Source organism: Dipodomys merriami, unplaced genomic scaffold (assembly GCF_024711535.1).
Source record: "Dipodomys merriami isolate MVZ:Mamm:240054 unplaced genomic scaffold, mDipMer1.0.p SCAF_1, whole genome shotgun sequence".
NCBI lineage: Eukaryota > Metazoa > Chordata > Mammalia > Rodentia > Heteromyidae > Dipodomys > Dipodomys merriami.
Genome location: NW_027202270.1, coordinates 18,771,713 through 18,841,842, shown reverse-complemented (window position 1 = coordinate 18,841,842; position 70,130 = coordinate 18,771,713). Strand labels below are relative to the sequence as shown.

Genomic DNA, 70,130 nt, shown 5'->3' with positions numbered 1-70,130 from the left:
GAGGCTGCGGCCTTGGTAACATAATGGGATATCGGCTCAAAAACAACCCAAGATAACAAAAGCAACACCAAGAACACATCAAAAACAGAGCTGTTGGAAAGTTCTCTCCTGAAGGCCAACAGCATTTCATTTAGTGTTTGTTCTTAGAGTGCTCCTGATCTGGGGTACATTACCTTAACTTTATCAGAGTTTCACCTTCTTCATATCAACAGAGGAGATAACAGGAGCTGCTTTGAGGGCTGGGGTTTTTTTTCTTTTCTTTCTTCCTTTCTTTTTCTTTTCTTTTTTGAGAATTCAGTGAAATTAAAACTGGAAGTAGAGTTGTGATTCCAGGTGGTAGAGTGCTAGCCTTGAGCAAAAGAGACAGTGACAGTTCTCAGGGACAGTGCCCAGGTGCTGAGTTCAAGCCCCACAATGGACAAAAAGAAGAAAAAAAAAGTCACATTGCTAAGAGATCAGTGCATAGTGGATCACCTAGGTGTGCCTCTTTGTTTCTATCCCCTTTCATGTTCCTGTGTCCCCTTGTTTCTTCTTGTTATTTGTCAGCCAGTTTCCTTGCACTTCTCTGAGTTAATCCGTTCCTGCTATGGCTTGGAATTGAATGTCCCATAGATTAAAAGCTTAGTTCCAAGGACTGCATGTCTGGGAGGTGATGGCAACCCAAAGAGCTAGTTCCTAGGGAGTCACTAGCCTAGTGCTTCCCCAGCATACACAAAGCCTTAGGTTCAATCCCCAGCACGAGGAAGGGGGAAAATGGGAGGTCTTTAGGTTATTGGAGGTGTTGCCTTAAAGGGAATTGAAAGACCTCATCCTCTTCTTCTTTTTGCTTTTGTTTTGTCATGTGCTTCTTCCATATTGTGCTGCTGCCTTACCACAGACCCAAAAGCAACAGAGGCAACCTATCACAGACTAAAACTCTAAAACTGTGAGCCAAAATAATGCTTTTCTCTTTATAAATTAATTATTTCAGGTAGTGGATATAGTGCCCCCCAAACAAACATAATTCCCATGTATATAGAGAGCTGTCTGCTTCAGCTACAATGCGGCATGTCCTCAGAGCCAGAGGGTTCTGGGTTCAAGGCTCCTATTGGAAACTGTGCTCATTTCCATCCTCCTTGGCTCAGCATGCACAATGTGCCTCTCTGAAGCAGGTGTCACTTGGGCCTTTCTTTGATCCCACTAGTGAGTAGCTGATGGGGAGAATGCTGTCTGTTCAACCCCTCCCCTGCAGGCCACTTCAAAGGAAATTTCACATCCTCCTCATAGCTTATATTTTAACCAGATCATTTGATATCAGCCCTCTGGACTGGGCAGAAACATTTTTATGTAACATGGAAACAGGAAGTTGTATTTTTCCAGAAAGACTTCTCTGGGATGATACTAATAAAGAAGAATTAGGCAAGCTTGGGATTTGGGATATTGAAGAGGCCTGGGAATGGGATGAGGACAGGGGTCCTGGCTGCAGCTTCCTGTCTGGTGTGGAGGTTAGAAACTGTGAGCACAGCTTGGGAGACAGGAGCTAAGTGACTCCAGGGGGTCCACCACTGCCTTCCAAGATGGTTGGGTGGTTATCAAAACTGGAAATGCACCCACTCACCTCCACCTGTGGCTCAGCAGAGCCCAGAAGCCAAGGGGATGGGAGGCAGAGTCATAAACAATCCCCAATGTGTGGCTACATCATACGGCTCTTATCTCTGCAAATATTGACTCCAGAAGATCAAACAAGTGACAAGAAAAACAATAATATTTTCCCCAGAGAGAAGGTCCTGTTCCCAGCAGCCAGGACTAAGTGGAGTGAGCAGGCAGTGACAGACGGCACACCTGGCTGATGACACGCTCGCAAGGTGAAGGACTGCACACAAGGGCCTGCTGTGGCTCTGGGAGACCCCTGGCATTGTTTATAAGAAGAGCCATCAGTGGTCCCAGATAATACCTGACACTTCACGGGCTGGGTCGCAGTTTTTAAAAGTCAGAAGATTGCCCTGAGAGGCTAGTGACCCCCAGAAAGATGCAGGGTCAGGTATGGCACACATCATGGTGGCCTTGTTTGGGGTCAGATTCCTTCATGAGCGATTTCCATTTGGTCCTGACAAAAGTCCTGAAAGGAAGATACTCTTACAAAGAGGCTCCTTGTAAATGAGGAAACAGACTCCAAGCAGTTTGGTGAGTTGCAAAAATTAAACATTCAAAAAAGAAAATTACCTGTGGGTTTCCCGATGGGGCCAGGGTTGGAACCTAGAATAAGTGCCTCTGAAATGGGCTGTGCTCCTGCTGCTGTTTTAAACTCTTAGTTCTTTTGTGTCACAACTCCAATGCCCCTTCATACATGGAAAGTCCACAGAGCAAGAGGCTGGACAAAGAGCAGGGACTGAGGTCATTGACTTGGCTGAGCCTTTGGCTTGTTTATTATTATTTTGTAAAGATGTAGATGGAAATAATGATTGATTCTCCAGTCTGGCTCTTGGACAAGAGGCACAATTTGGAAGGTATTGGCAAGATGCTCATTGCTATACCAAGGTGTGGTGTGGTGTGGGGTGTGGGGTGTGAGGTGTGTGTGTGTTGGGGGGTGTGTGTGACTATTGACTTGCGGTAGTGATTCATTGTGACTCTGCTAACTCCCCCTTCTGCCCAAGACAAAAATCTTTTAGTCTTTCAACCACTGTTGACTATTAAAGAGAGTCAAGGCTCTTTTCTGGGAAAGCAAGGAACAGGGTTACAGAAAGAAGCCTTCATCCAGGGGTGAGGAGAAAGGCATGGGAGGCTGGGAAGATGGAAATTATCAGTCTTAATAAAGATAACAATGATGGAAGCAAAGAGAATGGAGAGAGATGAAGCAAAAAAGCACCAAGATAAGCTATGACAAAGTAAGAGAAATAGTTGCTCAGTGACTGGTGTAGAGAGGAAAGAGAATACTACAGAGCCTCGAAGAGGAATTTCCCTAGTGGCAATGTCAGAAGGCACACACTCTAAGGCTGTGGATGAGCAGGGCTGTGGAAAGGACTCAGAAGGCGAGGGCAGTGGGTGACACCCCAGAGACACAGCTCAACAGTCTCCCATGATCCCCACACCCTCCCAGCTACCAGCAGCCTCCAGAAAGGCAGTTTCTAATAGCACCTGTTGTCCATGGCTGAGACCCAAGTTAAATGTGGAGCTGAGATGTGGGAGATATAAAAAGAAGATTCCAGAAATGCCCTCACAAGTGAGGAGATAGCTGATTTTGCTTTATGAGCCAAGGCCTTATTATATAGCCCAGGGTGGCACCAAGTTCACCATGTGGTTCACACTGCCCTCCAATTAGCAATCCCCTTGCCTCTACTGCCTGAGTGCTGGGATTACAGAAGTGCACCACTATGTCCTTGCTGAGACAGCTGATTTCTAACACCTCCTCTAAAAGGCGCTCCTAGCCCTTTACTTAGGTTGAAAAATTCTCCACAATTCTTCAAGCGGTGCATGGTCCCTTCTCTGGATTCACAGCCCCAATGGAATTAGAAACGGGGATACAATTCTCTATAGGCTCTTATTTGTGTTTTGCATGTGGGCGTGTATTGTTTCTTTTAATAGTCTGTACATCTTTCTATTTCTGTTGTATCTTTGCAGGATCTAGTGCACAGTTCCTGTTCTCTTGAGAAGTACAGTATTTTAGCAATGGATGGGCTTTCAAACTTCCAAGGCTTATTATAATTTATGCTTTTCTCCGAAACATGTCTCCCCCTCCCCCACCCCACCTAAGAAGGTGCTTGGTATTAAATCCCATATGAAAACAAGGCAAGTGCTAGGCAAGCACTTTACCAATAAACTTCATCTCCCAATGGCTTCGGCCTTAGCCACGGCTCCTACTCCAAATTCTTTTCCTACTTGAGCTCTTCTTACTGCCCATGGCCCCTGCTAGAGTACTTCTTAGGTCTTGAAGGTAGAGCAGGCATTTTCCAGAGAAGAGCCTCAGAAACACGACAAAAGATTAGAATACTTTCTCCATCATATATTAACATACAGTGCATAAGCTGATTTTTAAATGATATTCCAACACACATCTTTTCTTTAAGGTGCTGGGAATTAAACCCAGCGCGTCTACCACTGAGGTATTCCCTAGCTCTCAAGACACACCTTTCATTATCTATCTATTTATTTATTTATTTTTGTGCTGGTCCTGGGCTTGAACTCAAGGGCACTGTCCTTGGGCTTTTTTTTTTTAATTAAATAAGTTTTTTATTGTGGAAATACTGTCCTTATGCTTCTTTTGTTCAAGGCTAGTACTCTGCCACTTAAGCCACAGCACCACTTCCAGCCTTTTATTTTTTATTTTTTGGTAGTTTATTGGAGATAAGAGTTTCACAGACTTTCTTGCTCAGGCTGGCTTTGAATGTCAATCCTCAGATCTTAGCCTCCTGAGTAGGTAGGATTACAGGCGTGAGCCACTAGAGCCCAGTTTAAAGACAGCTTTTCTTTGACAAGTTACGCATTTTGTTTCTGTGTGTAAATAGAAGAGTAGTACATTAAACCCTTCCTTTCAGGGACATTATTGCTTGCAATGTTTTATTTAACTACTCCTGTAGTTTAAATACGAAATATAATCAAGATGGTTCAAAGATATGACAAGAATTAGAAGCCCAGGCCTGTAATCCTAGCCTCTGAGGAGGTTAAAATCTGAGAATCTGGCAGTTCAAGGCCAACCCAAGCAGAGGTTACTGATTGTTTGCCACACCCTGCTCCTATGGCCCAGCTTTCAAACTGTACTATTTAATCATTTCTTCCCACCATTCAAATCTCCTTCCTTTCTTCCTCAATCCTGTGACAGTCTCACCAACTGGCTTCCGATTGTAGAGCAACTAAGAAGCAAGGCCTCTCTGTGTACCCTCTCTCTGCAAACAGGTATGCAGCCTGTATATCTTTCTTTCAGGCAGGGGGATGGATAGATGTAATTTAAACTAATTTTTCACTGCCACCTAGCAGCATTTTTTTTTTTTTTTTTTGCAGTACTGGTGCTTGAACTCAGGGTCTTGGTGCTATCCCAAAGCTTTTTCACTCCAGGTTGATACTTTACCACTTGAACCACAGTGCCACTTCTAGCTCTTTGATGATTAATTGGAAATAAGAGTCTCAGGGACTTTCCTGCTTAGGGTGGCTTCAAACTGTGATCTTCAGATCTCAGTCTCCTGGAGTAGCTAGGATTACAGGTGTGAGCCACTGGTGTCTGCTTCCCTAGTAACAGTTTCTTTAGCAATCAAATGTATGTCCAGCAACTTTTCATGGCTCTCTATTGAGGTGAGAGATTTCCTGGAAAGGAGAGGTAAAGCAAGGAGTATCTACTATTCTTTGAGAAAAAGCTGGAGATAGAGGAACGGGAGAACACAGATCCTGGAGTCTGCTTTGCAGCAAGTCTCTGTAGTGGCTTAGGGTTTGGCTACAGGAGGAACTCAGAAGTGAATAAGTGTAGTGTATGGGGGGTATGCATGCACCAATGGGGGAGATCAATGCCTATGGGGTGTACAAGACAAGCTGAGTGGTAAGTTGGTGATTTTTCTTTGCCGGGGCCTTGGAAACACCACGGCTGGGACATTTCCTTTCTTTTGTGTGTTTAGCTTTGCTTGCTTCTCAGTGGCCTCCTGAGAAGGAAAGTGGGGGTAGCAAGGAGGTGAGGTAACTGTGGGGGCCTGACCACGTTAACTCCTACAGAGAGAAAGTGGGGAGGGGTGGGATAGCAAGCACAAAGCGTGAAGGCTCCAATGGAGGATCTGCTGGCCTGCAGGGGGCTGAAGGTGGTAGGTGTGAACTCCTGGGTGAGGTCTGGGGAGAGGGGTACAGCGGACAGATTTAGAATGAAGAAGTTTGCACTGTTATAGGCGCTCCCCCAGAGGAATAAGATGGACTGTTGTTTGCAGGGTCTGAAAGTGCCAGATAGATTAGTCCCAAGCAGATGGAAAGGCCTGCTGATTGGGAGGAAGGACCAGGCCCTGCTAATGGAGGCAGCCGCCCAGCTTAAGTTCTTCATAGATGGTATGCCCTGTCCAAGGAGGCCCGTTCCGTCCTGCTCAGCACCCTCACATCCAACTCATCTGCTTTGCCCCTTTCTGCTGTCTATCTCATCTTCCTTCTTCCAGAAGTCTCAGGGAGCGCCCTTCCTTGTACCCAATCCTGTCTAAGATAAACAGGGTCTGTCCAAACCTAGCCAGTTGCCCAGTGGGGTTAAGCTTGTCCTCTTAGGATGCTGGGGACTCAGAACACCTCACAGAGGGACACTGGAAGAGAGTAGGGACCCAGAGAGTGGGGAATCCTTGTGAAGTTCTTGATTTTGATGGAGTTGGCTCTCCCCATAGCCATCCTCCTGCTTCCTTGGGTTACACACAGGAATGCTCGAGTGGGAGGGCTGGATGCAGGTTGCGAGGTGATACTTCTGGATCTCTAATGTCTTCTGGCCATGGGAGGTGTTGAGAACCTGCCCTGGAGGAGGCTCCAGGGCAAAGTGTGGCACAATATAGTCTGTAGGACAATTCTGGCCTCATCTGTTCTAAATAAAATGGTATTGGAACACAGCCATGCTCATTTGTCTGAATATTGTCCTTGGCTGCTTTTGTGCAATAATGGTGAAGTTGAGTAGTTGTGATAGAGGCTGCCATATGAAAGCTGCAGAACTTCAGATACTTATCAAAAGGCTCTTCACAGAAAACTCCTACACATTTCTGCCTCAATACCCCTATCCTCTCACGCAGTGGGGCCTCATGGTCCTAAACTTATTGAAGACTTTGACAACTCCTTGATCTTAACCTTTCCTAAGCTCAACAGATAGCCCCATACTCAGGGTTTGGAGCTCCGCAGTACTCTTTATGGCCAGATAGAATGATGCTTCATGGTTCACTTGGGCTGCCTCTACGAATGCTTGTCCCTTGCATGGCCAACAGTTTGAGAAGCAGAAGGCACATGGAGTGACAGCTTGACTCCTCCAGAGACCTGGCTTGCATACAGATGTTCTCGGTAGTGAGGAATGTGTAGAGGTAGTCATCTTTGTGCTTTCCAGAGATAGCCTCAACCATAGCTTCTATCTCACCTGCGATTTCTTCACCCTCTCCAACACGGGCTGCCCTTAGGGAGGGTTGAGCAGTAGATCATGGATGCTGGGATGCTGGGTAATGTCTGATTCCAAAACTCCTTGCAACTTCTATCTGGTGTCTGGAGACACTTTCTCCTGAAACCCAATCACCATGCTCTGAAAAGTCTAAGATAAGTGGTTGTTTGAAGACAAACTTTTGAGATATGTGACCAAAACAATGGTCACGTGATTGAGAAGGTGCCTCTGGAATCTGACCATTTGGTGAGTTTCGGGTGGGTTCTATTGATTTGATCAGGAATGGAAACAAGAGTTTTTTTTCATAGTTGTCTTTTCTTTTTGTCTTGTTTGTTTGCTTATCTGTCTTTGGGAGGATGTAAGGGGAGGCACAGAAATGGAGGGACAAAGGGTGAACAAATGCAGCCATGGTACTCATTGGACGCTGTATTGAAAATGAACTATATAGGTTGTAAGTGGGGATGGGAAGGAAGATCTGGGAGAGAGCAAGGGAAGAGTGTCCAAAAAGAAGTGGACTCATTATCTGACTTATGTACCTCTGTTCACCACCTTTATAATAGCAATTAAAATGTATTTTTTAAAAAAGAAAGCTATCTCTACTAGACTTGAGCCCATATAGTGTGGCTTCAGAATATATATGATTCACTCCATTACGATTGCTTCTGTAGGTCATCTTTTCCTTCATCCAGCCCCTGAGGACATCTGGTCAACTTAAATGAGAATTTGAGTTAGTGTCACAGTGTTCTGAAGGCACCTGCCTTGAAATTAAGGGCTCCTCTGGGGAAGGAGAAATGTAAGGTTTCACCATACAAGTTGGCTGACCCCAGACGGGTCACCTATCATTCCTGAGCCTGCTTTGACACTTATGAGAATAAAAAGGAGTAACACCTGTGGAAGTGTCTGCACAGCCTTATTGCTGTTGGCTTTGGTCCTTTCTTCCTCTTGCACTTCATTACCTGTCACTAAAGCCTCTGACTTACAGAAGGGAAAAGGTTCTAGAAGGCTAGTTTCCTCCAGACCTCTGAGCATCGCTGTGCTGGAAGTTCACACATTTGCTTGGAAGTTCTGTGCATCCAGTTGCCCCTGGTCAGCCTCACCGCACACTAGAAGACAATTCCCACTCTTCCTTCCAAGCTGTGACCTGAATCTTCCCTCCATTATGATATCTTCCCATCTCTGTTAGAGGGAGGGGCTTAGTGTTTTCCTGACCTTGCCGTGAGGAACTGTCAACTCTGTGCTTTACTCTTGAAAGGTGTGAAGGACTTGGCCTCTTTCTCATGTGACTTAGGTAATAACCATTGAAGAATTATCTTTGTTTGAAAGTTGAATGCCAAGCAAGACTTCACCTTGATTATTTTATTCATTCTTTGCAGTAACTTTCTAAAACAGGTACTAGTATATCACTCCTAAACTGAGGCTCAAAGTTGCATGTGAATCAAGGTACCTTGGCTCCAACTCCCCTTTTCCTAACCTGTCACTTCCAAGACTTGTGTTCTGATTCTTTCTCTCTTGTATCTCTATCATCTGGTCCTTTTATAGTCATCCTACCTGGTTTAGCAGAGCTATACAGAGGTCTATTCTAGAGTCTAGGAAGAAGCCCTGGCCATGATTTCCTGAAGACAAGGATGAAGATAAGCATCAGACCGAGTGGCTGCAACTCAAAGCTGGTTCAGAAAATTGCCAAGGTAAAAGAAAGATGGTGGGTGAATAATTTTGAAAGTACATTGTAATTAGGTATGTAAGTGATGTAAGGAATCACAATAAAAGCTGTTGATGGCTAGGGGATGGAGCATGGGGGAAGAAAAATCAATAGAGAGGGCTATTCTGAGCAAACTACAATATATATATGTGTGTGTAAATGGATATATATACATCTACATACATCTCTATATACATATGCATATATATAACTTACACCATGGTGAAATCTCTTAGTGCAATTATACACACTACAGAAAAAAAAAAAAAAAAGAATGACAGGAAGGTAAACCAGGCTTCAATGGGATAGTAAGTATCAGTGGATATCAATGGGGTAGTGGGGAGGGCTAGGAAGACGGTGAATGAGTATGAGTATAGTTGAAGTTATGTATTTGCATATATGCAAATAGAACAATGAAATCTGATGTGGTTTTAAGACAGGAGAGGAGGATGGTAGAGGGGGTGAGACTGATGGGGATACTTTGTATACATGTGTGGAAAATGTCATAATAAAACCACCCTTTTATAACTAATATATGATAATAAAATTGATAAAGAATGAGACAAAAAAGGAAAGAAAATCACCATCAAATCATGAAGTCTTGATCTTAGCACATTTTCTTTCTCCATCATTTCCATGGTGATGCTCCTCTGTCTTCCAATATGGAGTTTCTAACCAAGTGCCTGATTTATTGAAGCCAGGGTTCCTCACCCCTGTTCATTCTGTTTCAGACCTAACCGAGGAGGAGGTAGTGCTGATCTGCCTCCAGTTTCTCAGGAATATAGAGACTAGAGGACACTCTTTCTGCTCTTTTCATTTGTGCCTCTTTCCTTAAACCATACCAGCTGAAAGCCAAACAAAACTCATCAAAATAAAATCAAAGTCTGCAACTTGTGCACTTGAGATATTTTTCTTGTGTTATCTAAGAGATTCAAGGTAAGATAGACAGGCAGGACATTAGCATTGCGTAACATTGTGTGATGTGATTCCCTTAAAAATGCTTTTTATTCTAATCCTATCATATAATAAGATGTCAAACTTCATTAATTTTCAGAATGGAACCAAAGGAACTAGAAGTACATATCTTCTATATCAGAGAAGTTGAAGGCGGGTACTAGTGGCTCCTACCTATAATCCTAGCTACTCTAGAGGCTGAGATCTGAGGATCATGGTTCAAAGCTAGCCCAGGCAGAAAAGTCTGTGAAACTCTTTACTCCAATTAGCCACCAGAAAACCAGAAGTGGAGCTGTGGCTCAAAGTGGTAGAGCGCTAGCTAGCCTCGAGCACAAGAAGCTCAGGGACTGTGCTCAGGCCCTGAGTTCAAGCTCCACAACTGACAAAACAAACCAGAGGAGAAAGGATTGAAAATATCTACTGGTAGCAAGGATAGGGAACAAGTTGAGACCTGATATACTGCCTATAGTTGTATTAATTTGTCCATTCACTTGGCAAAATTGCTTGGCTATGTCTCCTGTAAGCAAATATATACATGCTCTATGACCCAGAAATTCCACTTCTAGGTGTAGAATCAACTAAAACAGGTGTGTATGCCTAGTGACCTGGGAATTTCATACAGCGGTGCTGACAATTATGAACAACTGGAAAATCTCTACATGAGCATCAGTGATTTGGAAATAGTCAGTAATAGTACCAGTAATGAGGAGAAATGACCCCCCCCAACAACATTCAAGAATATAAGCAAACCCCACATTTGTGATGGGTGCTGACAAAAGAACAAGTAAATTAGAGAGACTCAGAGTCTGCCAAAATAGGCAACATTCATCCAAGTTAGTAGACGTAGTATTTACCCTTGTGGCAGTTGGAGGTAATGACACACAGAGCTTCTGCAAGCTATTCCTGCTTTTCTTTCATAGTCTACATGCTTGTTAAATGGTCTGGCTAATCAGTTTGTGAATATTTATCAAGTTTATGATATGTGTACTTTTTCATGCACATTATAATCCAATAAAATGTTTTAAAAATATTCCTATCTTTCAGATGACATACTGGGACAACTATCTCAGCGTGGGTCTGGCTGTCCTTTAGCATTTCTCTCACACTGGCTCATCTTCAATTAGCCAGCGGAGCTTGGAGGCTTTAGCAAGCAAGTGTAATCCAGCGTGAATTGAATAACAGTGTTTTGTTTTTATTGTGTTTATTTTTATGGTTACCAGCTGTATATGGCCATCCTTACTGGGTTCCCATTTATGGTAATGATATAGAGTTCCCTTTGGAAATGGCCTCAAGTTAAAAAAAAATGAAGAAGAGTGAATTGACTTAACTTAAAAGGTCATGTGAATAACAGTACAGGTAGTGTGTAGTTATGGTAAACTGTGCAAGGGTGGAGTTTGAGCGATATTGTTCAAATGGGGGAGAAAAAGCAGGGATTAGAAAGAAGCAAGAAAACCAGTCTCATCTTGTCCCAGAAAACTAGTCCCTACTGCCAGGCACAGACAGGCTCTCAACCCTATGAATGTATCCTTTACAAAGGGCTCCTGGGAAATTCAAAATACGGAATGTTTTAGGAACGTCAAGCAAACAAGAGACTAGAAACAGAGATCTTGAGTTCACTCAGCAGATACGATTATTGATGATGAGCCAGGCACCATTAAGAGTTCTGGGCCTGCAGAAGTGCCAGCACCATTAAGAGTTCTGGGCCTGCAGAAGTGCCAGAGTGCTCATGTGCCAGGCTAGCCCCTAACAAGGACTGGAACCATGGCGAAGTTCTTCCAGGTCTCTAGGTCTCAGTTGATTAAATGTGGCTCTTCAAATGCAGAAAACAAGGGTTGAGGGCACAGAACAGGCCTTTGTTCAAACCCCAGTGCTGCCAAAGGCAGAAACGGTAAAGGTAAAAAAGAGAATTTTATTGGAGGCCTTAGGTATGGCCATTCTGGAGGCACAGGTTCAGAGAACTCTGAATGAGTCAGTATTCAGAGGAGGGTAGGAAAAGGGAGTGTGTATATGGATTATGGCTGAACAGAAGGATCAGGGACTGTGTGACTTGTGACCATGACGGTGACTACAGAGGATAAAGACTGTATAGATGCCAGGCGCTGGTGCCTGTAATGCTAGCAACTCAGGAGGCTGATATCTGAGAATCATGGTGTGAAGCTAGCCCAGGCAGGAAAGTCCATGAGACTTTTAGTATCTCCAATTAATAAAAGCTAGAAGTGGAGCCATAGCTTAAGTGGTAGAGTGCTAGTCTTGAGCATAAAAGCTCAGGGCCAGCCACCTAGGTCCTGAGTTTAAGCCCCAGACCTGTCACATACACAGAAAAAAGGTTGTATATATTGAGTGAAAGTATATACATATTTATGTATATCCATAGCACATGAATTCTTTTGAAATGCATCCTGAATGTCTGTACACAATACATTTTTCCCTCAATGTACTTTATTGTTGTTTTAAAGGTGACATACAGCGGGGCTAACTTTACATACATCTGGGAATAAGTACATTTCCTTTCGCATAGAGTCATCTGTTCCCTCATCTCCCATTTCCTCTCTCCCATTTCCACCCATGAGCTGCATAGTTCACTTTCATCAATGCTTGGTGCAGCCAGTGCTCCACTGCTGTGCATAATGCAATTTTTTTAATCCTTCTAGTTGACTGCAGTCAAAGGGTAGAGGTAACCCGAAGTTATTGCTCCCAGACAACTTGAGTTGTGAAGTTTTACATAGGTATGTATGCAGGTGTGTGTGTGTGTGTGTGTGTGTGTGTGTGTGTGTGTGTGTGTGTGTGTGTGTGTGTGTGTGTGTGTGTGTGTGTGTGTGTGTGTGTGTGTGTGTGTGTAGGCATTTAGACAGGGGCTTGCTATGTAGCCTAGGATGGCTTCAAACTCACTATATAGCCTGGGCTGGCCTCAGACTCATGATCCTCCTATCCTAGCCTCAGGAGTACAATAATTGAAGACACGTGTCACTTTGTCCTACTTCCTTAATGACCATTGACTCCATTTACAAAAGCTCTTTTAATGTTGCTTCCCTCATGGTTTTCCTTTTATTTCACATAAAAAATAAGATAAAAAAAAACCAAGCCTCAGTGCCAGCAGGCTTTTCTGGAGTGGGATTAGAAAAGAATTTACAGAGATGAGGCTGTGTTGAGGTGTGCGTGTGTGTCTTTGGGGGCAGCAGAAGATAAAAATTGGTTATTAACTTGAGAAATGGGAGAAAAGAGTTAAGATACGGTCTCAGAGTCATCAGAAAGAGAAATCTCAGCCTAGCATGGTGGCACACATCTGTGATCCCAGTCCTCTGGGGAATGAAGTAACCAGGACTACATAGGGAGACCCTGTCTTTAAAAAACAAAAATAGAAACAAAAACAAAAAGAAATCCCATTGAGTACATTTGTTAAGTCAGCATTCTTTTGCTGCTCGTCTCCCCAGTTCTTGGCTAAAAGATCAAGAACTTTAAAAGGAGATGGAAGGAAAATGAATTTCAAAAGAAAAATGAGCAGCTGCAGAAATGAACAAATCAGTGCATCTCTTAGTCTCCCAATCGATGTGTCCCTACTTTTAATGCTTTTAATGTTAACTGCTGGCCTTTATGGTGGAGATAAGACAAGGAAAGACCCTGCTAGGAGTAATTTAGACAGTACTTAAACTCGTTCAACAGATACCAGGCACTCCAGTTTTAGGTCTGTTGCCTGCCTAGTTTGGTAACCCTAGTCACCTTTGGTAACTGAGCATTTAATTTTTGTATGGTTCAAACAGAAATGTGCTATACACGTAAGATGCACATCAGGGTTTGAAGATTCAGTGTAAAGAGAAAGAATTTTCAATCTCTCATGAATAATTGTAAATATTGATTACTCATTAAAATGGTAATGTATGGGCTACAATGAGTTCAAGTAGAGTATTAAAATGAATGTCACCTATTTCTTTTACTGTATTTTAATGTGACTCCTAGAAAGTTTAAGTAGTAATGTAGTTTATATTAGATTTCCAAAGGGCAGTGTGGTGCCAGACACTGTCTCTACACTGAAGGAGTACATCCAAGGTGGAGGTGACTGGAAGCAGGTCTGCAACACCAGGACATACCAAGGCAGGGTGATATAGCGTCTGCACTAGCTTGTGTCTTTTTCTTTCTGTATTGTACACAACTCTAGATTGCCTGGGTTCCGTTCTATTTCACCCTTCTACTTGTACATACATGGATGTACTGTCACTGTTGTCTGCCAAATTATGCCAAACTCTCACTTGTCTGATTTCCTGCCAGTCTCCCACAGCTTCCTCAGGCTCTCTGGCAGTGGATGGATGAACTTTCCAGTGTTCGACCTCACTGCCCCCTTTCCCTGTCTTTGGTTTGGCTGGACCCTGTGCTCAGGTGCCCCTGCTAATCCTCCACTTTCCCTGGTGGATTTCTAAGCTTCAATTCCAATTCTCCCAGGAAACTCATCAGCTCTCCACCCGAATAGTTCTCTTCCTTAAAGCCTCTAACAGCAGTTATTTATTTCTCTTACCAAACTCTTCCTCAATTCTTCCCTTCTTAGTTTCTTAAGATCATGGATGCATTAGATGACTGGGGGCAAAAAGACCTAACCTTCAAGGGTTAGGTGACCATGTAATAAAAGTAGTTACTTAGAAAGAATGGAACAAAGAGGTATGCCACCGGAAGAGCTGGAAAATTAAAAGGAGATGGAATTTTTCTGACAAAGGTCTTTCTTTGTCAGGGTCACTACCAGTCCAGTCCAGGTTGGACTGATCGGTGGGGAATGGGGAGGAGGAGGGACAACTTGGCCAGATGATTGAGTAAATAAACCAATGAAGGCCATACTTGTCCACCTGTACTTTTGGAGAGGACGATAGCTGACCCTGATCTCGGGCTCCTTCATACCAGGAGATCCAATCGGACTTTCACCTATGGGTGTACTGGGATATCTGCCACAGCAAAAGCCTCCAGATCTATGGGCAGCGGCCTACGTCTTGGAAGACTTCTTTGGGAGGCAGGGGTTGGAGGAGAAGGAAGGAGCAGATTTCTCAAGTGTCCAGAAAATGCACTTAGACAGTTCCATTTTTGGGGGTTTGGGGGTAGGGAGGGGGAGAACTAGCCTGGCTCTGACCCTGCCCAGGACTCATCCAAGCATTATTGTTCCAAACAATCTGTCCGGCCGTGAAGGGTAGGTACCCGGAGGATGGAGGGGGCGGATGTGAGATCCACCTGAAGCAAGGAAGGTCAAGGCGGGGCCTGGCGTCCGTGTGTTTCCCCAGCAGCTGCGGAAAGCGCGCAAAGTCCTACCCAAAGCGGACCCCCGAACAGGAGACAAAAGCCCGGCTCGTCCTCACTCCCACGCCCGCCTCTCCAAACCCAAACTGGCAAGTTATTCTTAACTCTCCCGGGGCGTCGGCGAACCCGGGCTTGGAGAGGGGCGAGAGATCGGGGAGAGGAGGCCCGGCGGACCCCGCACGGGGACCGGGGTGGGGTGGGGCGGGGCGGCGGGGCGTGCGGGTGGGCGTGTGCGCCAGCACGTGCCCGCGCGCCGGGGAGCGGGCAGGAAGGGGGTGGTCTCCGAAAGGGGGAGGGGAGAAGGCCAAGGGGGCGGGGAGAAAGCAGGCTTTTTAGGAGCCGGCGGCGGGTGCCGGGGAGGCGAAGGGAAGGAGGCGGCTCCCGCGCTCGCCGGCCCGCGCCACCTGCCCCGCTCGCTCGCCCGCCGGTGTGTGTGTGTGTGTGTTGCGCTTCCCCTCCGCCGACATGCTGCCGAGACTGGGCGGCCCCGCGCAGCCGCTGGTCTTGCCGTCGTTGCTGCTGCTGCTGCTGCTGCTGGGCGCGGGTGGCTGCGGCCCCGGGGTGCGCGCCGAGGTGCTGTTCCGTTGTCCGCCCTGCACCCCGGAGCGCCTGGCGGGTTGCGGACCCCCGCCGGTGCTCACGGTATCCGGGGAAGCGGGCGACGTCCTGGCGCCCTGCACCGAGCTGGTCCGCGAGCCGGGCTGCGGCTGCTGCTCCGTGTGCGCCCGGCTGGAGGGCGAGACGTGCGGGGTGTACACCCCGCGCTGCGCCCAGGGGCTGCGCTGCTACCCCAACCCCGGCTCCGAGCTGCCCCTGAAGTCGCTGGTCAACGGCGTGGGCACTTGCGAGAAGCTCCAGGACTCCAGCCCCAGCCGTGACCAGGTGGCAGGTAACGCGGGGCCGGGACGGCTGGAGGTGTGTGTGTGTGGTGGGGGGGTAAAACTTGGAGGGCTGCGGGCGGCCGTTTTGTAGGAGCGCGCCGCTCGACCTCGGGGTCTGTTGTAGAGAAGAGAAAGCGGAGTCCTTGACTCGATCCTGGAGGGGATTAGTGGGAACGGGAACCCACAACCCTCACCCCGAAAGGCAGACCTGTGGGAAGGGGGAAGGAAGAGCCCTGGCTACTGATTGGCTTGAGAGAACTTCTTCCCCGCGTGGAGCATCCCCCGACTTCTGTTCTGTGCGGGGATTTACTGTTGGGCCGTAGGAACTTCAGGCTTTATTTTAGGGGGGGCGGCATGGGCTGAGTTAGGTGACCCCTCGAGGAGTCCGGGTGGGACCTCGGACGGAGGCCCCGGCACCGGGAAGGGGACCCTGCCTTTTACTAGGCTTGGGAGGCGGAGGGGAAGCATTTGGCGCCTTGTGGGGGTGAAGTGCACCTCGAGAACGAAATGGGGGCTCTTGCAACACTCTTAGATGGAAACGGAACAGAACAACAGGGAGAGAGAGGGTTCCTGGGAGGCGCAAGGTGGAGACCCTGATAATTGGGTCTGTGTAACTTAAGACGGATCATCAGCTGCATTCTTGGAGGGGCGGCCAGGCCATGCGGCCAGGCATCTATCTGCTCCCCAGGTCTGAGGGCTGGAGGAGTCGGGGTGAGAGCGACAGCCACGACTCTTCTGTGAGCATTACACTCCGTCCCCTGCTCCCCACTAAACCCAGGGGCTTCTTGCCATCTCCTTAAACGGGGGAGCTTGGGGATTCTTTGTTAAATCCCTTTCCAAAAGTTATTTGAGGGATGCAATCAGGTTGTAAGGAGTTCACTTTCAAAGACATTGTTATTACTATTTTATTATTATTATTATTTATTACAAATCCTCCCTCTCCCCTGGTCTAGAGGAAGCTGTGATTATTGTCTCTCCCCTTGTAGACAAGAGCTAGTCTCAGGGCCTGCTGCTGTGTAAAAGGCCAGCGTGTGTGCCTCACTAAGTTTCTGGAGCTGAGGAGAGGGGAGATGAACAACAAACAAACAAGTGCAGACATTCTTGTTGCTTTAGTTGTTTGGTAGCACCCTCCTCCCCTTACCTCTGAACTCTACTTTTCTTTTTTTTTTTCCTTCCCTGTTTTCCTTGGTATGGAATTCGGGGTCAGGGTTACAGTCCTCTGCGTCTCTCACACATTTTGACCTTGAGTACAAAGCAAGGTAGGGCTTCCTCTGAGAGGAACCCCTCCGTTCCTTTCTTCTTCCTCCCGGCTGGCTTTGCAATTAACCCTTTCCTCTGTCTTCTCTTCGGAAGGAATTAAAAGGAAAAAGGCAGAAGTCCTCTCCTTGAGAAACAGACTGTTCCCCTAATCCAGCAACCTCCGTTCCCCGCCCCCCTCCTCTTCCATCCCCCCTGGCACCCCACAGTCCATCCCAGAGGCTTTGTGCAGTTTGGGGCACTTTCTGAGCAGAACTCAGGCAAACTAAACATCTTCCACAGCAGGAGGAACTTTCTCATTGGCTTTGTAGAAGCCACCGGATTTTGACCATTTTCATCAAGTGGGATGTGTTTTCTTTCTTATGGCGTTTTCCCCTGTTCTTCACCATGGCTCACTCTGAGCCTGAAATCCAACTCTTCTGCTTCTCAGGTCTCTTTGCAGGCGACAGATGTGGGAAGTTGTCTCCCTTCCCCCATTCTTCCTTGCAGCCTGAAAGGGGGTGGAGGGGTTGTCAGGGAAGCTGGAGGACAATGGGGTGAGTTCATGGGAAGAATGTCACTGTGGATTTTCTCTCTGGTTATGGGACTCCTACCAGCTTGCCCTAGCTGCTCCTCAGGCTTTACCTAAGGCACGGGATGCCTTCCCACATTTTTTCTCTTTGGTCCCAGTCTGGAAGAGGGGATATCAATCAGAAGTAGGGAGTAGGGGAAGTAAGGAGTAGAGGTAAAAGCGCATTAAGGCTGGGGAAGGGGGTACTGTGGAAAGAAACCTAGGCTTATGGAGTGCCGGAAGAGTGGGCAAGGATGGAAGTTGTGGGCCAGTCTGTGGGAGAGGGTCTTGGACTGGGGAAGGGACTGGAGTTGCAGTCTAGAGGCTGTTGAGCTCTGAGGTGTCCCCCCCTCCCCCAACCTAGACCTTCGCATTGAGCATTGTCCATCGCTCATCTCCTTGGAGCGCACCCCCCCCCATAGCCGGCATTCCTCTCTGAGCAGGTTGCTTTTGAGAATTTTAAACATACCCTCTTATTTCAAGGCAGCAAACCCCAGCAGTTCCGGCCTTGCCGCTAGCTCTTTTGTCTTTGTTCCCAGGACTCAGGGGTTGTGCTGCTGGCTTCCTGGGGATGGCACGGATGCAGGGCTTGGGGGTGGGCACGTCAACGGATAGAGCGAGCTAGCAAGTGAGTGGATGGTGGCCATTCTGCTTGGGGGGGGAGTCTGGGGGGGGCAGGGGGGAGGTGTTGGGCTGGGGCTGGTTGGCTCACAGACACTGAAAAGTCAGACTGGGGAGGAGGGGTTGGGTAGAGGTGGGGAGGCCTGAAAGCCAAATGAAAGGTCCCTGAGATCTGCCAAAAGTCCGGATCTTAAAAGTATGTGGGTGTGTGAGGTGACAGAGTAGGCAGTCTGCCTTACTTGGGGGCTGGGGGAGGGGAGTTGGGGAGGGGGATGGGTTTGGGCTAGGCCTGGTCCTTTCAGAATCCAGGCCTGGCATCTCCCCTCCTTCCCCGGGGGTGTTACAATGCTGGGGATTATGTGGAGGGGCGGGGCGCCCAAGTGGCTGTCTGGCCCTGTGCGCATAGAAAGGTACTATAGAAATGTGCAGTCATTCAGAGTCTCAGAGCCAACAGGCAGGCTGGCCCGCTTGGGGGTGAGGAGCGGGAGGTCTCACATCTGCAGTTGCTGCGGGAGCAGGGGAAGAAGGCAGGCCCTGATTTACAGCGGCTCAAAAATAAAAAGGGGGTGGGGTGGGCCAGAAAGCTAGGGGACTTCTGGCTCCCAGTACTGCTCCCCATCTCGTCTTGCATAAATTTGCATACCGAGTTCCAAGTCATAAAATAGACTTAGACTCCAGAATGAGTGGGACCCACTGTCGCTGATTGTTTTAACACCATTACCTTCCGCCTCCCCTCCCCCCCTCCTGGACAGAACTGGAAACCGGCTCTGTTAAGCTGCTAGCCTGGAGGAGATGGGGGCTGAGCCCTGCTGCTCAGGGGACCTGTTGGGGCACACGTGGAGTTTCTTAAGAGACTAAGCAGTGAGTGGCTCTCCGCCTTGGGCCAGGGTCATCCAGGTGACCGGAAAGGCATTTGCACCGTATGCAAGTGTATCCTGTCTGGCCCCTGGCTGTAGCAGCCAGAGGTGTAGGGAAGGTATGGATGGGATTGGTGGTAGGGCATGTGAGGAGGGTCTTTGGTTGGAGTTACCTATTGACCTGTGTAGTTCTAAACCATTCCTGGGTGGTTTCCTTTGTGTGGTAATAATGAACCAATTCCGCAGACAAGGTGTTTGAGGAAGAAAGCATGCAGGAGAAAAAGATCCAATGTGACATTAAAGTTGTTATAAACTTACACAGACCTTACAAAATCAGGGTAAGGTGCTCTGAGTTAAGCAACTGGGGGGAAAACTCACCTATAAAATTGTTCTTGACCTAACTGTCTTCTTGAGTTTCTTGGCAGGCAGTGGGAGGATGGATGCTCAGGTGCTCTCACTGTTAGTCTGTCTTAGCTTTGCGTTTTAAAATAAAATATCCAGGTAAAGAATTCCTTTGAGTTAGGAGACTCATGGTAAATAGTCCTATTAAAGTGCTGTAGATTATCGGGGGTGGGGATTGTGCCTCTCTCACTATAGGGCCAGCTGGAATACCTACCTCATGCTAAACATGGACAGGACTCACAAAGTATGACATGGAAAATACATTGGCTGCAATCAGAGGGATTCTGGTGCATAGGTGACTTGGAGATGGTGACAGGAATGTTCAACAAAACTCAAGTCTGTGAATGGGGAGGCTGGGGGACTGGCAGGCCCAGGCCAGAGCCAAGCTTGGGAACAGGAAGGGACTCCTGTGGGCTGAAGGATGGGGCAGTTTCCTCCGAAGGCAGGGGTTATTTCTAGAGCTGCTTCTACTGAAATGAAGGCACAGAAGAGGAGGTCATGCTATGCTTCTCCAGGGGAGCTAGCGATGTGGCTGGCAGATGTTCCAGGCCCCTCCGCTTCTCTTTGTTTTCTCTGGCTGGACTTTCCTTAAGGTGGCAGGCAGCCATCAGAAGACAGTCATCCCCCATCTGTCCTGTTGAACTGATGGCCTCTCCTGCTTGGTCTCCTGTCTCTTATCTTCCCCTCTGGGGGAAGGGAAGGTTTATACCCCTATCTCTCATTAGAAGAACTGAGGAAGGAAGAAGGAAAGGAGAGAGTCACCTGATTGCCTACTGTCTTCTTAACTTTCTGCTTCCATGGCTAAGCCGGGGATTGGACTGTTGGCAACAATAGGCTTTTGAATCTTTTGGTCAGAAGTTTTGTGCCTGGACAGTTGCCATAGGCAGGTGATGGATGATGGCCTACAGAATATCACTGTCAACTTTTGGTTATTTGGATTTTCCCGACTTTTTTTTATTTTTATTTTTTGTCAGTCGCGGGGCTTGAACTCTGGGCCTGGGCTCTGTCCCTGAGCTCTTTAGCTCAAGGCTAGTGCCCTTATCACTTCAGCCACAGCACCACTTCTGGTTTTCTGGTGGTTAATTGGGGATAAGAATCTTACAGACTTTCCCTGCCTGGGCTGGCTTTGAATCATGATCCTCAGATCTCAGCTTCCTGAGTAGCTAGGATTACAGGTGTGAGCCACCAGCAACCGACTTTTCTTGACTGCTTACAGACCTAAATCCTAGAACTAGGGAGACTAAAAAATGTAAATGGCCAACATGCAGTAGTTAAACAAGAAAGACACAAGACAGATGAGTCATGGGGTGTCTGGACCAAACAAAGAGCAGGAAGACAGCAGCTCATGGCTGGAGCAGTTTGGCCTTTTCAGTGATTGACCAGGTTCCAATGCAGCCTATGTCAAAAATGTGTGTATTGAACAGGGGCCAGGTTTAGTGAAGTGGGAATGGTTTTACCCTCTTCTTGGGGTGTGTGTTGGGCGACTTGTCACTATGGAAAGTATCCAGCACACATTAGCTGCCTTAATCTTAGCAAGTGCCATCTTTTTGATGCTTGGTCCTTAAGAGGAAGCCCAAACTAGACAAGTCAGGTGGTTCTACTCATCTGTGGAGTGTCCCATCCTAGGTGTCTGCCTCTAGTCACTGGATGCAAGAGGTTTATTTTATTCTGCCTGATATCTGTAAATCAGAAAATGATTTACTGGGTCTCACACTTTGCGTATATGCGTCAAAAGAACAAATAGATGAAAAGCTCAGCATTTGGTAGTGAGTCACTAGATTTCCCTCTCTCTACCTGTGAAGAAGAAGTATCCGTATTTCTTTTACCAACTTTCCTGGAACTGTAGTAAGCCCCTTTGTGGAAGAGGTAATGAAATTGTACTTTTAAATCTGGCTGATAGTAAATTGTTTAAGGTTAGCTAGCTTTCCTAGCTTTCGTGTGTGTGTGTGTGTGTGTGTGTGTGTGTGTGTGTGTGTGTGTGTGTGTGTGTGTGTGTATGCTAGTACTAGAACTTTAAACTCAGGGCCTTGTGGATTTGGCTTTTTCAACTCAAGGCTTAGGCTGTATCACTTCTGGCTTTTTGCTGGTTAATTGGAGCTAAGAGTCTCAAAGACTTTCCTGCCTGTACTGGCTTCAAACATTGATTCAAAGATCTCAACATCCTGAGGAACCAGGAATATAAGTGTGAGACACCAGTGCCCAAGTCTGGCTTGCATTATTTTTATGGTTGAGTTAGGCAGTGAATGTACTTTAGAGTCCGCATCCTGTGTGGGGGATATAGTTTATACACTTGGGAGACAGAGATGGCCCAAGAGATCTGTCTTTGCTGCTCACAAGCAGGTGGCAGGGTCAGGTCCTTTCTTTACTTGGCCAGCCAGCCTGGGGGAACCCAGCCTTTTAGCTGTCTGAGTCTAGAGATGATCTGAGGCAAATGTTGGGGGTGCGGGGCAGGGGGCTACCCTCTGTGGCCCTTAGAGGAAACCCATTAAGACCCAAGCTTCAGACCTAGAGGGTTAAGAACTAATTGAAGTGATTCTAACACATTTGGTACTTTCAGTGGCCAAAGCCAGTGAAGACCTTGGAAAGATGGGTCCCTGCACCAGAAATATGGTGCTTTCAGACTGGCATCTCTGAGCCTAGGATGCCAGGAAGTTGAACAAAATCCTGGCAAAGAAACTTGATATTCTTTCCAAGATGGCGACTTCTTACTACATCTTCTCCAGAGCTGACCTCACCACTGAAAGTGAGCAAGCAAGCTTCTCCATGTGCAGAGTTGGGGTGGGGACCTCCATGGGTATATCTGATTGGGAGAGTTTTCTGGGCACTGGGGCTTCAGAAAGCCCCCTGCGTGGCCTCCTGTGAGAGTACACAGTGATGATGATGATGATGATGATGACGACGACTGTTTTTTGGCATCTGGTGCAGGTGGGCCCTCAAAAAGCAGGGAAAGTAGATGCTTGTCTTTGGGATCATCATATACTTAGGGTGAAACCTAGGATAGTAGACACACAGCATTGCATGTGCCAGGAGGAATTCGAGGGTAGATAGACTCCTTATACTCCAGAGCCTCCATGGTGGGGAAGGAACAAGAAAGACCTCTTTATGGATTAGGCAGTAGGCCCAGGGAGATGTGCAGGTTTTCAGATTAACTGGATTCACTCACTCCGTAATTAGCAGAACATGTAGGATGTGGATGTTTTTTTTTTTGTCTCAAGTGTGGACCATCTCCCATGCTCTTCCCCATCCTTGGCTCTTTGCCCCTGGCCCCTTTTCCTTAACAAAGCCAGGGAAGATCTGGGCTGGCTCAGCCTGGGTGTCAGTCAAGCATTGGAGGGAGACCGTGCTCAGAAAGCTGCACCCCTAGAAATACAGTTGGCTACAGTGAGGAATTTTTTTCCCTTCCCCTTAATTCTTTTTAGGGGGGGTGGGCAGGGGACACTTGGAAGCTTTGGAGACCTTCTGGCTGCCAGCCCCACATCCCCTCCTGGCTGTTGGGAAGCAGGGCAGGAGTGAAGACTGGAGAAGGGGGCAGGGGCTGGCAGACCTCCAGCTGCCAGTCAGAGGAATTGGCCCGCAGGCAATGGTGAAGTTGGCTGGGAGCGAATCCTGGGGAGGTTTCTAATTAGTGGACGGCTGTAGGTGTGTCAGCCCTGTGTTCATTCAAGGAACTGAGCAGAGCCAGGAAGTCGAGGAGGGAGGAGGACTGAGCGCTTGAAGGTCTTGGCAAGTCGAGGGTGAGGGGCAGGGGAGGGAGGGCAGGGGAAGGGAAAAGACAAGAAGAGCCTGATGCGTGTGTTCATCCAGATGAGTTGGGAAAATGGTGGGGGGGCGTTCCTAGCTCCATGGATTTGAGGTTGATTGTGGAGACACATGTTTGTTGGCATGTAAGCAAAGGGTATTCCATGAAAGGGTGATAAAACAGTAACAATGAATATAGTTTTGTTCTAGGTATCTCCTTCTTCTGTTAAAAGAGCGCCCTGCTGTTGCAACGCTTTCTCCCTCCGCTCTGTTTTAACCTGGGATTCTTCACAGTTGTCAGATGGAGAAATCGAGGCTGCTGCGTTCAGGTTCAAGTGGCAAGGCCAGCATAGGTCTCTGGGTTCTCCAGCACCCCGTCGTCGTCGCATGAGACTTAAACAATAGCAGTGATTTATAGAGAAAAGCTCCTTTTCCCTGGGAGGCAGTCATTAAGGCATAACTTCTCAAAAATAGTTCTTTCTGCAACTCTCCAGGAAGTTTCTCTTAGGCTTATCTTTACTTCTGGAGTAGGTGCCAAGTTGCCTTGCTTTCTAAAGTGCTGGAGGCTAAGAAAATGAGAAGGGCAGCTCCCCTGTTCCCTGGGCCCAGCTAGTGCCTGTGGCTTGTTGGATAACTGCATAAGGGGTGGTTTCTGTGGCAACATTGGAGGAAGGTGTGCCAGGTAGGATAAAGGGATGGGTGGGCGGGCTTTGGGGATTGGCTGGCATATGATTGGCTTCCTTCCCTAGGGAGATGGAGAACTGGAATGAAGCTTTCAGGGGTGGGTAATGTTCTGCCTATGGGGCTATATAAGGCCCTCAAAATCTTTTGGCATATGTTGGGAAGACATCCATGCTTTTTTTGTTGGCTGCCTGAGACCATCTATCTGTATTGCTCATTTTGTATGATCTTGACATGATGTTATAAATATCCAAATGACCTTTGGCAGAAAGCGAAGGTTTCCTATCCTAAAACAATGCTGGTGACTAGATTCCCTTCTGATGGGTTAAAAACTATAGAGCCAAACAACCTGGTTTTAATTTTGGCTCTGTCACTGGCTTCGTGCCTTTGTGTAGCTGCCCTTCCAACTCCATGGTTGTTTATTATCAAGTATAAAAGGGGATAAGGAATTATCAACCTCATATGAGTGCTTGACAATGAAACAAAGTCATGTGGCATAGAAACTCAGATAATCAAATGACATTATACACACTCTGACCCCTTTCTCCTTTCTGTGTCAACATACAAGCCAGGATGAAGGCAAATGTTTTGCTCGTATGTGTCATGATTGGTCATTTAAGAGTCCTGTGAGGAGTGTAGCTACCTAGGTAAGCTTTGTATTGGAAAGCTTGCAAGGAGTTAAAGATGTGCAGGTTAATCAATGGTTGAGGGGTTCAGTGGGGAGTCCCAGCCCAGAAGTGAGGATTCATGCTTGAGGCTCTGCTGGTTGACTGTAGTTGGTTTGCTGCTTCTTGAACCAAAAGAGCATAGCCAAAGAAGGTGACGGATGTGTGCAGTATTAGATGAGACACACTCGGTGAACTTTTCCTTGAAGAAAGAGAAAAGCATGGTGACCTATTTAAAGACACTTATTTATATTCAAGACACTTCTTGTGCTGGTTTGAGAGTGTGGCTGGCAATCGTGGACATCTTTGCAGGTTTTAAATTTCCCTTTGCATCCCGTGGGTTCAGTGTGTCAGGCTGGATGGAGTACTGGGGGCAGTGTTATGGGAACTGAGAAGAGGCTGGCAGAAGGGAAGGTGGTGGGAGAGAGGTTGGCAGCTATGTTGTAGAGTTGCGATGTAGGGATGGTGGTTTGAATATGGGTTGTAGGAGAGGCAAGTGGCCTTCCTCCCTACCATGGGCTACTATCTGCTTGCTGCCTTCATTACCCCTAACCAGTCTTACTGCTATGGGCCTAGATGGTAAAGAAGAGGCCAGAGAAAATGTGAGAAAGAATCAATGAGAAGATTCTCTAAGCAGGAAGCTCTTAGCATAGTCAGCTTTTCTTATAGTTAAACACTGGTCATGTGCCTATGCTGTGCAAGCCAGCATATTAGTAAAGTTTTTTTTTTGTTATTGTTGTTGTTGGTTATAGGGCTTAAACTCAGGGTCTGAGTGCTGTCCCTGAGCTCTTTTGCTCAAGGCTAGTGCTCTACTACTTTGAGCTACAGTGCCACTTCTGATTTTTGAGTGGTTAATTGGATATAAGAGTCTCATGGACTTTTCTGCCTGGGGTTGGCTTTGAACTGCAGTCCTCAGATCTCAGCCTCTCCTGAGTTGCTAGGGTTACAGGTGTGAGGCACTGGTGCCTGGCTGAAAAGTTCTTAATACCACCTGCAATGCATGCCTTCAATACCAGAAGGGGCAAGAAGGATTGTATCTATTTAATGCAGATAAACTGATCTGAACCTTTTGACCAAGACTCTGGGAAGATCTTCATCACCCTGTCCTTCTTTTAATAGCATAAATTAATTATACAAAGATGATTTATTGTGTCTCTCTGTCTCTGTCTCTCTGTCTCTGTCTCTGTCTCTGTCCCTCTCTCTCTCTCTCTCTCTCTCTCTCTCTCTCTCTCTCTCTGTCCCTCTCTCTCTCTCTCTCTCTCTCTCTCTCTCTCTCTCTCTCTTTCTCTCTCTCTCTCTCTCTCTCTCTCACACACACACACACACACACAGGTCACATTCATCTTTTCTATATTACTCTTGCTTACAATTCTCCCTCTGGGAATATATGGCTATTAAAAAAATGAAGTCCTGGTCTGGGAGTATGGCTTAGTGGTAGAGTACTTGCTTAGCATGCATGAAGTCCTGGGTTTGATTCCTCAGTACCACATAAACAGAAGACACTGGAAGTGGTGCTGTGGCTCAAGTGGTAGAGTGGTAGCCTTGAGCAAAAGAAGCTCAGGAACAGTACCTAGGCCCTGAGTTCAAGCCCCAGGGCTGGCAAAAAAACACAAAAAACCCAACAACAACAAAAGTCATTTTGCATGATGAATAAAGGCACAGGCATAAAAGAATTGGTAGGTATTTGTTCCGTCAGTCACTGTCTTTTTTCCAAATAAATAAATAAACAAACAAACCAAGTTGACCACATAGAATGTCTCCATTCCTGTCCAAGTAAAATATTAATTATTGCACAAGTAAAATATTAAGACTCTAGAGGCTAAGACCAAGCTCATGGGTTCCAGAAGCTTCTGTTCTTCAGCGAAGGAAGAGAAGCCACAAACCCTCTGTTCCTCTGAGGATGGGTTCAGGCTAACAAGTGGGAAGGCAGTGAAGTGGAGTTGTTTGGGTGTTTTCCCCAATGATGTCTTTCATCCTCTTGATCAAGTGGCCTTTGGAAACTTGGTGGCCACGTTGTTCACCTTCCATCCACCCGAGCTGGTCTCCCCTATACGATTCCAGGGGAAGTTGGTAGCTTTTTCCCATCTGTCATTTGTCATTTATTCTTTCTCATGTCACTTGTATTGATGCTGTTTTTATTTAAAGTGGTTTCTTCTCTGGTCCCTGCGGAGACAGCAGCTGTCTCCTTTCTCTTGGCTATCACTGGTCTGTGGGCACACCCACCGCTCTGTACCTGCTGCCTCCTGGTCTGCTTCCACCAGGATCAGTTTGTCCCATAGCTTTCCATTCTCTGGCCTGAGCTGCCTTCATTCCTTGCCCTTCTTCAGTCAGTTGCCTCTCCCAGTGTGTCACTCATTTCTCAGCTCTTCCTCTGACAAGGAGCCCTCGGCAAGGATGCTTGGTGGGCAGCTGCCCCGGTAACACTGCATTAGCCAATGAAAGTGGCTTTGAAATCTGCTGGTGGTATTGAAGGGGTATTGTTACGCTCTCTTCCAGCCAGTAGAGTGCCAGGGTCATTCTAAGTTTACTTATCACCAGTACCCTCCATTTGACAAGGGCAGCAGAAATTCAACGCTAGGCCTTGAACCCAGGGACTCATTAAGGCCAAACAAGTGTTTTACTAACTTTACTCTTAGCTTTGAGATAAACTTTTTTTTTGGTAGTACTGAGGTTTGAACTGAGAGCCTTGTGCTTGCCAGCAAGTGCTCTACAACCAGTTTAGCTATGCACCCAGATCTTAGTCATGAGACACTGGTGCCTGGCTCAGAGATGACTTTTTTAAAAGAAAAAAAAATTTTAAATGCAAAAATGTACTTAGAACAACATAATACCAGTCTACCACATAGACCTTCAAATGGTGATTGTTTTGTCTATTAACAGGCAGTACTTAGTATTTATCTTGGCTAAACAGATTTGTATACATATACATGACAGATTATCGGCATGAATATATTAGCATATTATGCATACATGTGCATATGTTTGCATGTTTATGTATGATGGATGACTCTTATCAGAAAATTTATTTATATATGAGGAATGACCCCTATTGGTGAAGTTTTTTCTCTGAAAACAAATACAAAAAAAGTATATAGAAAGCTTCATTTTCCCACTCAACATTGGGTTTTTGAGATCTACTCATGTTAATAGACCCTGGAAGGAGCTAGTTTTCCTAACTGCTGTGTGTCATTCATCCTACGGATTGTATTTATCTGTTCACATATTAATACTTTCAGGTCAAGTTGCTGACAGTGTACAACTACAAACCTCTGTAATGAACGTTTTTGTGTATGTGCTCAGTGTATTTGTGGACACAAGAGGAACTTCAAGGTCAGGTGCATTCTCTCTGTTAACATTTCCTGTGGTCCAAACTCATGTTCTACTTACTTGGACCTTTAGCAACTAGGTTACCTTACCAGGTTCTGGGATGGCTTAAGTTGAGTTGGCGGGGAAAATGTTCAGGATCCATGGGAAGGAGTGAAAGCTGATCGTGCTGTTTGCCGTCTTGATATCAGCTTCTCTGACTCTTCAAGGACAGCTTGGCTCACAGAGCCCCAGAGGACCTGGGCTGAATTTGAGCATGTTTTTGTTTTCTCCAACTGTCTGCCTCAGCCCTGACCCTCCCCAGGTCTTCGGGATTCCAGGAATGACCCTGGTGTGTATAAAGCAAGCCCTTGAGAGCGGGCTCAGGCAGGGAGGCTCCAGAGTGGCTGTGCTGTCTCTCCTCACTCAGGGGGAGCCCAAGATGAGACGGCAGAGAGGGGCATGCTCTAGAAATCTCCATGATGCCTGGCCAAGAAAGGCCCCCTCTGCATGTGTCCAGGCATGCACATGGGCCTCTTACAGACCCAAAAGCCAATGAGGAGGGAGAACTCGGGAGGCTGAGTCTCCACATTCTTCGGGAAACCTAGGCAGGAGACAGACTCACAAAAGGAACAAGGCCCTAGAGATGTCAGCTTGAAGGGTCTTGTTCAAAATACAGGTTCCTTGGTCCTTACCCAGGCTTGCTCTCGGTATCTCCAGTGTGCTCTCCAGTTGATCTCTGGTGGTAGAGCTTTGTTTGGAAGCCACGGTTCAAGTCTAAACTGCCTCAGCTTACAGATAAACGCATGGAAGACAGCCTTAGCCTCTCCCTGTGCTGGCATCACTGGACTTCTTGGAAATAGTAAAGGAAGTATGGGTTGGACTTTGATTCCTCTGGATTTTAAATCAGCAATGTTCTTCTTGCCACTTAAGAACTAACCTGTGAGTTAGTGTTGTAAGGAAATGCACCAAGAGGCTAGGTATAGGAGAAATTCCGTGGCCAGTGGGTTGAGCGCTCCTGCCCTCCTTCCCTGCTCCCTCGTTCTCACATGTGCAAGCCTGGCCTGCTCAACTTTCCACTTGATCGTTTACTGAGATCGTCAGCAATCAGCTGACATGAGGCTTCGTGGGAACTGCAAGATGGCCACCAGGTGAGTAAGCGTAGGCTTGTGTATCTGTCTTTCCGCAAGGAAATTCTGAGAGGAGAGAGCCCTCTACTGTGGAACTCCTGGTCTGCTGGCTGAGGGCGAGTTTTCCCAGAGTGTGACAGGCATGGGAGAGACATGGTGGCATTTGAAAGAGGTCAGGCTTCACTTGGCTGTCCTCTTGAAAGGAGCAGGGCTTCAGGATTTGGAATTTGGAATGAATCTATATGTCAGCCAGAGGTAGGTGAATCTATCCACTGAATAGTGCTCAGCCTACGGGGTCATGACAGGCAGGCACCCTTATGCATTATTCAGAATAGCATTTCCAGGGGCTGGCTGCCTGTCTGTTGTCTCTAATCTTTGGGAGTAGGGGAACAAAAGAAAAAAAAAAGGTGGTGGAAGGCACTGACCATGTTACTCACCCATACAGACTATGGTCCTTGAGTTAAACTTTAGCTTGAAAAAAGAAGACAAAGAGGACCTCCTTTATAACTTCTGTCTCCTTCCCTCCTTCCCTCCCTACAATGTGGACTGAACAGCCAATTGGTAGGATGGGCTAGGGAACATTGTAGATACTTAGATGGAGTTTGGTGGCTACGTCAGCCATCCAAAAGGCCTGTCTTCAAATTCTCTCCAACAAAAGCTGTTTCTTGTGTGTGTTGGCTAGTTTACCCTTACATGCAGGACACTTAGGAAAAACTGCCTCCTGCTCACTCTGTTTCTCTGTCTGTCTCTGTCTCTCTGTCTCTGTCTCTCTCTCTGTCTCTCTCTCTTTCTCTCTCTTCCAATCTTGTCTCTGCATCAAATGGCAGAGAACTTGGCTATTTAGGAACACCCAGTTTATAATCAGACCAGGGATGTGGCTCAGTGGTAGTGTGGGTATTTCTTGTGTGCAAATTCTTGAGTTCTGGACAACAGACACAAAACAAAATCACATTTCTGTTCCAAACTCTCACCTGATGCAAGGACCTCTTTAAAGGGTAAATAATGAGTAAAATAAATAAATGAATAAAGCAAAGAAAAACTAAAAGACAGGGCTGAGGGTATATATAGTTCCACAGTAAAGTATTTGCTGAGCTTGTGCAAGGTCCTGGGTGTAATCACTGGCACTGCAAAATTAAAAAGAAAATAAAATTGGAATTTAACCAATAGGACCAAGCTTTAGAAGAACTACCCGAAGAGAGACAGTGCTGAAGACTTGTCATAACTATTTTCTCAATGTATTAGATCATTCAGCAGCAGATGAGGTATCACCTAACCTTCTTCCTCCTTAGTAGATAAATCTTTCATTTACCCATTCAAGAAATAGAGCATTCATAATGGAGATGGCGAGGGAGGGTGAATATGGCTGAAGTAGTTTCTTGGCATGTATGAAAATCGAACATGGAAACCTGTTGAAATGGTTTCAAGAAGGGGGTAGGAGAGTAACAGAGGGGGTAAAGGTTGATAGAGTGCATTATATACAACTATGATAATGTCACAACGAAATCTTCCTTGTACAATGAATACATGCTTACAAAAACCTCCAATAAAATAAAGTTAAGAGGGGGGAAAAACAGATCATTTCTTCTAAAGCTTAATTTTGCCCACAATGAAAATTGGAGTGATGCTAATAAAGTGGTATATCCTCTTTAAGCAGTAGCCATCATTTAAGTAGTATTATTCCAGATATTAAGAGTTCAGAAAAATCAAAGGATTTGGTCAAGATCATAGTTGAATGGTAAATGACAAAGCTTGACTTGAGGACATTCAATTCCTGGTGTTGCCGGTTTTGAGTTTGTGAATGAGTTATCCACGGCCATGGACTTTGATGGAGAAGCGGTCCCCGTTGGAGGAGGAAAGAGAAGAGGTGAGAGAAGGGAGGGGAAGAGTGGTTAGTATTCTTTTGCTTAGCTAGCCTATGTCAAGGTTAAGTGCATTTGAGGAGAAATTCACAAGGAAGGTGCCATGTGAGTTCTGAGCCCAGCCCGAGTAGGATCAGGAAGGCAGCCAGCATCCCTTCCTCTGGCCCAGTACTAGAGCAGTTCTTGAAAAGCTTGGAATGCCCAGTACCTGTGGAAGTAGGTGAGGCCCTGGAGGCTGCAGTAGCCAGCCTTAGATTTTTCAAGAGGCTGGAAAATGATTAGGATTTCTTCAGAATAGGAAGTGACGTGTTGAGCATTTAGGAAGCTGCATGGTCGTGCGGGGAAAGGTCTCTCCTGTTTTCTCTAAACCTGGATAAAGACCAGAGCCTCCCATCCATCCCACACTAGGGTTTGCTTTTAGATTCTTGGGACCTATTTTCCTAGGAGTGTTTTAGAATTTCTCACGGGTCAAGAATCCAAATCGGGCATTGAGGTCCAGAACATGGTGCTAGGAGAGAGTAAGTCTCTATGGAACACAAATGCCTTTTAACAATTTTTATTGTTATTGTAAAGGTGATGTACAAAGGGGTTACAGTGACACAAGTCAGGTAATGAGTCCATTTCTTTTTGAACAATGTCATCCCTTCCCTTTCTGTCTCCCATTTTTCCCTACCATCCCCACCCACAAGTTGCATAGTATCTAGTGAGTGTCACAGCTGCATTTGTTAACTCTTTGTCCCTCCATTTCTGTGCCCACTCCTATCCTCCCAAAGACAGATAAATGAACAAACAATACAAAAGAAAAGGAAACAAAAAATACCAACAAAGACTAAACCTCTTGTTTTCGTTTCCTGGAGGAACACAAATACTTCGATTCATTGAGGAAGATTGTTAATGCTACAATTGAACAGGTTATGTTGGGGTGGGGAGGTGTATATGCCCAAAGTAAGTTTGGAAATGAGGTACTAAGGCATAGAAGTAGACACAAAGCTCTCTCGCTCTCTCTCCTGGATCTCAGCCTCTACCCAGTCTCCTTGGTAGGTTAGTATGGCATGGAGGTGGAGGCATACCAATTGAGAAGCATCTTTGGTGATGGCAGGGATGGTGCCTGCCAGATGGCATGATTTCTGGACCTGTTTGCCACCTCTAAAGTGGCACAACCCTACATTTCCTGTCATTCCAATTCCCTTTCTTGTTTCTAGGTGTCTATGACAGAAAGATGGGGCTATGTCACTAAGGCAGGATGGGAGCTTTCTACTCAGGGCTACTGAGATCAGCTTTTGCCTCGCCCAGTTCTCTTTGGAAAAGCTTTACCTTCTGTATATGATTGTGAACATCCCTGCCTCAGTATTGCTGCATAGGGAAGAAGAGCTCAGCTTACCAATACATAGGAAGAACTCTTGAAGTCCCTGTTAGTTATATCCAAGCTAAAGAAGCCAAAGCCTTTTCCAACTCTCCATTGGGTTGCTAAGAACTGTTTCTTTTTCTTTTTGTTGGTCATGGGGCTTGAACTTAGACCCTAGGTGTCATCCCTGTGCTTTTTTGCGCAAGGCTAGCACTCTACCACTTGGAGCCACAGCACCACTTCTGGTTTCCTGGTGGTTAATTGGAGATAAGAGTCTCATGGACTTTGCCTCCCGAGTAGCTAGGATTACAGGTGTGAGCCACTGGTGCCTGGCTTAAGAACTATGTCTTATAGCTACTTCTGCACTGTGGCCTGCTAATCTACATGTATAAGTGATTGCTTAATAAATATTATTCTAGATCTAACCCTTAAGCAGAAAAGAATGCAAGTTGGCATTTTTGTTCTGAGGGGAAAATTCCATCTCTAGTTGGAATTCTACATCTGGAATGTTTTCCTGTGGATTGTTCCCATAACCTATAAGAGAATGTTTGGGGAGGGGGACTTGATTATCAGGATGATAGTTGTCCAGTTGGGGTTGAGGGATGTTGGGGAGAGAAAAGAAGCTAAGAGCCCCCTGCAGAGGTGCTTACAGTTGCGGGCACTCCCTGATTTGGATGCCATTTGTTCATTTTTTAATGGATGAATGGTGGAGGTACAGAGAACTTCAGTAACTTGTTCAAGACTACAAAGCTAAGATTTAGACTTAAGTCGATCATACTTTGGACTTGGACTCTTGAATATCTTTGGACTAGTAAAAAGTCATCCAGGCTTTGCTCAGTCCCCACTGCCTTTTCCGATCTCTACTCAGACAACATTGCATTGACTTTAAGTTGTGTTCAACATTGGTCATGGGGCTTGAGTCTTGAAGCCTGTTCTAGAGAAAGAAATGGATGCTATATTGACTCTAAAAAGAGCCTATGTCAGTAGGCCAGGCCTTTTGATTTCCTCATCTTATTGCTGTGTTTGTTGCAGTGGTGAGTTCAATAAAGGAATGGAATGAAACATCCTTGAATCCAGGTGGCCTCTGTGAGGCTGGACAAACTGACCTTTACCTTAGTGAGGTCTAGGACGTCTCAGGACGGGAAGCCACTTCTATTCTGCCCAGTTCTGACCACATAGTTACCATAGGCTCTAGATTTGTGGTCTTTGTGGACCCTTTCTTCCACAAAAGCACCTAGGAATCATACTACAACTGGCTATTTATAAAATACATCATTATGTATTAGGATTCATTTTTTTTTTACTGGAAAGTTTGTTGTGTTTTTTGTCCCTTTGGACATTAATATAGTTGAAAACATTTTCTCAATCTCTATAATCACTTTACTTGTGCCTACTGGATAGGTTGGCCCTGAAGAACCTAAGCTATGAATGCTTTCTAGAGAGACACACACATTTTCTAGATGGTACTGAGACTTGAATCCAAGATTTCACACTTGGTAGGCAAGTCCTCTATCACTTGATTCATATCCCCAGCTCTGAGTGTGCCCTCTGTTTTCTTCAAATACATTTCCAGAATTGGCAGAGTCTTCTGAGTGTTAGATGTTGAGGTAACCTCAAGTACTCAGCTAAAAGATGGTTTCCTGTGTTTTGGTCACTGAGCTTACAGGTAAAAGGGGAAGAGGAGATGGACTTTTCCCAGGTTGTCAAGTGCCTGAAAGTCCTGAGCTTCACACTCACAGAATGGAAGAGTCTAGAAATGATGGTTATACTAACAGATTCCCAGAGACAAGGGAGACAGGATCTTGTTACACAGCCTCTAGCTTGTTTAAAACTTTCTGTGTAACCAACCCAGGCTGGTCTTGAATTTGAGATTGTCCTGTCTAGGCTAGGCCTCCTGAGTACTGGCATTACAGGCATGCGTTGTCACATGCTCTCCTTGGCTCTAAGTTACCCAAGTGATCAGAACACAGTTTCTAGCCTGGAAATGCTATGGACGTCTCGGGAAATCTTTCCTGCCTCTGTTGGCTGGCAGCCGACTAACTGGGCAGGCTCTGTGATAGGGGATAGCCGGCTCCTGTACAGCAGATTTAGGCCAGGTCAACTGTGTGTTTGAATTTTGCTTTTCTCCTTTTGATCCTGGGTGGTTACAAAGGTGTGATGCAGTTGGGGACTTTTCTACTCACCTTTTTCTTTCTCTTCTTCAGTATCTGCAGCAAGGGAGAGTGAGATCCTCCCACCCAAGGTGCACAGAAGATGGGCCTGAAGTGGCAGCAGGACAGGGGTGGAGTGGGAATGGGGATTGCCAGAACCTTCATGATGGCTCAAAGGTTAGTGTTAGGGAGAAGACAGAGAGTTCTTGGCATTGGCACACTTTCTGTTTGTTTTCTTCACTTGGATCATCTCAGATTTTCCTGAGCCTTTTCTGTCCTCTACCTCTGTGTCCATCTACAGAAAGCTGGGATAGTCTCCTTCATAGTTAGGCACAGCTTCATGACTGAGTCTCAGAGGGTAACCTGATAGCTCGTGGGGACCTGGTAGTACTGAGGAAATCCGGTGCTGTGTGACAGGGTGATCTGGTATTCTCATTCTGGGGGATCCTGGCAGGCAGATGAATGGTGAATCTCCTGGGGATCTTGGGTTTCTGTTATTTTCCATCTCAAGGGGCAGACTGTGCAGAGCTGGGTCCTTGTCTGATTAAACCCTGGTAGGGGAAGATTCCTCCCTAGCCTGGATTGAGTGCTAAATCCTTCGCCTTCCCCTGCTGTGTGTGGTGCTGGGGCTGCTGAAACAGCATTGAATTTGACTTGATTGATAGTGAATCCCAGGCTACCCAGCACCCTGGGGAGATAGCCCTTCTAAATTGAAGAATTTTCCAGGTCCAGAGGTTTTTATTTTTTATTTATTTTTTATTTTTTTTGGTTGGTTGTGGGGCTTGAACTCTGGACCTGGGCACTGTCCCCCAGCTCTGATTCAGCTCAAGGCTAGTGCTCTACCACTTGAGCCACAGTGCCATTTCCGGTGCTTTCTGGTAGTTTATTGGAGACAAGAGTCTCATGGACTTTCTTGCCTGGGCTGGCTTTGAACCATGATCCTCAGATCTCAGCTTCCTGAGTAGCTAAGATTACAGGTGTGAGCCACTGGCGCCCGGTTATCCCAGAGGGTTTATATATTTAAACACATAGTTTAATAGTTTTGGAAAGAAATCTTTTTTAATCCTGAATACTTGACTCTCTTCCCTTCTGTGATGTCCCAAGTTTGTCAGGACCAGTAAATACACTTCTTGTTTTGGGATATGAAACGTGGAAGTGCTCAGGGGTCCTCAGTGGGTGCAGTATTGCTTATCATGAGTGAAAAGTCCTTAGAATTGTGTTTGGGTCTTTTCCCCCCATTTTTCTTTTTCCTCCCTGTTTTTGGCTATTTCGTGTATTTCTCTCTTTTTCTTTTATCATCATTAAGTAGTGTAAAACGGAGTTGTCACTCAACAAAGCAGTTTGTGAATATAGTGCCTCTTGATCAATGTCACCCCTTTTCAACCTTCTCACCTACCCCTCCCAACCCTACCCTCCCTCACTTTTCTTCATTAATTTTTAATTTTGCTGATTTTATTCTGGGGGACTTTGGACACCAAGTATCTAGAAAACAGGCTTACTGGAGCAGTTGGTATAAAGTACAAAAATTCTTCATGAGATGGTTCTTATGTAGAAAATGCCAAGAAATTAAAATGCATCGATATGGACATAGTTATTATGATATCCAGTCTTGTTTGCCTCTGCTTCCTGGGTCTTAGTCCTGTTCCACATCACAAAGTAGTGGACATTGTCTGTGTGTGTGTGTGTGTGTGTGATTAGCAGTCTTGGAGTTTGAACTTAGGGTCTTGTACTTGCACTTTACCACTGTAAGCTATGCCTCTAGTCATGTTTGTTTGGTTTGTGCTGGTTATTTTAGAGATATAGTTTAGTGAATTTCTTTGCCCTGGCTGGCCTTAAACTGAGATCCCTGGGATCTCAGATTCCTGAGTAGTTAAGATTATAGACATGAACCAGTGGCATCCAACTGCAAGTCATACTTGAATTGCTATGCTTACACCTACTCTCTAGAGCCCTATGAGGAAAGAACTATTGTTATTCTGCCATGCACCATTAGAAAAACAAATGCTATATGCTGAGAAACATATGCCGATAAAGAGGCAAGGCTGAGATTTAACCTGAGTACACCAACCTTAATTGGTGAGGCTGTTGTGGATGTTTCTGTAGCTGGTGACATGAGGCCAGGTGTCAGGCCCCGTGGGAAAGGAATGGAGGGGACAAGAGCTGCTCTTGAAGGTTTGCAGGTTCGAAGGACTGTGGGACACCCACGGATGCTGCAGCAGATGCTGCCATGGTACAGCTCGCAGTGTTGTACTTGAGCTGAACAAACACCACACGATTAACAGCAGTGCTTGCTCTTCCCACCACACAACATGGCCAGGGAGAGGTCCAACAGAGCCCCACCATTTCCTGAATTCTCCAGGGGCTGTCATCTATAGGTACCTGGCCTCAAACCCTCATATAGCGATATTTTAAGTTGCACTTCTATTTTGTGATCGAGACTGTAAGATGTTGAAGAGAATTTGCAAGATAGGCTGAAAAAATAGCAACACTGCAGATCTCGGGGTCAGTAGGTGTGTGGTTCTGGGTGGTGTGATCTGGGGCTCTGCTTTCCCCTGTGTGTGTGTCTATAGGAGTTGGGGCAGGGTGGGGGCGGGGCTGATTGGGGGGTGTTTCCTCTCTTCTCACCCTCCCTTAGACAAGTATCAACCAATGAATCTGTGGTAGCTAGGACCTGAGTTCAAGGTCCTCTTCACCTGACCTGAGCACACAACAGGTTTTAGAAAAGTCTAAAGAGTGAGTTGAGAGGGATGGGTGAGAATTGTTGAAAGGGGTGACATCGATCAAGACGCCTTGTATTCATGAAGTGCTTTGTCGAATGGCAACCCCTTTGTACAACTACTTTAAGATGGTAATAATACTGATAAAAGAAAATCTAAGGAGACTTAATGGATGCTCTGTGGACAGATATCTTGATGAAGTTTCTAGCCCGGGGAGAAGCTGAAACTACTGAATGAAGTTTTGTTGTTCTTGGGTTTCAGGGTGCACTGCACAGATAGACTTGGAGGCCATCAATAGGCTGGTGCTCTAACAAAGCACTATGGGAACATCCTGGTAGTGGTAGGTTGGCAAATGAGGAGTGCTGGGGAATTCTGGGACTGTTCCTGTCTGGCAGGTGTCTCTCCCACCTGGCACTCCTTTGCCACCCATGCCATGTCTCATTGGGCTCAGTGGCACCTAATCTGCTCTGTTGAGACCATCAATGATGAAGGACTTAAACATACACTAGCGGTGTTTGAACCTGGAGGTACTGGACTGACTCATTCCATATGAAGAAAGCCTTGCAGATGCTTCACCCTGTCCTGGGCCGGTAGGATGGGGCCAGAACGGAGTGGAATCCCTATTGCTTCTCTGAGTTCAAATCTTGGATCTCTCCCTAAGCAGGTTTGGGATCCTGATCAAGGAAATTGGGCTCTGTAATCCCCAATTTCTCCATCTAGAACAGTTGGGGGATGTTACCAACAATTCCCAGCTAAGAGTTGCTGTGAGACTACTAGGTTACCCATTACTAATGAAGCAAAGGTTCTGGTGTGCAACTGGCTTTCAAGAGACGTCAGTCATGTCCATCCTCTATGTTCTTTGTCATGTCCATCTTCATTAGCAAGAGTCCAGAGGGCCCCATCTCTGTGAGACACTGGACCTGGAGTGCTTCTTTTTTTCTCTCTGTAGATAACGGCGATGACCATTCTGAGGGTGGTCTGGTGGAGAACCACGTGGATGGGACCATGAACATGTTGGGAGGTGGGGGCAGTGCTGGCCGGAAGCCACTCAAGTCGGGCATGAAGGAGCTGGCTGTGTTCCGGGAGAAGGTCACTGAGCAGCATCGCCAGATGGGCAAAGGTGGAAAACACCACCTTGGTCTGGAGGAGCCCAAGAAGCTTCGGCCCCCACCTGCCAGGGTCAGTGGAGGTCTGGTCTGTCCAGGGAGGAGGAGGAAGCAGAACAGGATTTTCACAACTTAGGGTGGGGTCAAGGGGCATTCCATTCTGATTCACTGGATACCAAGCAGCCACAAAAGTATCTAGTGGTCTTTGGACCACCCAGTTATTTCTGGCTGTGAAATGGATGGACACAGGGTTTCTTGTAATCGCTTCTTTATAAAACCTCCACATTGTTGGTGGCTTGTACCTGTAATCCTAGTTTCTCAGGAGGCTGAGATCTGAGGATCACAGTTCAAAGCCAACCCAGGCAGAAAGGTCCCGTGAGACTCTTTTCTCCAATTAACCACAAATAGACAGATGTGACTCAAGTGGTAGAGCCTTACCCTTGAGCACAAAAGCCTTAGGGATAGGGCCTAGACCCAGAGTTCAAGCCCCAGGCACAGCAAAAAGAAAAGAAAACAGAATAAAAACCAAACCTTCATGATGGAGAAGAAGTATTCTCCGTGTTGTGGTGTGCTCTTGGCACTGACCTGCCCCCTTTCCTTCCTAGCTCAGGACGTGGCCCTGGTAGGAATGTGGCGATGAATGGAGTTTGGGCCATGGACTTGGGCATAGGCTTTAGACCCATGAAGGCCTTCGCCACAGTTGGAGGGAAGTTACATCCATGTGACGGTCTTTAGGGGTGAGCTGGGTACAATGAGTTCACTAGGCTAGTTGTCACTGGTCATACCCCCTGCTTTCTGAGATTGCATCAGGGCTCTGTTTTGTGGGCTTATTTTATTCTCACCCCGAGTCCTCTCTGACAGACCCCTTGTCAGCAAGAACTGGACCAGGTCCTGGAGCGGATCTCCACCATGCGCCTTCCGGATGACCGGGGTCCCCTGGAACACCTCTATTCTCTGCATATCCCCAACTGTGACAAGCATGGACTCTACAATCTCAAACAGGTGAGTGCGGGTGTCAGCCTGGACGGGAGGAGTTCCTTCTCAGCCCTAAGCCTTGGTCTACCTGTTCTCTGCACCACTGCCCTTCAGTCAATCCTCGGAGGCCTGGGAGCTGAGCCGAGACACAGGCTTCTCCTGACCTTGAGAATGGCAACCGTGACTTCTCTATGTCCTGAGGCCAGGGCTGATCTGTTCTAGTCAACTGCCAGCTATGCCTGGTGTCCAGATTGGGAGCCTCTTACTAGTTTGGTAACCAGGGGCAAGTTAGTTGACCACACTGGGCTTCAGGCTTATCGTCTGTGAATTGAGATAATGGTACCTCACTCACAAGCTGTTGAGGCTCGTGTCAATCTACATATTAGATCTAAGCTGAATGCTTGGGGTATATATTGGTTTACAGTGGCTAATAGGAGGATTTTCTCCCTTCTACTGTGGCTCAGTTCCCATAGACTAGGTCCCCCACTGCATTAGACCTCGCTGAGGGTGGAAGCTTAGTCTTTTCTTTGTCTTTGGGTGCCAACAACAGCCACGCTGACGGGAGCATCACTTAGTAGCATCTTAGTCCTGCAGGATTTCAGGTCATTCCAGTCCTACTGAATGAAGGTACATGTTCGAGGGATTCCCAATACATACTCGAGGCTGAGAAGGGCCACTGTGTGGCTGGGGCTCAGCAGAGGCCGCACAGGGAGCCTCCACAGGTGGAGTGAAGGAAGGAAAGCAGGTGACTGCTCTTTACATTCTCCTCTCTCTTTGCAGTGCAAGATGTCTCTGAACGGGCAGCGTGGGGAATGCTGGTGCGTGAACCCCAACACTGGGAAGCTGATCCAGGGAGCTCCCACTATCCGGGGAGATCCTGAGTGCCATCTCTTCTACAATGAGCAACAGGAGGCTGGTGGCGCGCATGCCCAACGGGTGCAGTAAACCATCGCCAGCCAGTGCCTGGCTCCCCACCCCCAAACACCGGCAGAAATCGAGGGTGCTTGGGCAGTGAGCGGGGAGGATTTCCCAGGAGTTTTGACACATGTATTTATATTTGGAAAGAGACCAGCCCCGAGTCCGGCACCCCCCTGCTCCTCTTTTCCTGGCTGGCGATGGTGTTTAGTGTCCCTTTTACTTGCCCCTGGGGAGAGAGAAGGTGTTACAGGGGAAGCCGGGGACAGGTTTGGGAGGGGGGGAAAAGAAATTTTTATTTTTGAACCCCTGCGTCTCTTTTGCTTAAGATTAAAGGAAGGAAAAATAATGTGTGTGTCTTGCCTAGGTTTTTGGGGGTCTCTCTGGGAGAGAACTTAGGAAGCTTGCCTCTGACTCCTGGGGAAATAGGAAAGGTGTTATTCCCACCATAAGTAGGAACAAGAAAGAAGGAGCTTTGATTGCATCCAGATCAACCTTGCAGGGTAGCCGGGAATGTCCTGGAAAGGCTTAAAGCACCCCCCCCTTTTTTTTTTTTTTTTTTTACCATTCTTGTCTCACCAGGAACTTGCTTAGCCCTTTATAGAATGAGTAATGGCTATGGGTATGTGTAATCCCAGCTGTAATCCCAGCATTCAGAAGGCAGAGGCAGGAGGATCAGGAGTTTGAGGTGACCCTACATACATCCAAGGCTGTCACAAAACACAAAGAAAAAGAAACCCAAAGGAGCTGGTGTCTCACACCTGTAATCCTAGGTACTCAGGAGGCTGAGATCTGAGGATCACGGTTCAAAGCCAGCCCAGGCAGGAAAGTCCATGAAGTCCTTATTTCCAGTTACCCACCAGAAAACCAGAAGTGGAGCTGTGGCTCAAAGTGGTGAAGTGCTAGCCTTGAGTGAAATTGCTCAGGGACACTATTCAGGCCCTGAATTCAAGCCTCGTGACCAACCAAAAACAAACAAAAAAAATCAGATGACACTGCAATGGGAAATAGAAACCTTGGACTTGAGATTCTCTGGCTCCTAAAATAAAATAGAGCTCTCTTGCTCGGAAACTATTTTACCTGAGCCCCAAGATTGCTATTCACAAGGAGGTCATCTCGGAGAACTTAACAGCTGCTCTTTGAGGGGCTCCAATACTTGCCTCACAGAATGTGAATGTCAACTGGATACCAAGGGCTGTCCATGGGGAAAGGACCCTGGCCAAAGGGAGTATAGAAACTTGAGTCACAGTGCAGGAGCAGGTAGGTGGGGTTGTTTCTTAATATCAGAGTTCACTCACTGAAACTCGTGAAGTCCATGGAATGCCCTCCACCTTTGCAGTGCACTGTGGGAGGGTTGCTCTTTTGTAGCATGTGACCTTGAACTTGACCTGGGTACTACTCTCCAGCCTGCACTTCAAGACAGTGGCCACAGGAAGGACCCCTTTGTCCAGTCTATTACTCTTCAGACCTTCCATCTGGCAAGTCTAGAGAGGCTTAGGGATGCCTGGAGCCTTAGAAGAATCACTTGGAATGCAGCAAGTGTCTAGGATCCCAAGATTTAGAAGACCCCTGCTAGGAAAATAGGTTTTAGGTTATACCAGCCCAGGCCAAGGTGTCTCCTACTACCCTGCGAGTTCATTAATTCAGTTAATACTCAGGAAGCAATGAAAATGGCACTGTTAATTTCACTTCACAGATGAAGGTATGGTATGGTCCCCAGGGCTGCCCCAACTCTGGTATCCTGTGACTCTGGCCCCTTTGTCCTGGGGCTGCTGCTCACCCTGAGTTATGCTGCCCCCTGCAGGTGGAAACTGCTTGGAGAGCGTTGTGCACTGGTTTATCTGGTATGTGTGTGGAGGGGAGAGGAGAGGGGCAGTAGTCCCCTACACGGGGTCTGATTTCCTTTCTTCCAAATGATGAATAAAGTGATTTTAAAAAATTCAACCCCTTAGCCAGGTGCCGGTGGCTCACGCCTGTAATCCTAGCTACTCAGGAGGCTGAGATCTGAGGATCATGGTTCAAAGCCAGCCCGGGCAGGAAAGTCTGTGAGACTCCAATAAACGACTCGAAAACCGGAAGTGGTGCTGTGGCTCAAGTGGTAGAGCGCTCGCCTTGAGCTGAAGAGCTGAGGGATAGCGCCCAGGCCCAGAGTTCAAGCCCCACAACCCACAAAAACCAAAAACTAAAAAATCAACCCACTGACATTCTGCTTCCTCACCCCTTGCCTGCTGGAGAATTCTCAGGTATGTAGAGCCAAGGATGAGGACAGACAAATAGAAGTCAGGACATTTGAGTTTGGATTGTGGCATTCATGTACATACGCACACTCTCGTCCTCCACCTAATGGGGACATTTTCAGCTTCAAGTAATGGGGTGGCATCCAGGAGAGGCTGTGAGTGTGGTGTGCTTTTGGAAATTGGAACATTGTACAAGACAGAGGAGTTCTCCTGGAGCTCTTAAGTCAGTTCTCACAGCAATATAGGTCCCAAGGTAGCCACCTTGCTCATGTCCTTTCCAGAACCTTCTACAGAGGGTTCCTCAGGATGTCCCAGTTTCTTGGCCCATTTCCTGTCCCTTGCCTATAGAAGGGGCTCATAATAGTACACAGCATACAAACAGCACGCCCACTGTGACTAGTTCCAAGAGCCACTTACACTGCCCGACGGCATGACCTAAAAGTGCCATTGTCTTCTTTGTGTTGGATAGCTGGCTGGGTGGGGATCTTGCCTTCATGTTAGACTGACTGCCTTGAAAGTTTAGTCCTGGCTGTTGACACACTCTGGGGCTTTACTGCCTCTGTGTGGCAGTTTGGGGAACTGCAGTTGATCTCAATTTGGACCTTGAAGAAGAGCCCAGGGACCAGAATGAGTCAAATAGTGAGACATTTCCTCCAGATCTCTGAGACTGTCTGAGTTATGCGCTCAGGAAAGGATCTGCTATCATGTTCATTTAAATATGCATCTTGTATGATTCTCTTATAAGTCTGATGATTTAAATTTGCAAGGCCCAGGGTGGAATGAAAATATGGAGTCCCTTGTTAGAAATTCCTGAGGATTTCAAGTGACCTGAAAGCATTACACCAAGCCTGGGGCCCCGAGTGCTTGCATGGGAGAGTGCTTGCCACTAAAACTGGTCCAGAGGCAGAGAGCAGGACTGTGACCTCTTGGAGACTAGAAGGCAGAGCAGAGTAGGCTGATGGATTAAAAAAAAAAATACAATAGGGAAGACCTTTTCAGTAAAGCCACTTGTGGCTCTCTCTGCCATGCTACCATCATACACTTGAGTTATAATGGGAAAGTTCCAGCTTCAGATTTAGATATGGCCGCCTGGAGGATTCCAAAGCTCAAGAGTGTGGCTGAAGTGGGCGGAGGCTAAGAGAGCAGGCGTGAGGAGCCAGCGTTAACAGAGCTGGGGGTGGAGGTGGGGCAAGCAGATACGGGCCTAAGTCCCACCTCCTAGGGCTGCAGGTGCATCACAGGGTGAGATGGTGGAACAGGTTTGGATTAGCTAAGAGCTAGATGGCTAAGTGGTGGCAGGCTGTATGCAGTTTGAAGAGGAAGGTTATATGGATCTGGACAAGGCCTGGGGAAAAGAAGGAGTGGAGCAGGCTTGGCTCCATCAGGGGACTTGGGGATCATGAACCCCAAGGAAGAACAACTTGGAGAAGAATCTTGGCACCCAACGCCTCCAGGCATCATGAGGTGAGCAGTGAGTTTCTGATGCACACATCAGGAGGCTGTCAGGGCAGGGGGTACCACGAGATGAGCGGGGCACGGCTTCTTCCTGTTCTCCAACTCCAGGCACCAGGGAGAAGGCACCTGTTCTCTCTCTCCAGCACGTGCTGTACCTTTCACATCCTCAATCTTTACCATTACTGCTGGGCACCGGTTGCAGGTGACTGAGGGCAGTAGATAGGTGACCAGTATCTAAAATATAGTTTTCTGGTTTCCTTGGCTTTGTGAACTTCAAGAAATCTGGTACTGAGAAGTCTCAGGGAAGAGTTTCAGCAACTGCTGAAGAGGATGTATGCATACGGAAGGGCCTGCCTGGCAAGGATACCTCCAGTCACCCTAATTGCCATGTGGCCAAGGTGCAGGTCATGAGGGCTCCTAGGAGCTTTAATGTGGATCTGTCTGGGGAGGTGGGTAGGACCAATCTGTGGGACACTCAAGGGTGCTCTGCTGTGGGAGGCCTGGTGAATGAAGATGGGGCTGTTGAGAACTGGAGTGGTGGGGGAAGGGAAGAGCCCCAGGGTAGAAGCAGCCTCAGAAGAAGGAATGCTGCTGATAGAGACTGGGGCGGGCAGAAGGCTGGAGGGTATGATTTAAATCAGAGAGGCTGTTTCATAGCTTTATTCTTCCCTGGGCACACGCAGCTATAGAGTCTGGGTAGGAACCAGAGGTAGGGTTTCCCCTTGGCCAAGGGCTAAGAGCTTGCAAGGCACTGGAACAGGTGATGGAGGACCATCTTAGAAATGCTTTTCTTAGAATCTTCTCTAAAGAGAAGAGACTTTTTTTTTTGATGCTGGTCCTGGGTCTTGAACTCAGGGCCTAGGTCTTGCCCTGAGCTGCTTTTGCTCAAGGTTAGTGCTCACTTGAGCCACAGCTTTACTTCTGGATTTTTTTTTGTAATGTATTGGAGATAAAGATAAAGACTTTCCCTGCTAAGAGTGGCTTTGAACCTCCATCCTCAAATCTCAGCCTCTTGAGTAGCTAGGATTACAGGCGTGAGTCACTGGCACCCGTCTGAGAGGAGACATTTTAAGGGCAGATTAAGACTACTTCAGACGGAGACCAATAACAGTTGCCCCAGCTGTGAGCTGGACACGCATCTCATTTTCTGAAGGCTGTGCTGCGTTTGCTCTGTGGTCAGTACCCGCAGTGGGGCTCAGGGAGGTCAAGAAGTGAAGGGATGCTCAGGTTCTGAGCAGAGGGCTCATCTGTGAGGAGCCTTTTTCCACTCAGGGTCCTCTCTGGAGGATGTACCCTGGCCTGAGTTCTTTCTCCTAGTGCTCTCTGCTCTTGTTGGAGAACTGAAGAGAGACCCAGCTGTCTCTCTCCCTCTGCCTGCTTCCCTGAGCCCCTGGAGGAAGCCAATGCAGGCTAACTGAATGCAGAACTTTATTAAATAAATGCCTTGTCATGACAAAAGACAAAGATCAAGGAGTAACATAAATTATAAGTCGAATAAATAGTATACAGCAAATCTTCACTCTTTAATAAAACGTGAGATCCTCTGGTTTGGTTTTTTTTTCTTTCTTTTTTATTTCCTTAAGTACAAAATGCTAAACAGGAGCCAAACTCATCCGCATTCATGCGATTCTTGTTCTTGCATTTTTTTTTCTTTCACAAATGGATTGTTTGTTGGTTTTATTATCACTTTTCTCATTCTTTTCTTTTTTTCCCCCACCAGTAACAATCATGAGTATTTATTTTTATTTAAGTTGGAAACAAAAAAGAGAGAAGAAAACAGAGCTACGGTATGCCTGTATGTAACACTATAAGGAACTACAGTAATATGTGCTGTGGTTATTACTGTCTTAAACAAACCAAAAAAAAAAAAAACGAAACAAAACAAAAAAACCAAACCTAAAAACCAAAAACAACTGGTAGGCAACTCGGAATCTGAAGGAATCTTGTCTGACAACTGTGCTATCCATGTGATGGGCTACTGTGTGGTGGTGGTGGTGGTGGTGGTGGTGGAGATGGAGCTGAGGCTGGTGAGCAGGGTACCAGAGAAGTGGGGTGAATGGGTGTAAGGGGCTGAGGACCCCTCCCACCTCTGGCCCTTCACCTTCCTTTTCCCCACCTAGAAGGACTGAAGGCGAGAAGGCCGGAGTCTGTGACGTGGAAACACTATATACTCCATGAGGAAACCAAGATAGTATGTTTTACAAAAGAAACAAAAAAATCACAAAGAGGAAAGGAAAAAGAGGTGGAGAAACAGTGCAGAATAATTCTTGCACTTTAGTGGTTTTTTTTTTTCTTTTTCAAATAAGGACAGTACAACACCTAGGTTGCTGGCTGGTCAAACCCCGTTCCTTTATCCCATCAATACTGGGGGTTCCTTCCAAGGCTTAGCCTCCTTTCCTTTGGGAGCCAGAAAGTGCCTCTCCAAGACTTGAGGTTTTCTCTCCACGGCCCACTCCTGTCTCAGGTTCCCATTCTCAACTGGAGCTCTCTGGGGGGTCTGAGTCCATGAGTGGAGGGGGGTGCGGCCCCTGTTGGGGGCTTGTCGCTGCTAAGGAGTTGGGTGGAGGGAGGATGGTTGAGGCTTGCCTCCCTTAGAGGAGGTTACCATGGTAACAGAGGTGGTGATGGAAAGACAGGGTGAGGGAGAAGAGGAGCGACTACAGAGGGACCTTCTGGGCTCCCCCATGCAGGGCCTGTGTCCCCAGCCTGTGTGTCTAGGCCTGGCGGTCAAAAGAAATATGAGTCTCCTTCTCACAAGGTGCCCTGCTTTGCCAGCTGGGTCCAGGTAGGCTGGGTAAGGAGAATCAGTCCTGAATAGTCCCTCCCCCTCCCGTTAGCTGGCAGTCATGGGGGAAGGACAGAGGTATCATTTCCACTGCTCTGAGGCATGAGTCCTATGGGGATGGAAGAGGCCTTTCTGTGAGGACAGACTTGGGGAGCACCTACACCTGAGGCCATAGATAACACAGAGTCCAGAGCTTCCCAAGGAACAGATATTGGGCCAAAGGCCTGCCTGACATCAGGGAGCTTGCAACTCAAGACGTGCTCACCACGACACACCTGTTGGCCCACCCTGTTCTCTCTCAGTGGCTTGCTGAGTTCAGCTAGACCTCCCATCGGGCAGATTCATTTCCATCGGCTCCTGAAAGGTCCAGCTTCCTCTAGGGAGAGGTCCGCTGTCCCAGCCACAAGCCTTGCAAGCTAGGGACAGACTCACCACAGGTGTGGGTTAGGAGGCTGAATTTGGGAAGTCCAAAGTGTCTGGCAGTGGAGTAAACTAGTTCACTCTGTCTGTGGCTGATAGCAAAGAGCCTATGTAATGGGCAGAGGCCCCTTCAAGCGCGAGCAAACATCGGGGCAAAGAGTGTGCCCCTGTCCGGAATCAGATCAAGGGCCTGGGAGAGGCAGGGAAGGCGTAAGGTAATTCTTGGCTCAGTCTTTTCTTAGGGGGAATAGCACCCCAGTATCTACTTGGCAGATCCCAGTTAGATGACTGCTCAAGATCCAAAGCAAAAAGAAGAAAGAAGGGAGGTTTAGGGTACTGGTCTAAGGTATAGGGAAGTGTTGAGTCAGGAGCTTGGGGACAGTTGTGTAGAGAGATGGCACGTGCCAACCCCCAAAGTTCAGTAGGTCCTCACAGCTGCCGTCCCTATAAGGCTCTTCATCTCACTGTGGAGACCAATCACCTCTTCCATCCCCAGCCAACTGTCCTGTCTGGGAGAACAAGAGGCGACAGCCGTCATGTTCCAGGCTCTTGTGAATTGACATACAATTGGTTTCTTCGCCATCACTCTTTATGGTCCTCCATGTTTGATGTTGGAGGTGGACTCTACTGTGCCAAGCCATCAGGAGAGAGCAGAGAGAGCTGTGTCCACAGCAACTAAGGGTCTTCTTTACCAGCGTCCAAGTCCCCTCTGGTGGCGGCCTATCTTCAGTCTTACAGGACAGTCCCAAGGATGCCCATCGGTTGAGCAAGTTAGTGGAGAGGATTGTTCTTGGATCAGAATCTGGCTGTCCAATGACAGCCCCCATGAAGCTTCCATTCCCAGGTTGTCCTAAGCTTTGCATTCCTCTTTCACCTCAGGGAGGAGGTGGGGACTGGCTGCAGTAGACCAAGGAGAGCTTGCAAAATTCTCTGGCTTCAGTCTTTCATGGTGGGCTGAGGGTAGGGCATTAGAAACATTATTTTGTCCTTCAAATGCTTGGCTGATTTACTGATCCTCGTTCCTACCCACCTCCTCAAGTCTAGAAGCCACCTCAAATTATCCACCTTCCCTGGTTCTATGGCCTGGATGGAGCTAATTTCTATCCTTTAACCTACTTCTCCATGTTTCTCTCTCCTTCCTCTTGAATCTCAAAGGGGCTTCTAAGGCCAGAAAGGCAAGGTTTCTATTGGCTTTTCCCTCTTTCTCTTGCTTTTCTGTTCCTCTAGTTTTCTGTCCCTCTGCTCCATCTGCTGTTCTCTTCTGCTGAAACCTTTACCCTAGCACCTTCCTCTTTGCCAGCCCTCTTGTCCATTTCTCTCCTGCTCTGCCAGCCTGGAGATCGAGAGAGGATTTCACATTGAAGGTCTGTCCAGACGAAAGGGAAATGCTGGGGCAGGACCAGTGGTTTAGACTTGGACCTGTGGGGCTTATTTGATATGGTGGCCAGAGAGTTATTTCCTGAGGGCTTGAAGACTGAACATGGAATGAGCTGGGAGTGTGGGACATACATTATCAGGTGGTGGCAGCTACCTGGCCTGGTTGGGTACACAGGAAGCAGGTAGGGAATCATGAAAAGACTCACAAAGAGCTGGGTTTACAGCTCAGGGGAAACCCGTGCCTAGAGGCAGAAAAGCTGGTTGGTATGGGTTTTATTAGGACACTATGGATTTTCCTGGTTTTCCCAGAATGAGGAAGCATCTCAATGCTCCTTAGAAACTACTTGGAAGAGGTAATGCAAGCCTTTGCAAGAAAGGAAGAAAAAAAAAGTAGAAAGTAGATTTATATGCCTATATATGACTATATGAAGGCTTGTTGATAAATACAAGGCCATCTCTTTTTTTGTTTGTTTTTTTCTTTTCTTTGTTCCAGCCTATCCTCCGCCACAGAGGCTGCAGTGCTAGTTGTGAACTGGGTAAAAGCAGGAGCTGAAAAAACATGCCTCAGCCCATTTCTTGTCACCCCAGAAGAACAAGTCTCTCCGATAGGGGGGTTCATTTTGATTTCTAAACTCCTGCAGGAGGAGTGAAAGATGCACACATATTTAAGTATCTGCATAGGGAAACCTATTTAGAATCATCCAATTATGAATCTACTTTGGTTTTAGAGGAATGGAATGCTTCTCAGTGTTTACAAATTTGGAGGGGAGACAACACTCCACTTGGGTGAGAGGAGAGGAGGGAGAAGGGGAAGGCATCCACTTTGCTGGCTGGAATAGACACACCCTAGAAGGGTCCTGGCATATTTTGTCTTTTCCTTTCTCCCCCATAGACCAATTAACTTGGGGACAAAAAATAAATCCAAGGTGACATTGAATGTCACACCTTGGGCCACATCTTCAGTGCCCCAGCCTCTTCCCACTGCCAGCCAGGGCCAGTCCTGACCAGTCCTGATCCTGGTCCCCTTTCTTTCCTGCTCACGTTCCTCTCTTCTTTCTCTAACTCTATCCATCACTGTTTCCTCTTCTACACTGATACCTTTCCCCCACCAATGCGTTTCCCCTTTCTCTCACTTTTTCTTTCTCTTTTCCATTCTCTGTTCTTTCAATTTGCCTCAAAAAGAACCCCTGCCCCCCCCCTCTTTTTTGAAGGGGGCAGGGGTCTCTATCTTTTTGCATCTCTGTTGTTGCCATTTCTAAAGTTGAGCCCTTGCTGGAGATTCCGAGGTCCTCAGTTTCCTCAAATATATAATAATAATAATAATAATAATATATGTTTTTTTTCCCTTAAATGAGATGAAATGGGTGGCGTCCTGGGGAGGAGGAAGGCGCTGGCTGGAGTTGGGGCTGGGGGCGGGAGGGGGGAGCAGGGGGAAGGGCGCGTCACTCCACGTTGCTGCTGTCAAAGGTGTGGCACTGAAAGTCCCCGTCGACGTACTCCATGCCTGGCAGCTTCATGCCGTACTTGTCCACGCACCAGCAGATGCCACGTTTGCGGCCACGGGAAGGCTTGCACTGGGGGAGGAGGTGGACCATCAGTGACACACCACTACCCAAGGTCCTGCTCCTGTCTGCCCTCTCTCTTCCCCATCCCAAGATGAGCGGGGTCATTAGCTAACTCTTGGGGTTCTAGCATACTGATTGTATGGGAGAACCTAGAGAGCAAGGCTAATTCGGGCAATCTGCCCTTGGGTAAACTCTGTAATCTTGTTTTAAAAATTAACTATTAACTTTGTTTAAAGTTACCCATTTGGGGTCCTCCGATGTAATATTCTCCAAGACTCTTGCGACCGGGACATGATCTTGAAGCCATGGCATTGGGACAGTCAAAGCATGTGTGTGGCTTTCTACATGCCGGACACTGCTTACCCTGACCACGTGGCAGGGGCTGCTCTCAGTGTTTTTAACGAAAATGAATCACTTACGCCCCCCAGCTGAGGGTAGTGTGGCCTCATTTTACATGAGGAACTGAAGGCACAGAGATGTGTAGGAACTGGGGGGGAGGAGACACAGCTAGAAGGGGTGGAGCCTGGCTGTGCCCCAAGGCCATCTGGCCCTTAACAAGGACTAACATCAATACCAGTAAGGAATCCCCTTGAAGCAACAACGGGGTCCCTGGGGAGCTTGTTAGAAATTAAAACCCTCAGACCTGCCAATCAGAAACGTGAGCATGACAGAGGGGCTTCTGAGACCCTTGGAATTTTGGGAACCAGAGATCTATGACTGTCCAAAAGTAGGCTTGCCCCAAATTGAGCCTGGCTGTCATTGGAAATGAAATGATAACAGATAGTGTCAGGAGAAAATACGTTTTTAAAGTTGCATGCTTGTGTGTGTGTATGTGTGTGTGTGTGTGTGTGTGTGTGTGTGTGTGTGTAGCACAAACATGATAAGATGCAATGTTTCAGTGAATCCATGTAGGCAAGTTGGAATCATGAAAACTGGGAGGGAATGAGGAAAAAATCACAATTGCACCTTGTGAATAGATACTTTGGGTTTGGGAAATCCTAAGTTGTTGGTGGAGATCTCCAGTCAGGGACTTGAACCTGAAGGAGATTTCCCTGGCAGGTGTCAGGATCTATCTGTGCCTGAAAACGTGGTGTGGGGCCATTCCATACCTGCTTTCTCTTGTAGAATCCTTTGCGGTCACAGTTGGGCAGGTACACAGCGCGGGGCACCATGCGTGGGCTGGCTTTGAGCTCCTGCAGAGAGGCCTCCATGTGTCTGCGGCATGGGCCCTGGTGGGCAGGAGGGATGACAGGTAAGAAACCACCCAGATGTGCAGATATACCACCCAGAGCAATGGAGCAAGCCCCAATGTGGCCAGACATAGCCCACATGAGAGGCTTTGGTCTTCAGAAACTCTGGGAGCTGTTCAGCCTCTTCCTAGGACTGACCACAGCTCTAGGGCAGTTCACACACTTGCTATGGGGGTCACTGGACTGACCGATCCTTTCTTTGAATGAATCCTACCTCTATTCCTGCTTGGACAAAGCCCTTGGCAAGCTCTGACAATTATCCTCTGAAGTAGGCCTGGGGATCTCCTGCTGCCACAAGTATCCAAGTGAATGAGGGGGAAAGGTCAGATGTCAGAGCAATAGCCAACATCTCCGAGACTCACCTGCTCTGATTCCTGTCTCATCTCAGGTGCAGTGATGACCCGGGGGTGGGCAGTGTTCTCAGCGCCCCCTACAAACTTGGACTGGGTCAGCTTCTTCCTGCGGTCCTTCTTCACGGCCTCGGCCTTCAGCTCGGAGATGCGGGTGTGCTTGGGGCGGAAGATCTTGGGTGAGTAAGTCTCCTCAGCCATCTCGGATGTGGTGGGTTCCTCATGCTCGCGAGAGTCTCTCTCTGCAGGGAGAAGGGGTTAGAGGTCAGTCTCAGAGGGGCAGGAGCCCAGTGCTGGAAGGTTTGGGGTGAAGCTGAGGAAGATGAGGTCTTTGTTTTCCTGCAGCTCCAAAGCTAGGGGAAAAAAAATGGCAGCCCTCACTCAAGTAGGGGAAGGGAGGAAGACTCCATGCCAAAAGAGCATCTTGACACAGACTCATGGCTTCACCAGGTGGGTGTTAGTTGGATGGGAGAGAGGAGATATCCTAGGGGCAGGAGGAAGGAAGGTGGAGGAAATAGTTCACAGAGCGCAGGTGGCTAGCCAGGGGCTCTGGCTTAGTAGATGAGAGTAACTGGAGGGGAGGTGTTGAGATTTAAGACCCTTGGAGACTGGGTTGGTCAAGGTAGGGAGATGGGGCAGCCTAGGTATAAGAACGGTCTAGCCTGCCCTCCCAGTGGGGCCCTTCCTTGCGCTTTCATTGAGACTCATTCAGACCTGGGAGAAGGATCATCACGAGGAGCAAGAAGGGCAACTGGGAGAGATGGGAAAGTCAGAAACATGGGAGCTAGAGGAGGAATGGAGGCAGCTGACACCCAGAGACCTTGCTCCGTGGCATGACTCAGAAGTGACACTGTGCTAGGCTCCAGGACCTGGGTGGCTGGGACATTACTCCGCTCCAGTCTGAGGGAGGCCGACAGCTGGCTGGAGCAGGCGTGGTGTATATATAGGAGTGACTTGGTGACAGTCTATACTTAGCTGACTTATGACCTTTAGAGGAGCAAGACCTTGTTCATGTTGATCTGTGAATTCCTCCTGCCTGGCCCTTCCAGGACACAGAGAGCCAGTCAATTCTTTTCTCATCTCAGCTCTGTGACCCCAGAGAACAGACACTTAGGTTGTTGTTCCCAGATGGGCAGGGTGTGATTAAGCTGCCTGAACGTAGACCAGGTGTGGAGACCGGTGAGAGAGAGAGACAGAGAGAGAAAGAGAGAGGGGGGAGGGAGAGAGGGAGAGAGATAAAGTGTAGTCAGTGCTGGGGATTGAAACTAGGGCCTTGCACATGCTAGGCAGTTGCCCTACCACTGAGGTATATCCACTGATTTTTTCTTTTCAAATATTTGAAAAAGCAAATGGACTTTGGGGGTCCCCCTTCTCCCCCCGCCCCATTACTAAATGAGGTGAAATGAAATTTCAGTTCCATTATCTTGGGATACCCAGCAATTGTGACAGGAGGCCTCTAGGATGAGAAAATGGAAGAAGGGGGAAGAAGTGGGGGCACGGGCATGGAAGGATATCGCACATTTGGGAGCTTCAGGGGAACACTCTATGTTACTGAGCAGTTTCAGAGTCCAAGTTCTGAGTGGTTATCCCAGAGGAAGTTCAGGCATGTGTTAGGGGAGGCCTTTAGAGACATGGCCAAACCTGGTCAAGATGACGGGTGATGGGAAGACCTGGTTGAGTCAAAGCTGTGAAGTGATCCTGGAGGTTGGTAGATTTGGGTGTTTACTCACAGGAGAGGAAGATAAGTAATTACTGGAGAGGAAGATGGTGGAGCTATGGGGAGGACCAATCAATGGTTTACTTCCTGGTTCTTAAAGATGTCTGGGATGGGTGTATCATCCCTCCCTTCTGCAGCTACCTATTATTATTATTATTATTTTGTCTTGGTGGGTGAGAAGGTACCATCCTCCAGTTTGTTCTCTTTTTGGGGGCTTGGTGGCCATGGAAGCATGGTGCTCACAGCCTTTCTGTATCAAGACCCTTCATCTTAGGTTTTTTTCTAAGAAGTTCCTTGGGAAAAGTTATTTGGATCTCTCTTGGCCTCTTTTCTCCTCTTCCCTCCTCTCCTCTCCTTCCTTCCCTTTCTTCCTTCCTTCCTTCTCTGCCTGTACTAGGGCTTGAATTTAGGGCCCCTCCTTCTCTCTTTGGCCTTTTCCACTCAAGGCTGGCACTCTACCACTTGAGCTATAGCTCTCGTTGTGATGTGTGCGCGCACATACACACACACGTGCGTTCTGGTTAATTGGAGATAAGAGTCTCATGAACTGTTTTGCTCTGGCTGGCTTTGAACCTCAAGCTTCAGGGCTCAGCTTCCTGAATAGCTAGGATTACAGGAGTAAGTCCCCATTTCCCTCCCCTCCTCGGCCCCCAGCTCTTGATCTTTTCTTTCAAAGTGTTCAGGTATTGCATTGGAGCAAAGCAATGATGATACTATAAAACAAAATGTAATTCTGGTATCTTTCTTCAAAGAACTTAGAAGGCTTTTGGAAACCCTGAGCTTCACCGAGACAGGGCTTCTGGGGGTGCCCTTTCCCCTTGCCCCCTCTCTATGCATCCCCTTTGACTGCTTCTGAAAAGCGGGCTTAAAGTGTTGATGTCCCTCCTGGTTTTTTCGTGCCACTTAACCCCATGGGACCTATTAGTTAGGAGAGTCGAGTATCAAAGATACTAATCAGGGTCTTGTGGTCACCTGTAGGCTCCAGAGAGACAGTGGAAACTTGGCCGGCAGCCAGTGGAGAGCCATGAAGATTAAAGGGCTGGCAAGCAAACCAAGGCTGGAATACCAGAGCCAGCTTACCCTACTCAGCTACTTTGTGGCCGAATCATAAATAGGCTTTCAATTTTGGACGTGCTTAAGTTTTAGGTGCAGTACGAGGACACGAGTATCCCTGAGCTATTTTACCAAGAGAAAATGAACTGAGGTTATGGGAGGGATATGGAGGACTTCTTGGTGAAGACTGCCCTGGAACAGGAGTAGTCACAAAGAAACCTTATAGTGGGTTCTGGAAACTCTTTGACAAGTGGGTCAATACCTCCAGATGGCCAGTAGATGGCGGAGGACACTGGGGCCTGCACAACCTGCACTCATTTTGAGGAACTAAAGCCAATGGCAAAGTCTGATATTTGGATGCCACCCACTCCTACTGTCCCTCTTCTTACATGTCTTCAGTACACATTTAGAGTCAGGGAGATGCACAAATGAGAACTGTATGGGGAGAGAAGAAGAAGCAGGTACAGGGGCTAGAGAAGGGGGCAGAGCTCATTTGGGTATAAAATCCTGCTGTTTCTCTTTGCTGAGGTTTGAGCTCAGAGCCTGGGCACTGTCCCTGAGCCTCTCTGTGCTCAAGGCTAGAGCTCTACCACTGGAACCACAACGCCACTTCTGGCTTTTTCTGTTTATGTGGTACTGAGGAATCAAACTCAGGGTTTCATGCATGCTAGGCAAGCACTCTACCTCTAAGCCACATTCCCAGCCCCCGATGCTTCTTTATTCTGTAGGGAGAAAATGACCTAGGGAGGGAGACATGCCCCCAATCCCACTCTCTCTAGCTTCTGAGGAGATTCTTTAGAAGACAGGAAATAAGGAACACTTAACACGAGGCATCCATAAAAGCACTGTGCTTGTTTTCTCCTTCCTTCTTTCTTTTCCTCCCTCCCTCCCTCCCTCCTACCCTCCCTCCCTCCCTTCCTTCCTTCCTTCCTTCCTTCCTTCCTTCCTTCCTTCCTTCCTTCCTTCCTTCCTTCCTTCCTTCCTTCCTTCCTTCCTTCCTTCCGAGTTTCCTTACGTAGTGCAGGCTGGCCTAGAACTTGTGATCCTCCTGCTTTAGCAGTCTGAGTGCTGGAGTTACAGGCCTGCACTGCCATGTCTGGCTCTCTAGTCTCTTCTAGCCTGATGATGAGGATTACCCCAGGAGTAATGAAAAGGAGAGCTGGGCTCCCTCTGTCTCTCATTCTACTTTCCTCTATAGATTTAACCATTGTTTTTCTTATTCTTTTTTGCTATGCCAGTCCTGGGATTTGAACTCAGGGCCTGGGCACTGTCCTTGAACTTTGTTGCTCAAAGCCAGTGCTCTACCACTTGAGCCACAGTTCTACTTCCAGCTTTTTTGGTGCTTAATTAGAGGTAAGAGATTTGGCTTTGAACCCAAATCCTCAGATCTCAGCCTCCTGAGTAGCTAGGATTACAGATGTGAGCCACTGGTGCCCAGTGGATTTAACCCTTTTTTTTGTTGTTGTTGGTTGTGGGGCTTGAACTCAGGAGCACTGAGTTCTAAGCTCTTTCACTCAAGGCTAGTGGTCTATCATTTTGAGCCACAGCGCTACCTCTAGTTTTCTGGTGGTTTTGGAGATAAGAGTCTCACAAACTTTCCTGCCCAGGCTGGCTTTGAATTGTGATCCTCAGATCTCACCCTCCTAGGATTACGGGCATGAGCCACCAATGCCTGGCTGGATTTAAACTTCTTATATGACCAAAAGGCAAAGAGAAATGGGTCTGGAAGCATTTTTGCAATACAAGTGTGTGTGTGTGTGAGAAATATTAAGGCTCAGTGGATGCTTTGAGAGGCCATTACATGCATGTCTTTACCTTGAGACATGATCACCTTGTAGAGAGACAAAAGGAGGAAGGGAGATGCACAGAGTAAGGGTAGGTATAATCTCCTTCTGTCCAGGATTTCTCTTTGTTCTAAGTTCATGGTTCCAGTAGAACAGCCAGAAACTGCTGTGGCTTTGTCAACGAATAAATATGAAGCAAAATTAAAATTTGAGTTCTCAGTTGCTCTAGCCACATTTCAAACGCTCCATCTGTCATGACTGGGGGTGGTGGCTACCACGTAGTTATTGGACACTTTCATTATTGTCCAGTTGTTCTACTGGACAGGGCTGGCCCAGCCCTGCTCTGTGCCTGGGTAAAGATGAAAATAGTAAGGCTACAGACTGAGCAATCTCCCTTCCTCCCTGCCTGTCCTGTTTCCCAGCCAACTAACAGCCTCCTGCTTTGGCTGTGATACAAGGCTTGTGGGAGAAGAGGGACTGACTGCTCACTGTTGAAGAAAATGTAAGATATGTCTCAGTCTCCCAAGCCTGATTGTCCCCCAGCTGTGGATGTTAATTAAACTCAATAGCACTGTGTGTGTGTGTGTGTGTGTGTGTGTGTGTGTGAGAGAGAGAGAGAGAGAGAGAGAGAGAGAGAGAGAGAGAGAGAGAGAGAGAGAGAGAGAGAGAGGTTGCACAGGGTGCAGAGGTGGGTAAGGAGGGGCTATGGAACCTCCAAGAGCAGCAGCAACCTCCCCCTTCTCACTAGTCCAAGCCCTGACCAGCATCTTCCTGGTTCCAGTCTCTCTTGGAAGACATTGGTTTTTCTTTTCCTCTGATCAGTAACACATGTGTGTTTTGACTTTTGTTTTTAAATTCTAGATGGAGAAAGAGTCTCACTATATAGCCTAAGCTGACTTTGAACTCACGATCCTTCTGCCTCAGCCTTTCCAGTGCTTTGATTATAGTGATTATTATGTCACTGTGCCCAGCTTCCTGGACTCTTTCCCCCTCCCCCTTTTAACCAGAATTATGAGCCAAGACAGAAACAAGTGCTGTCCTTCCAAGAGGAAAGCAAATGCAAGCAACTGTCATCCTGAGGAAGGAGAGGGAGGAGGGAGAGGGAGGAGGGAGGAGGAGGTAAGGAGAGTGAGGAGAGCCAGAAAGGCTGTGCTGGATGGATGGGAGGAGTGGAGGAGGCTGAATAGTGTGGGCTGTAGGTTACCCATCAGGGTTCTTCCACAACCCCCCATTCAGGGCAGGAGAATGCAAATGGTTAACCCCATTGAAGCTGGCTGAAATGGGAATACAACTCCTTTGTTCTGACTAGAGAAACATGTACACCAGACAGCATTGTGGGTAAACATTCAAAATCAGGAGCTGGACTACTAGGTTCCAATCCCAACCCTACTACCAAGTCACTATAAAAGCCTTGTTGCCCTTGACCCTGTTAGTGGAAGACGGAACACAGAGCTGTCGGCGATGGCTCGCTAATCCCTGGCGCTGGTTTACTTTGCCTTGGATTTCTTCTTTTCTGTTTTGGTTTTCTCATCAGAGTTATGAGAAGGATGATAACAGCCCTTTCTTCCTATATGGTTATTATGAACATTAAATGACTCTATGCATGTTATTGAAGTCTTAACACAAGACTCTGCCTTTATTGGTCTCTGTTGTCTCTCATTTCCTTAATTACAATCAACTGTAAATTTGGTTGCATGGTACCTGGCTGACAGATGTCTGTCAGCGGATCGTAAGATTGAAGGCTCCTTGGGTGAGGAAAGATGTCTGCTCTCGTCTGATCTCCTGACTGACCCTAGGCGGGAAGGACCTTACATGGTGCTCTCAGCCTCCACTTAGAGAATGCATCCTGGGAGTTCTTCTCTCAGTGCAATCACATTCCTTTATGTTACATTAATGCCATTAGGTGTCCTCCAAAGGGAGAGAGGAAAAGGATTCAACATGCTCTAATGTGTTCGTGGCAGATATTAAGCTGATACTTACACATGTGCCACTGTCCAGGGACCAGTTAAAGAGACTCTCTCTCTCTCTGTAGGATTCAGAGCAATAATTTTGGTGTGGATTTTTTGGTTGCTGGGAGGTAGTTGGTGATGAATGTACACATAGGAAAGAAATACTATGCGTAACCTCCAAGATGAGAATCTACAGCGAGGTTTCTCCAGGAGTTGTGGAAGGAGGAAGTAAATAAATGCTCAGTACAAATGACTAAATCTGTTTCCCCATACACCAAACAATCATTTGCCCTGAGTGGCCAGAAGGGGGCAGCAGGGAACACACACAGAGCTGACTCTGGACTTGCAGAATATTTTCTAGAGTTAAACAAGGGATTCTTGTCTGTTGGGGAAAGCTCAGAGTCTTTATTGGGACAAGAGGAAGGAGGAGGATCAGTGGGGGCAAGGGGGAAGAAAGCCAGACCCTATCTGAGAACTAAAACAAAAGGACTGGGTGTGACTCAAGTGGCAGAATGCCAGGCTAGCAAGCACAATCAAACTGAGTTAAAAAAAAAACAAAAACCCCAAAAAACAAAACCCAAACCAAAAACCAGATTCTATTTAGTTGAAACCTAAGAGTTAAGGCCCAATCTACTGGGACGGAGGGAGGGGTGTCTCATGCTCTCTGTCTCATTTCTAAGTATCCCCAAAGGAAGGACAGGCCCGGAGCGTTCTCAGCACGGTCGCAGATCAACCTGTACTCTGTAAGCATTTCTCTACTCCCCTGCAGCAAAATCTGGACATAACTGCACATACATTCACAAACCAGTGGCTCTCTGGTTATTTTACGTCATCAGCTTTTGTGGAAGATGGTTCCCCTGCTAGCCTTCACTCTTACGTCATCCTACCTGGGATCTTGTTATCCTGCTGGTCAGGTCCCATGGACCCCTGCGTTGTGCAGGTTGCCATGGAAAGGAGACCAGAAAGGCATTGTGTCCCCTGTAGAGAAGAGGGACAGCTGAGACACTAAGGGGCAGCAAGAACACCTGCCTGCCCACACCAGAAGTGCTTCTTGTCTGCAGGAAATGAGGTTTGGCTTCTGGACCCGAATGCCAGGCTGACCACTATTCCTTTATTGCCTTCTGATTCTCTTCCTTGACAAGACCACTGGCCCAAGACACTGCTGGCACCCTTAGCAGGGAGAAGAGTGACAGCCCTGTCCTGTCTCTACCTCTTGCCCCAGGTCTTTGGCAAGTGATTCCCATTCTGGTCCAGAGTGGTCTCATCCATAAAGTGAGGGACCTGGCTGAGCTGAGGGCTGTGGGATCCTTCCAGCTTTAACATTCTTTGGTCAACACCCAGACAATTCCTGGAGAGATTAGTATAAACAGAGTAGCCTGGCAGAAAAGGCCATTTCTCTGTTTCTAGACATTTGTAGTCACTCCTAAGGATTTATGTTGAGGGAGAAAGAAAGAAACAAAGGAAGATAGAAACTAAGGATATGATAACAAATCATGGGAAGAAATAGAACTGAGGTAAAAGGAGATTCAATAGATACTGGGGGGGGGGGAGGGAATAGGAATAGAGCCCTTCACTGGCTCCCTTGTTTATTTGCCGACTTATTTCTGCAACTATACCATGAATGTTATTGCTTTGAATAACATACCCAGATGTGAATGTAAAGAGAGTCTCTGGAAATTTGTAACTGTGGTAAAAATGCAAAGCTGGAAGGACACAAACCCCTCCCACTTGCCTACTAGTGTCTCTTGTGGCAACCATTTTCTTTCTTGCTGGGATGGTTATTTATGGAGTTCCTTCCCCAATCCCCCTCCCCAGTTTCTCCATGCAGTGGCTCTGGTGTGTGGGAAATCTGTTCTTCCAATTTTACACATTCAGTGTCTTAAAGTTTCAAAGGCATTGCTCAGGTACAAAGGGAAAACTCTGGAAAAATTTTGCCTCCCTCCTCCCCACCGACCCCCCCCCCCCCCCCAGCTTGAACTTACTCCAGGCATCTGCACTTTAGCACAGCCCTTAGCTTTAACCCAAGAGATGACCTCGGCTGGAAGGTCAGCCTAGGGGCCTTCCCCCTGCAGCTGTGGGCCCACCTGCGTCCTCTAAGCCAGAAGCCTAACCCACAGCTGTTCAGACTTAAAACTCTTACCCTCAGGGGATGCCTAAGAGGGGGATGGGGGAGGGGAGATAAAGAAGGAAGGGAGTCAGAGGGGAGGAGTAAGAAGTGTGTGTGTGTGTGTGGGGGGGGGAGAAATGGAAAGCTAAGGAGCTCTTACTGGGCCAGCTGTGCTGGCTCCTCCAGGCTGAGTTGACACAGCAGAAAGGAAAGATGGAGAAAAAGCAAGAAAAGTCAAGTTAAAGCCCATCCCTGGCCTTTGCTAGCTTTCATTTTGGTTGGCCCTGGCACAGCCAGTTCTCAAAGACTTGTTTCAAAGGGAGGGAGTGGGGGTGGGAAAGGAATCTGGCTGAAGTCCTTCAGTTTTCCATGATCTTGTTCAACCCAGACATAAATTTGGCTAGTAAACCTCACTCTGGAACTCTGGCCTTGGCACTGAAGCCAGGATGATGGTGGTCAAACCCCTCCAAGAAGCAAAGGCAGAATTCATTTTCATTTAGGTAAAATCCCCCCCTTCCTTCTCTTTCCCTCTAATTCCTCAATGACCAGGATTCAATTCCACCTACATCAGATTCTCTGCCAGCCCAGGAAAGGTGTCTTAGATGCGCCAGGTAAGCAGGACTCTAGCCCTTAACGTCACAAGACCCCTCCTCAAACAAGGACTGCCCCATTCTTGACCAGCTTCAGCTAGACTCCCCCCCCCCCCAATAACTTATGTCTCTTCACCTTCCTCCCCCCTCACACACACCACCCCCGACTTCCATATCGATCTCTAGCTTGAACTGGCCAAAATAGCTGGGCCCGGCGCGGGCTCCCAGCACCCGGCTCTCTCAGCAGGCGACGCCCCTCGCCCATGTTGCTCAGCAACCGCCCAGCAAAACACCCAGTCTCCACCCTCCCCTCCCCTCCGCTTCCTCCCGGAAGCTTTGGCGGCCAGCCACCGCACTCTACCTACTTCTGATTCTGGAAGTGACTTTTTTTTTTCAGGGGGAAGCGGCATAATGAACAACACATAATGAACAACACATACTTTTGTTTCTGAACGTACGTATGGTATATGTACACTCACAGATTACATATGTTTGCATCTCTGTGTGTGCGTGTGCAGTCTCTCTCTCTACAAATGTGTCTTGCAACCACGGGAGGGACGGAAAAAATGGTAGAGTTCAGATTTTGCTGGGATTAAGTGAGGATCAATTGGGGACCAAGAATTTTGGCTAAAAGATAAGGACCTCCCCCCCCCCCCACTCTTTAAGAATGGTCTGGATGGAGACCGGTGGCTCAAGCCTGTAATCCTAGCTACTCAGAAGGATGGGATCTGAGGATCACGGTTCAAAGCCAGCAGGGGACACTCTTATGTTCAACGAACCACAAAAGCTCTGGGACAGCACACGGGTGCTGAGTTCAAGCTTCAGTTCCAAGAAGAAGAAGAATCAAAAAAAGGTCTCTGAGCCAAGTGTAACATTTTAGGGTCCAGTGGTGTTCTGCAAATACAACCCCACCAGGCACCGGCCTTAAGCAGAGGAAGGCAGGGGGGGGATGGGGGGGGGAAGAGGGAGGAGAGGGAAGGGGAAGAAAAGGGGGAGAGGTGCTGGGGCTGGGCGCGGCGGAGAGGGTTACTCTTGATCGGCCCCAAGGTACCCAGAAGGTGAAGGTTGAAAAGAAGCTCCTGGGAATTCTAAAGGGGGCGGAGGAATCTAGCACGGGACGAGAGGCGAGCACGCACGAGCGCGCGCGCGCAGTAGGTGGGGCCGGGGAGTTGGTTGCGCCGGCTGCGCGGTCCCAGGCCGGACGCGCGCGCGCGTGCGCCCTGCGCGCACCTCTCCAAACCCACTCTTGGCCTACACCACGGATGACTGCAGCCAAGGCAAGTAAAAGAGAGGCCAGGCTGCGGCCGAGTGATAACTTGCACACTTTTTTTTTTGATGTGATTGGATTGTTATCCTGAGGCCCAGCTTCCCGCACCAGGTAATCAATTTACTCCTTTTCGGCAGAGGGAGTCCCCACTCTGTCTCTGGGGCGGGCCGTCTCTTCCCGCGTCTCCTTTCAAGCGGCTGCCAAGGCAGCGACGACCCGGAGACCCTGCCGTTCGCCGACGTGGAAGGAGGCCGAGCTCAGGAAGCTGCCCGGCCTTTCGGCAAGCTCGGGCGCACCCCGTTCACAAGAGCATGTCTGTAGTTGGCGTGCACGCTGGGGTTGCGCCGGAGGACTGCCGGGCGACCGAGTGTCTCTGTCCCCGGAAGAAAAGACGCCGAATAGTCACAATTTTGCTAAGCCCAGACTCCTTTGGGAGACAATCGGATTCAAGTCTCAGAACTCAAACTCTTGTGTCTCGCCAGTTAGATGTACACTATACATAGAGGACATGATACACACGTATGCGTAGGCACACATAATCAGACTTGGGAACTGCCCGGTTTAAGGGAGCGGGATGGGTCCGCCGGAGCAAGTAGCTCCGTCAATCATCGAAGCCCCGACGCTGGGCAGCCAGAGCTTGGGGGCGGGGCAAGCCGAGGGGCGGCTCCGGGCGCCCCGCCTTTTCGGGCTCCTCCCTTGACTTTTGCATTCGGAGGTTCCAGGGCCCCGCGGGCATCTACGCCACACCCACTAGTGATCGGGTTTGAGAGCCGGGGGCGGGGGGGGTGGGGGGGGGTGGGGGGGAGGATGGGGGGGAAAGGGCGGGGGGGAAGGGGCGGGGTTGGTGGAGCGGGGAGGGGGGCGCGTCTGAGGTTTAGGGACGAGTGGAAGGGTGCGCTCGGAGAATCAGCCTAAACCGGGAAATTGTGCCGATCTGAATCTCCCCCCTCCCCCCGCACCTCCTCCCTCCCTCCATGCCTCCCCAAACCTACGTGCACCTTTCATCCAAGGTAAAATCTGAACTCTGGAGGCAAAAGAAGGGTTCGATTTAAGGAGGAACACTCCACACAGAACACCAAACCTTTCCTTCCGAACCCCCACACACCCCACCCCCACATTCCTTATCCTGGCGCCCCGAAAGTATTCATTCACTGGTGAGAGTGGATGGGGGGGAACTGGCATTTTTCAGTTTATTGCGTTTGATCTTGTACCTCAATCAATCATCTCTCGTCCAAAGCAATTAGTGTGCCTGTAGGCGGGGCCTCGGGGTCCCCACCCTAGAAGCTCTTTAGCTGCTCAAGATTGCGCGGGGGGGGGGTTAACGAGGGGAGGGGAGGGGGAGGAGCCCGGAACGCGCTGGGGCGCGCGAGCGGGTGTAGAGATGGAAGGACGGACCTACAGACTGGACACTTCCAGACGAGTTGGGGGCGGGGAAGGGCGGGGTGAGGGGGGGCTAGGAGGAGACAAAGGTAGAATTGGCTTATTAGATGGCTAACGCCTCTCTAGGCCCCAATTTAAACAATGTTTTAACGAAGAGAATTTTCAAGTTCAGGGGAAAAAAAAACAACCACAGCACCCGACGTATGAGAGGCAGGGGTGGGATGGAAATGTAGCCTAGTTTGAGACAGGATACTGGGTACCACCGGATTTGGACCTCCAGACCGAATAGGATCGGAGTCGCTCTTTCTCCAGGAGTCGGGAGGGGTGGGATCGGGAACGGTGCAGAGACTGGGGGTGGGGTGGGGGTGGTGGAGAAGGAGCCCAAACAGAGAGGTTCCTTTGGGGAAGCAGCTCCCCCTCCCCCTCGCCCCCTGTAACCAGAACAGACAGTCCACACCACGACGCCCAGGATTCACCCGCTAAGCCACTTGCTGCTCAGAGCTGGCGCGCGCGCACGCGCGAGGGCCCAACCCGTCCTGTGCACACTCCCCCCCCTCCCCCGTCCCCCCCACCAGCCACCCGGGAGCCTGGCCCCGGGCACCCTGAGCGCGCTCACCGATCTTGGCTTGCTCACGGTAGCTCTTTTCGTTGAGGCAAACCCCGCGGCCGTGCAGCAGGGCGTGCAGCGGCTTCTCTTCATCCTGCCGGGGGAGGCAGCGCAAGCCCTGCGCGCAGCGCTCGGTGTAGACGCCGCAGGATTGCCCCTCGGCCAGGGCGCAAGTCATGCAGCAGCCGCAGCCGGGCTCCTTGACCAGCTCGCAGCCCAAGGGGCTGGGGGGACACATGGAGAGCGCTTTCTCATCGCAGGGCTCGCAGTGTATGAAAGAGCCCAGGCCCTGGGCTGGTCCCACATAGGCGGCCAGCAGCAGGAGGACCGTGGTGAGCACCATCTTCTCCGAGTCTCCCTTTACCTCGGGGCGGGGCAGGAGAGCGAGAGTGCCGGGAGAAAAGGGGCCAAGAGCGGCGCGCCTGGAGATTCCCCCCCTCTCTTTTTTCTTATTTTTCAATCTCAGGCAGGGAGCGCAGGTGCCGTCCCCCAGACACTTGCAAAATGTACGGAAAGGGTTGCGAGCCCCGATCGCAAGGATTAGAGACCGGCAACAGGTTGGGAGCCGAACAAGAAAAGGAAGAGCCGCGCCAGGTGCATGCGGGGAGAGAGCCCCGGCGCCCACGATCAATCCCCGACGGGATTTGGGCAGAATTGCGGGGGGGGGGGGAATAAAAAGCCACAAAATTGCTCACCTCGAAGCCACCACCGAAATAATGAGCTCGGAGGCTGAGTGTGTGTGTCTGTGTGTGTGTGTGTGTGTGTGTGTGTGTGTGTGTGTTGGGCGTGAAGGAGGGGTGGGGAGAAAGAAAGAAATTGTCTTCAGAAAAGACAATTTGCTTAAAATCTAAAGCGCACCGCGCTCTTCTCCAACCTGCAGCTGTCAGAGCGCGCGCAGGCAGCCGCGGAGCAGGTAAGAGACGGTTGGCGGCGGCCGCCGAGGTGGTAGGAGAAAAATGTTGAAATGAAGAAAAGAAGGGGGAAAAAGATTACACGGAACCCTAACCAGCAAGCGCTTCTCTCTTTTTTTTTTCTCCCACTCTGGTTACCACCTCTTCGAAATTCACAGATTTTGCGTGAAGTTCGAAGAAGGGATACAAACGCGAGGAGAAAAAAAAAAAAGAAAAAAGAAAAAAAAAGAAGAAGAAAAAAAGGGGGAAAAAAAAGCCCTCCACAGCCTTAGCAGCTCTTTCCTAGCTCTTTCCCCTCTGGCAGAAGTTTCCAAAGAGACTGCGGGCTCCGGGCGAGCAGGCGCTTTTAAATAGACGGCCCCTGGCTGTCAGCCAGTTTGTAGTTGCAATTTGAGCTCCCCATCACCCAACCCAGGCAAGGATGCCAAGCTTTGCTGTACAAACTCACACGGGGTGGGGGTGGGGCAGGCCTTCGAGACATGCGGGGGCTCTCCTCCACCACTCCCAGTACAACACCCTCCTCCACCGACAAAGTAAGAAATAGGGGATTAAAGGGACCAGGCTGGGATTGTGGGGAGGGGAGTGGAGAGACAAATGGAAGAGAGAGAAATCTTCCCAGACAGGGGAGCACAATATAACTTGGTTTCTCTCTGCCTCCTTTCATTTAACTAAGCAGAAGGCAGGCTAGAGGGAGGCACATTTTCTTATTAACCAACTGGATATGTATGTATGTGTATATATAAAATACACACACACACACACACACACACACACACACACACACACACACACACACACACACACACACACACACACACACACACAGAGTGCCCTAGAAATTCTTCCCAAGCTTTAGAGAGAGCTGTCTGTTGGTATCACGGTTACTAGGTAAGATGTGTGTGTGTGTGTGTGTGTGTGTGTGTGTGTGTGTGTGTGTGTTGGGGTGGCAGATAGTATAAAATTGTCAGTTATGGGTGGTGAGTTGAATTAGAAAGAGAGGGGTAAAAATAAAAAGGAAAACTGGAAACCTCTTTTCTCCAAAGTCTGGGGAAAGTGATTTAATCAGAGTATTTTCTAACAGTGGTAGAGTGGCTATCTTTGACTAGAGGGTCAATCAATCCGTGGCCACTTTCCTAACCTATGGTTGGCCCCACAAGATGTGTGTGTGTGTGTGTGTGTGTGTGTGTGTGTGTGTGTGTGTGTGTGTGTGTGTGTGTGTGTGTGTGTGTGTGTGTGTGTGTGGTGCCCTTGCAGGAAGGGACATCCACCCAGCAGTGTTGCTGGGAGCAGTGTCTGACTGGGGAGGAAATGCTGTTGCATCTGTTAATCTCTGTCATCTGATGCCTGGGGAGTTCCTGATGTCCAATGTTAGGTAGAAGCAAGGTGGACGGCAGTGACACCATCCATGCTATTCTGTAGGTCTGAGTCTGATGTGTAGGGTGGTCTCTGGAGGGAATGGGCACAAGACCTAGGGAGACCTTGTCTAAAGGTGGATCTGTACAAGGGGACACATCTCTAGGATATGAGATGCAGGGCCACAGGGTCTGCTTGGCAGAGATTCTGACAAGGAACATCATCATACCACTTAAAACCTCGGTCTATGGGGGACTAGCGAACACTGTCCTTCCTTAGGAAAATGAAAGAAATGGAAGCCTTAAAGAGGGAAGATGGTGACTATAGCTTTCTCTGAAAATAGCAGTATGGGTGGGCTGTGGACGGCAGGGGTTGGAAAGAAATGACCCATCATTGCTGTTTTTTGAGGAAGCCCTTTGGGATAGGGCTGTTCCCCTTCGTAAGTTTCCCTTCCTGCCTTGCAAACGCACTTTAATCTTCCTTGGGAGAAGGGGCTGCATTTCATGAAGTTTGCCACTAGACTGCACCCTTATCTATGATAAGAATTCTTTCTGCAAGATTGCTCTTAGGAAAATATTTCTCTTGCTAGTTTGATTTGGGAGTATCTCACTTGGTGCCTTTCACACCCCCTACCTCCACCCTCACCCCTTAGATCCTAATCTCTCTTCTCACTTATCTATTTGCCAAAAGGCACATTTTAAAAAGGAGCCTAAAGTTTAAAGTTGTGCTTCTGTGTCAATTGCCAAACGGGTTTTAAGTGTTGACTGGAAGAGAGCTGTGTATAATGATTTAAATGGAAAAGAAAAGAAAAAAAAACCCCAAACCTGGAGCTGATTTCAATTGCTTCTCCCTTCTGTCTGGAGGCTGGGTAAAGCAGGGAGCAATTCAGATCCGAAAAGTTGGTTGAACTCTTTCAGAAATGGGGGAGATCAAGTGTTATTTTCTCATCTGTGTCAAGCTCAGACTAGAAGAATGGTAGATCAGTGTGTGGAGTGGGCTCTGGCTCTGCCTGGCAGCATTTGAAATGAGGCCCCCCCAGAAACCTGAATTGTCTGGTGCCAGACACCCTGCATTCTCAGAAGATGGCCTCTGGTGACACCTCTTTTTAACAAGCCAATGTCCAGTGGCTAAGAACATCAAGTGAAAAGAGGAAGAGATGAGGACACAGTGAAAAATAAGAATCCTCTGGAAGTGGCCCCTGGTGGGAGGGGGAGAGGACCTTTGGGGAGGGCCAGAGAGTCAGTGTTGAGCAATCATTCTTTATCTCCTCTTCCTCTCAGGCTCTGGTCAGGAATTCAAGGACTGGTGCTACTGCCCTCCAAGGACAGTGGGTAGGCTTCCCAAGAATGTGTAGGGGAAAGAAGAATTCTCAGCATCCTGATATTAGCTACAGTGATTTCTTCCAAAGATAGGGAACCTGCAGGGTAGGTTTTGCACCAAAGAGTCTATAATTAGTATACAGCAGTGGAGGAAAAAGAAGTTGGACAGTGGGGGTACCTGTAGGTCTCCTCTCAAGTCTATTGGCATAGCTTTCTGTCCACAGTCGCCTCTAGATGACTACTTCTGGAAAGAGGTTTCCATCAAGTTTGGCTGGGAGGGGCTGGTGCATTTCTGCCAGATACAAATGTCAGAGGCTGTATTCCTGTGCAGAGAACTTGTTTGGTGCTCACTTACTTTTGCTGTCATGAGCTTTGCTCCTCTTGGCATTGCTTTGTTACTGCTGACCATATTTTTCTAGGTGAAGTGGGAATATCACCCATTTGTGTCTTGTTTCTCCCAATCACTGCCTCTTTCCTTTACTGCATCTTTCCTTTAAAAGAACAACTGCCTATCCCAAGTTTTGAGAAATACAATCGAGTGAAAGATTTGTGCTCTTTAGCTTGGAAAACTTTTTAAAGGGCAGCTAACACTTTTACTTAAAAATGCCCTTCCTTGGGGCTGGGAAGGTGGCTCAGTGGTAGAGCACTTGCCTTGCATGCCTGAGGCCCTGGGTTCGATTCCTCAGCACCACATAAGCAAAAAGAAAAAAGCCGGAAGTGACACTGTGGCTCAAGTGGTAGAGCACTAGCCTTGAGCTAAAGAGCTGAGGGACAGTGCTCAGGCCCAGAGTTCAGGCCCCATGACCGGACCCCCCCCCCAAAAATGCTCTTCCTTGTGATAATTTCCTGGAAGTTTTGAAGTAATTTCCAAGGGAAGCATAATGGCTGAAGCATCATCATGTCATTCTTCTGGGGAGAAAAGTATGGAGAAATGTGACTTCGTAGGTAACAAAGCACCACGAATTCTTTTTCTAAAAACACTAGTGAAGGGAGCTGTTCTTCAGTCTTTTCTGTGTTGCTATATCACCACAGATTCAGATAGGCTTATTTATCACATTGATTCTGTTTTCTAAACTTCATGACATTGACTTCAGTTCCTTATGCAGAGACCAATACACGTGTTGAGTATACTAATGCTATGGTCTCATCTGTGTGCCAAACTAAGGCACTATGACCTTCAATTAAAAAATAAAAGGACATAAAAGCATGCAGTCTTCAAGTCCCTCACCAGATAAGCAAAGTTCAGCAGGTCTGCTGTCTGCCAAGCAACTGTTCAAGGCAGCTTTAGTGTAATGACACTGTTGAAGGCTAGGTGGCAGAATAGATACATTAAAAAACAGAGCGAAGCAGCAAAGGTTGGGAGAATTTAACAATGGGTATGGGGGCCTGTATGGGCGGGGAGCAAGCAAAAGGTTGGATGGAAAGACACACAGGATAGCAACATCTATGGGTCCACTCCTGTGCCACCTCAGCCTCGCCACGGCCATGTATATCATAATGACAGCAGCCTGAGCTGCCAGATCATTCCAGCTGGACCAGCAGCTGTATTCATGATAACTTTCCCTTGGGGACGGAGTTCTGCCAGCTCAGAGCTTGATGACTTGGGTTCACGGAAGGATATCCCAAAACTTCTCTGATGAATAATTCGAATGTGATCTTCAGTCAAAGCCCCTTTCAAACATGGAAAATGTGAACTAGGACTATCATATACATTGAAAGAACAGAAGGGAGTGGCTATTTTGTGTTTAACACCTGTGAGCATTTGGGTCTTTGGGGTTTAGGATTTTGTTAGCAGGTAGCAGTTCGCCTGCCCTTTCCGATCCCATCTGGTCTGGGCAGTGGCCACTCTTCAAGGGGCTCTGCATCTTTTCTGCACGATTGATTTCTAGGAAGTGTCTTATATAGAACAGAGGATGCTTTTGAGGGTCAAGCTGCCATGTGCTGCTTTAGAGTTGAAATGTTGCAGGGGAGACTCCATGTAGAGACAATTTAACCAGAATCTAAATTGACCCTAAGGCTACAATGGAGCAGGAGCCAACAGAGTGATTTGTGTCCCTAGGTAAGCAGTATACATGTTAATGGTTTTTAGCAATTGATGTGTTTTGGAGGCCTTGGAGCAGATCCAGACAGATAGGGCAGAATAGGGAGAGCTCCCTAAGTTTCGGGTTGGAGCCCTCTTGTCTTCCTGGATCACAAATCTGGCATGTTCCTACAATGGATAGCTTGGAAGCTGTGTTAATTTTGGAAAATGAGATTAGCAAGGAAGAGTGATCTGTTGTGACTTACAAGAAAGGGTGGGTAGGTCCAGATCTAGAAGGGAGAGAGAAGAAGAAGGTGGGGAAAGGGAATAAGAGGAGGGGGGACAGAGTGTTAACAGCTTGAAGCAAGTTTAATACGATACACTTGAGCTGTAAAAAAAAGCCAAATAAATAATCACAGTGACTGGTGGAGTCTAAGTTTTATCACAGCTTATTGATATGAGCTCACAGGGCAAATTTGTGTGAATTAGGAAAAGATG

At 47.8% G+C, this 70,130-nt stretch overlaps 2 protein-coding genes across 2 annotated transcripts; one reads left to right on the top strand and one right to left on the bottom strand.

Annotated features, from left to right (window-relative positions):
* The first annotated feature begins 15,334 nt into the window (after positions 1 to 15,334).
* Positions 15,335 to 40,485, top strand: Igfbp2 (insulin like growth factor binding protein 2). Its single transcript, XM_070017552.1, has 4 exons — positions 15,335 to 15,873; positions 38,090 to 38,319; positions 39,108 to 39,248; positions 40,002 to 40,485. The coding sequence occupies exons 1-4, from the start codon at positions 15,450 to 15,452 to the stop codon at positions 40,164 to 40,166; spliced, it is 960 nt and encodes a 319-aa protein (XP_069873653.1). The 5' UTR covers positions 15,335 to 15,449; the 3' UTR covers positions 40,167 to 40,485.
* Positions 40,486 to 45,239: 4,754 nt separating this feature from the next.
* On the bottom strand, positions 45,240 to 65,248 carry Igfbp5 (insulin like growth factor binding protein 5). Its single transcript, XM_070017526.1, has 4 exons — positions 64,039 to 65,248; positions 51,588 to 51,817; positions 51,085 to 51,204; positions 45,240 to 49,984 (listed from the first exon to the last, which is right to left on the bottom strand). Exons 1-4 carry the CDS (start codon positions 64,370 to 64,372, stop codon positions 49,853 to 49,855), a joined length of 816 nt encoding a protein of 271 aa, XP_069873627.1. The 5' UTR covers positions 64,373 to 65,248; the 3' UTR covers positions 45,240 to 49,852.
* Positions 65,249 to 70,130: the final 4,882 nt, after the last annotated feature.

Bases quoted from the DNA above. Each gene is read 5' to 3' on its own strand.
- Igfbp2 (XM_070017552.1), top strand. From the start codon at position 15,450: ATGCTGCCGAGACTGGGCGGCCCCGCGCAGCCGCTGGTCTTGCCGTCG. The intron at 15,874-38,089 runs GTAACGCGGGGC...TTCTCTCTGTAG, and splicing joins CAGCCGTGACCAGGTGGCAG to ATAACGGCGATGACCATTCT. The intron at 38,320-39,107 runs GTCAGTGGAGGT...CCTCTCTGACAG, and splicing joins TTCGGCCCCCACCTGCCAGG to ACCCCTTGTCAGCAAGAACT.
- Igfbp5 (XM_070017526.1), bottom strand. From the start codon at position 64,372: ATGGTGCTCACCACGGTCCTCCTGCTGCTGGCCGCCTATGTGGGACCA. The intron at 51,205-51,587 runs GTGAGTCTCGGA...CCTGCCCACCAG, and splicing joins TGAGACAGGAATCAGAGCAG to GGCCCATGCCGCAGACACAT. The intron at 49,985-51,084 runs GTATGGAATGGC...CTCCTCCCCCAG, and splicing joins GATTCTACAAGAGAAAGCAG to TGCAAGCCTTCCCGTGGCCG.